We start from the raw sequence: 72,089 nt of genomic DNA, 5'->3' as shown, positions 1-72,089 counted from the left end.
ACCGGGAATAGTAAACTGTGCGTCCTTATTGCACTGAAGAACCTCTTATTGTCAGAGTACTATTCAACTGAAAACTTAGGCAAGTGGCGGAGAAATCGATCCGACATTAGAATCATAAAATGCTATAATCAGCAATGACATTAGAAAACCATTCAGAGTTAACACGTGTGGACTCTCTGACTGCGATTCCTGCCAGTCTCCATCAGAGTATTTTGCAGGGTATCATTTGAAACTTTGCGGGTGTAAGATAATGCATTCGCTTAACTATTGAACAACAAATAGCAAGGATACAAGTCATCTGCAAATTTAGATGAGTAACGTCAATAAAGTTTCGAAAAAGGAACATTTGGTGTGTGAGGGGAACGTGATAACCAGTACACTGAAAAACAGCTGACTGCCAATGAGCCCATTGGACTGGTGTTTGGAAAATGTGTTGTCTTGTCTGTAAACGTGATAATACTCCAACAAAAATATAGACATTGAAAAGAGCAAACCGATTAGTCTCAATGTCCTTCTCTCTTTCTGTGATCTTGAGGATTCTCTATTCCAATTATTCTTCCAATTTGCTTTTGAAAAAGGAGTTTCTGCAGAATCCTTGCGCAGTTTGATTTAAACGAGAACGTTCCCCTGGTCCAATGACCAGAAGATTTGGACACGAAGATGGTGTAGTTTACGATATAAACATTATGTAATCATGCAATTGGTTTCATTTTGAATTTACAAAAGTGTCTTTTCTGCTGAAGCATCGTCATTATTTCTGAGTTGATAACAAAATCTAATTACATTTGATCTACATCCTGTTTACAGCGTCTGTCTATTAGAGAGGGATTTGTGAAGCTTAACAAAGCCCTCTAGAGATCACTTTGCTGAAGTAGTTTACTTTATTTGATTTCAAATTAATTTTTAAATGTAGAAATGTCCGCTCAGCAAATATCTCCGGGTGAAATGGTTTCCTCTCATTCAGTAATAACATCATTCTTATCTCCCTTCGAAAATCATCAAACAATTTTACTCAGTATTTGTTCCATTACTCAAAACTTGATATTATTTGATATTTATGTCCACATCTGAAATTGAGACTCTCTGAAATATACAACATTGAATTGCAAACATGGCTGACAAAGAAAATAAATCGAGTCACTGGGTAATACAAGTTCCCTTGTGTTCATTTGAGATTGGCCCCAGTCAGTTTTTAAACACAATCAAATATCTTCACAGGTCAGAGATTAAAGAATGATATGTTCATTATATTGGACCCTCTTTGTTCTGGGTATGAAACATTCTGCAGCCTAAATCCCGTTCATGTTAATGAAAGGAGGGGTGACAGCAAATCCGCACTGAGCCTGGACTTCCTCATCTCCCTGAGTGGCTTTTCCTGTTTCTCTCCCACAAAGCCCGATTTTCAAAAAGGTGTTTTAGTTAAATCTCTGCTATTTCCTCTACTTCATAGAACATAGAACAATACAGCGCAGTACAGGCCCTTCGGCCCACGATGTTGCACCGAAACAAAAGCCATCTAACCTACACTATGCCATTATCATCCATATGTTTATCCAATAAACTTTTAAATGCCCTCAATGTGGGCGAGTTCACTACTGTAGCAGGTAGGGCATTCCACGGCCTCACTACTCTTTGCATAAAGAACCTACCTCTGACCTCTGTCCTATATCTATTACCCCTCAGTTTAAAGTTATGTCCCCTCGTGCCAGCCATTTCCATCCGTGGGAGAAGGCTCTCACTGTCCACCCTATCCAACCCCCTGATCATTTTGTATGTCTCTATTAAGTCTCCTCTTAACCTTCTTCTCTCCAACGAAAACAACCTCAAGTCCATCAGCCTTTCCTCATAAGATTTTCCCTCCATACCAGGCAACATCCTGGTAAATCTCCTCTGCACCCGCTCCTAAGCCTCCACATCCTTCCTGTAATGCGGTGACCAGAACTGTACGCAATACTCCAAATGCGGCCGTACCAGAGTTCTGTACAGCTGCAACATGACCTCCCGACTCCGGAACTCAATCCCTCTACCAATAAAGGCCAACACTCCATAGGCCTTCTTCACAACCCTATCAACCTGGGTGGCAACTTTCAGGGATCTATGTACATGGACACCTAGATCCCTCTGCTAATCCACACTTTCAAGACCTTTACCATTAGCCAAATATTCCGCATTCCTGTTATTCCTTCCAAAGTGAATCACCTCACACTTCTCTACATTAAACTCCATTTGCCACCTCTCAGCCCAGCTCTGCAGCTTATCTATATCCCTCTGTAACCTGCTACATCCTTCCACACTATCGACAACACCACCGACTTTAGTATCGTCTGCAAATTTACCCACCCACCCTTCTGCGCCCTCCTCTAGGTCATTGATAAAAATGACAAACAGCAACGGCCCCAGAACAGATCCTTGTGGTAATCCACTTGTGACTGTACTCCATTCTGAACATTTCCCATCAACCACCACCCTCTGTCTTCTTTCAGCTAGCCAATTTCTGATCCACATCTCTAAATCACCCTCAATCCCCAGCCTCCGTATTTTCTGCAATAGCCTACCGTGGGGAACCTTATCAAACGCTTTGCTGAAATCCATATACACCACATCAACTGCTCTACCCTCATCTACCTGTTCAGTCACCTTTTCAAAGAACTCAATAAGGTTTGTGAGGCATGACCTACCCTTCACAAAGCCATGCTGACTACCCCTGATCATATTATTCCTATCTAGATGATTATAAATCTTGTCTCTTATAATCCCCTCCAAGACTTTACCCACTACAGACGTGAGGCTCACCGGTCTATAGTTGCCGGGGTTGTCTCTGCTCCCCTTTTTGAACAAAGGGACCACATTTGCTGTCCTCCAGTCCTCTGGCACTATTCCTGTAGCCAATGATGACATAAAAATCAAAGCCAAAGGTCCAGCAATCTCTTCCCTGGCCTCCCAGAGAATCCTAGGATAAATCCCATCAGGTCCCGGGGACTTATCTATTTTCAGCCTGTCCAGAATTGCCAACACCTCTTCCCTACGTACCTCAATGCCATCTATTCTATTAGCCTGGGGCTCAGCATTCTCCTCCACAACATTATCTTTTTCCTGAGTGAATACTGACGAAAAATGTTCATTTAGTATCTCGCCTATCTCTTCAGACTCCACACACAATTTCCCATCCCTGTCCTTGACTGGTCCTACTCTTTCCCTAGTCATTCGCTAATTCCTGACATACCTATAGAAAGCTTTTGGGTTTTCCTTGATCCTTCCTGCCAAATACTTCTCATGTCCCCTCCTTTCTCATCTTAGCTCTCTCTTTAGATCCTTCCTCGCTACCTTGTAACTCTCCATCGCCCCAACCGAAACTTCACACCTCATCTTCAGATAGGCCTCCTTCTTCCTCTTAACAAGAGATTCCACTTCCTTGGTAAACCACGGTTCCCTCGCTCGACGCCTTCCTCCCTGTCTGACCGGTACATACTTATCAAGAACACGCAGTAGCTGATCCTTGAACAAGCCCCACTTATCCAGTGTGCCCAACACTTGCAGCCTACTTCTCCACCTTATCCCCCCCAAGTCACGTCTAATGGCATCATAATTGCCCTTCCCCCAGCTATAACTCTTGCCCTGCGGTGTATACTTATCCCTTTCCATCATTAACGTAAACGTCACCGAATTGTGGTCACTGTCCCCAAAGTGCTCTCCTACCTCCAAATCCAACACCTGGCCTGGTTCATTACCCAAAACCAAATCCAACGTGGCCTCGCCTCTTGTTGGCCTGTCAACATGTTGTTTCAGGAAACCCTCCTGCACACACTGTACAAAAAACGACCCATCTATTGTACTCGAACTATATCTTTTCCAGTCAATATTTGGAAAGTTAAAGTCTCCCATAATAACTACCCTGTTACTTTCGCTCATATCCAGAATCATCTTCGCCATCCTTTCCTCTACATCCCTAGAACTATTAGGAGGCCTATAAAAAACTCCCAACAGGGTGACCTCTCCTTTCCTGTTTGTAACTTCAGCCCATACTACCTCGGAAGAAGAGTCCCCATCTAGCATCCTCTCCGCCACCGTAATACTGCTTTTGACTAGCAGCGCCACACCTCCCCCTCTTTTGCCTCCTTCTCTGAGCTTACTAAAACACCTAAACCCCGGAACCTGCAACATCCATTCCTGTCCCTGCTCTATCCATGTCTCCGAAATGGCCACAACATCGAAGTCCCAGGTACCAACCCATGCTGCCAGTTCCCCTACCTTGTTTCGTATACTCCTGGCATTGAAGTAGACACACTTCAAACCACCTACCTGAACACTGGCCCCCTCCTGCGACGTCAAATCTGTGCTCCTGACCTCTATACTCTCATTCTCCCTTACCCTAAAACTACAATCCAGGTTCCCATGCCCCTGCTGCATTAGTTTAACCCCCCCCAAAGAGCACTAACAAATCTCCCCCCCAGGATATTTGTGCCCCTCAGGTTCAGATGTAGACCATCCTGTCTGTAGAGGTCCCACCTTCCCCAGAAAGAGCCCCAGTTATCCAAAAATCTGAATCCCTCCCGCCTGCACCATCCCTGTAGCCACGTGTTTAAATGCTCTCTCTCCCTATTCCTCATCTCACTATCACGTGGCACGGGCAACAACCCAGAGATAACAACTCTGTTTGTTCTAGTTCTGAGCTTCCATCCTAGCTCCCTGAAAGCCTGCCTGACATCCTTTCCACCAGAATTTATTGGTGAGGGTCTTCCCAGACGTCCGCGGGTGGACTTCCTGTTCCCGCCTAAAAAACTAATTTAAAAAAAAAGAAAAATTCTCAGCTCCTGCTGAAATTGACTAACCAGCCAGCTCCACTCCTGCCGAAATCGACTGGCCTGCCCCTGCAAAGACAAGTGCTTTTAAAGGTTGACTTACCTCCCAGCAACCTCCTTCCGCAATGCTCCCGCTGAAACTGACTAACCAGCTGCTCTCACGCCGAAATCGACTGGCCTGCCCCTGCAAAGACAAGTGCTTTTAAAGGTTGACTTACCTCCCAGCAACCTCCTTCCGCAATGCTCCCGCTGAAACTGACTCACCAGCTGTTCTCACGCCGCCGAAATCGACTGGCCTGCCCCTGCAAAGAGAAGTGCTTTTAAAGGTTGACTTACCTCCCAGCACCCTCCTTCCGCAATGCTCCCGCTGAAACTGACTCACCAGCTGTTCTCCCGCCGAAATCGACTGGCCTGCCCCTGCAAAGACAAGTGCTTTTAAAGGTTGACTTACCTCCCAGCAACCTCCTTCCGCAATGCTCCCGCTGAAACTGACTCACCAGCTGTTCTCCCGCCGAAATCGACTGGCCTGCCCCTGCAAAGACAAGTGCTTTTAAAGGTTGACTTACCTCCCAGCAACCTCCTTCCGCAATGCTCCCGCTGAAACTGACTCACCAGCTGTTCTCCCGCCAAAATCGATTAGTACATAAAACTCCTCTTTCCCCCCTCTTTAACCCCCCTCTTCACCCCCCCCACATTCGCCCCACCACTTTGTTCAAATGTTCTTTTTAATAACCCGCTCTTTCCAGTTTTTCTTCCACAATAAAAGTCCACGATTCATCCGCCTTCTCAAATTAGTGGTGCCTCCCTCGATATGTGACCCACAGTCTTGCCGGTTGCAGCATTCCAAATTTTATCTTCTTTTTATGAAGCACCGCCTTGGCCCGATTAAAGCTCGCCCTCCTTCTCGCCACCTCCGCACTCCAGTCTTGATAAACGCGGATCACCGCGTTCTCCCATTTACTGCTCCGAGTTTTCTTCGCCCATCTAAGGACCATTTCTCTATCCTTAAAACGGAGAAATCTCACCACTATGGCTCTGGGAATTTCTCCTGCTCTTGGCCCTCGCGCCATCACTCGGTATGCTCCCTCCACCTCCAACAGACCCGCCGGGGCCTCCGCTCCCATTGAGTGCAGCATTGTGCTCACATATGCCCCGACGTCCGCTCCCTCCGCACCTTCAGAAAGACCAAGAATCCTCAGGTTGTTCCTCCTTGCGTTGTTCTCCAGCGCCTCCAGCCTTTCCACACATCGTTTCTGATGTGCCTCATGCGTCTCCGTCTTCACCACCAGGCCCTGTATGTCGTCCTCATTCTCGGCTGCCTTTGCCTTCACGACCCGAAGCTCCCACTCCTGGGTCTTTTGTTCCTCCTTTAGCCCTTCGATCGCCTGTAGTATCGGGGCCAACAGCTCTTTCTTCATTTCCTTTTTGAGCTCTTCCACACAGCATTTCAAGAACTCTTGTTGTTCAGGACCCATGTTAAACTGCCACCTTCCCACGCCATCTTGGTTTTTGCTTGCCTTCCTTGCCGCTGTTCTAAAGGATCCACTGCAATCCGGCCACTTTCTCCTCCTTTTTCCATCCGTATCCAGGGGGGATTCCCTTCTGGTTTACCGCACAGTGTTTTTAGCCGTCAAAATTGCCGTTGGGGCTCCTATCAAGAGCCCAAAAGTCCGTTTCGCCGGGAGCTGCCGAAACGTGCGACTCAGCTGGTCATCGCCGCACCCAGAAGTCCTCTCTAGCCTTCTCGTTATCACCTCAAAGAATTGCAATAAATTTGTCAGGCATGATTTACCCTTCACGAAGCCGGGCAGACCCAGCTTGATTACACTCTGTATGCTTAAATGCTCAGCTATTCAGGTTACCTATAGTTACCTGTTTTTGTCTCCCTCCCCTTTTGAATAAGGGTGTTACATTGGCAGTTTCCCCAATCCTCTTGGGGTAAGGTGGGAGGAGCCTGGAGTGGAGTTTGTACACCAGCACAGAACAGGCGGGCCGAATGGCCTGTTTCCCTGCTGTACACTTTCTGAAACTGTCATATCCAACATGCGTAAATTCTCAGGGTAAAGGCTTGTGTCCACCTCAGCTCCGAGCTGGGAAACCGGACAGATCCCAAACTGGGAAATGGAAACCTTTAAAATCCAACACCCGCGGTTCCAATGTCTCCGGAATTCCCCATTTTATTGACATTTATTGTACATTTTCTGCAGATCCCAACCCGCGGGAACCGTCCGTCTCTGTCCTCCTGCCCTCGGCTGAAGACGTCTCCGCTCAGAGATTCGTCTCCCTCAGCTGCTTAGTGAGAGGTTTCTCCCCCCGAGAGATCTTCGTCAAGTGGACCGTCAATGACAAGCCGGTGAATCCCGGGAACTACAAGAACACCGAGGTGATGGCGGAGAACGGCAATAGCTCCTTCTTCATGTACAGCCTGTTATCCATTGCAGCGGAGGAGTGGGCCAGCGGCGCTTCTTACTCCTGTGTGGTGGGACATGAAGCCATCCCCTTGAAGATCATCAACAGAACGGTTGATAAATCCAGCGGTAAACCCAGTTTTGTGAACATTTCCCTCGCTCTGATGGACACCGTTAATTCATGTCAATGAGAATCTATCAATTGCATTTCGAACTAAAATAAAAATAATAAAAACGTTTTCCTCCAATTGTGATTTAAATACACAGCCGCTTAATTAATGGTGCTGCCACTTTGCTGATATTAGATCTGTTCAATGAGACCCTGATTTCTACAGGTCTCAGCCCCAAGTCTGATACAACCAGAGCTCCCAGCTCAGATGCACCCTGGGTTAGAGACAGAGCAAAACTCATTCATTACAGGATTCATTGACTTTCCTCCGGCTGAGGAGAAATCGGACAATTTCCCATTACAGACAAACAAACACATCACGTTTAGATCTCGGTGTTCCTGCTTCTCCCATTGTCCATCCCTTTAAAATTAATGTCAGCTTTAAGTTGCTGTGTCACACCCACTGGGAACTGAATTGAGGGTCACACAGAACCATGGACCAACAATCCCCAGTCAAAGAGAGGGGAAAGTGAAATTATTAATCCACTGTCCCCCACTTCACCAGCAAAGAGAGGGCAGGGGCATTAGTTAATCCACTGTACCCCCACTTCCCAACAAAGAGAGGGGTAGGGGCATTAGCTTGCACACTGTACCCCCACTTCCCCAACAGAGAGAGGGGGAGGGGCATTAGCTTACACACTGTACCCCCACTTCCCCAACAGAGAGAGGGGGAGGGGCATTACTTAATGCACTGTACCTCCACTTGCCCACCAAAGAGGGGAGGGGCATCAGTTAACACACTGCACCCCCACTTCCCCAACAAAGAGACGGTGGGGGCTGAGTTAATCCACTGTACACCCGCTTCCAACAATGAGAGGGGGGTGGGCATTAGTTAATCCACTGTGCACATGCTTCCAACAATGAGTGGAGCGGCATTATTTAATTTACTGTAACCACACTTCCCCAACAGAGAGCAAAGGGCCAATACTAACCCATTTTACCTCCACATTCCTGACCAAAAGAGGAAGAAGGTGATGAGTGAACTCTCTGTCTCTCCACCTCCAGCAGGGAGATCCCAAAGGCAATTTGCTGAGCTGACCAGAGAGAGGTAGATTATTAACTCAATATCTTCCCAGTCCCCAAGCAAGGAATTTGGAAGTAAACGGTTCTCTAGACTCAGAACGCAGTTACTGACATTACAAGACGTCATGTAGCTTACTGGCTGAAGGGTTTAAAAGACCATCATGATAAAGATGCATTTTTTAAAGTCCCATTGTTCCTCTTAACCGTATGCTAAAACCGATTCCCCATAATCCAAATCCAGACTGGTGATTGAATTCTCCCTGGGTTTTCACTGTTCTCTCCTGAGGCGCTTCCTTGTATTTTTGCATTAGGTCACCTGATGTGTTTAAGACATGGCAGGAGATCTCAGACCCGTGTCATGCCCCTCGTGTGCGATGTGGGAGCTCAGGGACACGTCCACTGTCCCTGGCTCCTTCACGTGCAAGAAGTGTGTCCAGTTGCAGCTCCTGTTAGACCGCTTGACGGCTCTGGAGCTGCGGATGGACTCACTTTGGAGCATCCGCGATGTTGAGGACGTCGTGGATAGCACGTTTAGCGAGTTGGTCACACCGCAGGTGAAAGGTACTGAGGGAGATAGTAAATGGGTGACCAAAAGACAGAGCAAGAGTAGGAAGGCAGTGCAGGTGTCCTCTGCGATCATCTCCCTGCAAAACAGATATACCGCTTTGGATACTGTTGAGGGAGATGGCTCACCAGGGGAAGGCAGCAGCAGCCAGGTTCATGGCACCGTGGCTGGCTCTGTTGCGCAGCTGGGCAGGAAGAAGAATGGCAGGGCTATAGTGATAGGGGACTCAATTGTAAGGGGAATGGACAAGCGGTTCTGCGGACGCAATCGAGACTCCAGGATGGTATGTTGCCTCCCTGGTGCAAGGGTCAAGGATGTCTCGGAGTGGCTGCAGGACATTCTGGGGGGGTGGGGGGAAGGATGAACAGCCAGCTGTCGTGGTGCACATAGGCACCAACGATATAGAGAAAAACGGGACGAGGTCCTACAAGCTGAATTTAGGGAGCTAGGAGTTAAACTAAAAAGTAGGACCTCAAAGGTAGTAATCTCAGGATTGCTACCAGTGCCACGAGCTAGTCAGAGTAGGAATGTCAGGATAGAGAGGATGAATACGTGGCTCGAGGGATGGTGCAAGAGGGAGGGATTCAAATTCCTGGGACATTGGAACCGGTTCTGGGGGAGGTGGGACCAGTACAAACCGGACGGTCTGCACCTGGGCAGGACTGGAACCGATGTCCTAGGGGGGGGGGGGTGTTTGCTAGAGCTGTTGGGGAGAGTTTAAACAAATGTGGCAGGGGGATGGGAACCGATGCAGGAAGTTGGAAGGTAGTAAAACAGGGACAGAAATAAAAGGCAGTAAGGGGGAAAGTGTAAGGCAGAGAAACCATTGTCAAAAATCAAAAAGGGCGACAGTACAAGGTACAGTGACTGAGGGGAGCTCAGTGAATAGGACCCCAGGAATACTAAAAGAAATAAAACGGGATGTGAAAACATTAATGGTAAGCGACGCGGCAAGTTGTTACAGGAAGATGTGGGTTCGACGCCAAGGAAAATTAGGAGAAAGGTTAAGAGGAAATATAACTTAGGAGAGGTTACTGATCGAGGTGTTAAGATTAAGAACAGAGGTAAAAAAAGCCAACATAAGTGTACTTTACCTGAATGCTCGTAGTATTCGGAATAAGGTAAATTAGTTGATGGCGCAAATCGTCGTGAATGACTATGATTTAGTGGCCATTACTGAAACATGGTTAAAGGATGGTCACGACTGGGAGTTAAATATCCGAGGGTATCAAACTTTTCGGAAGGACAGAGTGGATGGTAAGGGAGGTGGTGTTAATTAAGGATGACATCCGGGTAACAGTAAGGGATGACATCGGTGCTATGGAGGATAAGGTTGAATCCATTTGGGTGGAAATCAGGAATAGTAAGGCAAAAAAGTCACTGATAGGAGTAATCTATAGGCCACCAAACAGTAACATGATGGTGGGGCAGGCAATAAACAAAGAAATAACAAATGCATGTAGAAATGGTACAGCAGTTATCATGGGGGATTTAAATCTGCATGTTGATTGGTTTAACCAGGTCGGTCAAGGCAGCCTTGAGGAGGAGTTTATAGAATGTATCCGCAATAGTTTCCACGAACAGTATGTAATGGAACCTACGAGGGAACAAGCGGTCCTAGATCTGGTCCTGTGTAATGAGACAGGATTGATTCAGGATCTCATAGTTAGGGATCCTCTCAGAAGGAGCGATCACAATATGGTGGAATTTAAAATACAGATGGAGGGTGAGAAGGTAAAATCAAGCACGAGTATTTTGTGCTTAAACAAAGGAGATTACAATGGGATGAGAGAAGAACTAGCTAAGGTAGACTGGGAGCAAAGACTTTATGGTGAAACAGTTGAGGAACAGTGGAGAACCTTCCAAGTGATTTTTCACAGTGCCCAGCAAAGGTTTATACCAACAAAAAGGAAGGACGGTAAAAAGAGGGAAAATCGACCGTGGATATCTAAGGAAATAAGGGAGAGTATCAAATTGAAGGAAAAAACATACAAAGTAGCAAAGATCAGTGGGTGACTAGAGGACTGGGAAATCTTTAGGGGGCAACAGAAAGCTACTAAAAAAGCTATAAAGAAGAGTAAGATAGATTATGAGAGTAAACTTGCTCAGAATATAAAAACAGATAGTAAAAGTTTCTACAAATACATAAAACAAAAAAGAGTGGCTAAGGTAAATATTGGTCCTTTAGAGGATGAGAAGGGAGATTTAATAATGGGAGATGAGGAAATGGCTGAGGAACTGAACAAGTTTTTTGGGTCGGTCTTCACAGTGGAAGACACAAATAACATGCCAGTGTCTGATGGAAATGAGGCTATGACAGGTGAGGACCTTGAGAGGGTTGATATCACCAAGGAGGTAGTGATGGGCAAGCTAATGGGGCAAAAGGTAGACAAGTCTCCTGGACCGGATGGAATGCATCCCAGAGTGCTAAAAGAGATGGCTAGGGAAATTGCAAATGTACTAGTGATAATTTACCAAAAATTCACTAGACTCTGGGGTGGTCCCGGCGGATTGGAAATTAGCAAACGTGACACCACTGTTTAAAAAAGGAGGTAGGCAGAAAGCGGGTAATTATAGGCCAGTGAGCTTAACTTCGGTAGTAGGGAAGATGCTGGAATCTATCATCAAGGAAGGAATAGCGAGGCATCTGGATGGAAATTGTCCCATTGGACAGACGCAGCATGGGTTCATAAAGGGCAGGTCGTGCCTAACTAATTTAGTGGAATTTTTTGAGGACATTAACAGTGCGGTAGATAACGGGGAGCCAATGGATGTGGTATTCTGGATTTCCAGAAAGCCTTTGACAAGGTGCCGCACAAAAGGTTGTTGCATAAGATAAAGATGCATGGCATTAAGGGGAAAGTAGTAGCATGGATAGAGGATTGGTTAATTAATAGAAAGCAAAGAGTGGGGATTAATGGGTGTTTCTCTGGTTGGCAATCAGTAGCTAGTGGTGTCCCTCAGGGATCAGTGTTGGGCCCACAACTGTTCACAATTTACATAGATGATTTGGAGTTGGGGGCCAAGGGCAATGTGTCCAAGTTTGCAGACGACACTAAGATAAGTGGTAAAGCAAAAAGTGCAGAGGATACTGGAAGTCTGCAGAGGGATTTGGATAGGCTAAGTGAATGGGCTAGGGTCTGGCAGATGGAATACAATGTTGACAAATGTGAGGTTATCCATTTTGGTAGGAATAACAGCAAAAGGGATTATTATTTAAATGATAAAATATTAAAACATGCTGCTGTGCAGAGAGACCTGGGTGTGCTAGTGCATGAGTCGCAGAAAGTTGGTTTTCAGGTGCAACAGGTGATTAAGAAGGCAAATGGAATTTTGTCCTTCATTGCTAGAGGGATGGAGTTTAAGACTAGGGAGATTCTGCTGCAATTGTATAAGGTGTTAGTGAGGCCACACCTGGAGTATTGTGTTCAGTTTTGGTCTCCTTACTTGAGAAAGGACGTACTGGCACTGGAGGGTGTGCAGAGGAGATTCACTAGGTTAATCCCAGAGCTGAAGGGGTTGGATTACGAGGAGAGGTTGAGTAGACTGGGACTGTACTCGTTGGAATTTAGAAGGATGAGGGGGGATCTTATAGAAACATATAAGATTATGAAGGGAATAGGTAGGATAAATGCGGGCAGGTTGTTTCCACTGGCGGGTGAAAGCAGAACTAGGGGGCATAGCCTCAAAATAAGGGGAAGTAGATTTAGGACTGAGTTTAGGAGGAACTTCTTCACCCAAAGGGTTGTGAATCTATGGAATTCCTTGCCCAGTGAAGCAGTAGAGGCTCCTTCATTAAATGTTTTTAAGATAAAGATAGATAGTTTCTTGAAGAATAAAGGGATTAAGGGTTATGGTGTTCGGGCCGGAAAGTGGAGCTGAGTCCACAAAAGATCAGCCATGATCTCATTGAATGGTGGAGCAGGCTCGAGGGGCCAGGTGGCCTACTCCTGCTCCTAGTTCTTATGTTCTTGTGTCAGCTTGCATCTCACAGAAAACACATTTATAAGCAGAAAGTTCAACATATTCTACATCGGTACGAATAATACCCACAACTGGCCAAGCTACAGGCAGCTGATACAAATACACAGACAAACAGACACAAACACTACACACGCATGCACACAGACCCACAAACATACACACACTCACACATAGACACAAACACACACATAGACACAAACATAGAAACACATGCATAAACATACACCCAGGCACAACGAACCACACATATTTTGACACAAAAACACACGCAAACGTGCGCAAACATTCACAAACATGCACATAAACACAAAAAAGCACACGTTTATACACACACTGACACACGTGCAAATACACATACACACACTAATCCACACACACAAGCGGCTACACAAATGTATACGAACAGACACATACAACCACATGTCCACACTGACACACAAACATATGAAACGAGACAAGCAAGCTGACAGAAGAATATGAAACACAAATGTAACCAATAACATGTACATTAGCAGAATTTCACGATGACACAATTTTTTCCATTCAAACAGAGTCAATAATCCACACTAACACACTTATGGGCACACGTGGTCACATATTAGCATACTCATACACATGCTAGCACAAACATACATTAGTGCACATAGAGGCATCAATACACATCAATAGATAGTTATAAACAATCATCAATGCATAAATAGCACTGCTGCCTCACAGCGCCAGAAATCCGGATTCAATTCCAGCCTTTAGTTATTGTCTGTGTGGAGTTTCCACGTTTTCCCGTGTCTATTCCGGTTTCCTCCGCATGCTCCGGTTCCTCCCGCAAACTAAATATGTGCAGGTTAGGTGGATTGGCCATGCTATATTATCCCTTAGTGCCCACAACATTTGGTGGGGTTACGAGGTTCTGGGGTTAGGGCAGGAGCATGCGTTCAGGTAGAGTGCTCTTTTGGTAGGTCGGTGCAGACTCAATGGGCCGAATAGCCTCGTTCAGCAGAGTAGGGATTATACGATGATGATTCTATGATGAAATACACACATCAACAAACACACAAATGCACTTATCCAGACACAAACATTAAGACACTGACATGCATGTTGAACGTACAAAGACACATTAACACTTTTATTACTGGGCAGGGAAGTATAAACTTATATTAACACAGGCATTAATATATAAACATAGACTTCAACACACACAATAAAACACTCATATCTACACATTGACAGAAGATAAACAAAGTTCACATACAGACGCTGACACACAAATACACAGATCATTAGAGTGGTTTCACAGGTCGGCGCAACATCGAGGGCCGAAGGGCCTGTACTGCGCTGTTATGTTCTATATATATATATAATACTCATTGACACATTAACACACACAATGACACTTATAAAGACATCGGGACACACAAAAGAAATGTAAAGAAATACGAATTTTGCATCTACACAGACACAAAAGCTAAAGAACAAACACAAACGTCAGGCAGGGGTGGCACGGTGATGCAATGGTTAGCACTGCTGCCTCACAGCGCTAAGGACCTGGGTTTGATCCCACTCCTGGGTCTCTGTACCAGTGGAGTTTGCACATTCTCCCTGTGACCTATGGGTCTCACCCCCACAACCCAAAGTTGTGCAGGGTAGGTGGATTGGCCACGCCAAATTGCCCCTTAATTAGAAAAATTAAGTTACACAGATCGATTTCTGAGTGTCACAAACTGAACAGTAGATATGCAATGACAAATATATTAAAGAATGAATTAGCAGCGGGAGAAAATTAAACGAGAATATTAAAAATATATCCATGATTAATAAACAGTCTGATTATATTTATTTGGCTTTATCCTCATAGATACCACAGACCACACCTGGACTGAAGACTATTAGGATGATAACGGGAACATCTGGACAACCACTTCCACATTCATCACCCTGTTCTTCCTGAGCATTTCCTACAGCGCTGCAGTCACTCTGGTGAAGGTGAGAAGATTCAATCCACTCACACTTCAAACTGACAGAAGCCGCTTAAAAAATCTCTAAATGTTTGATTGATTAAAAACTCTAACATCAATGTCCCTGATCATAAACATCTGCTTCATCATTTTCTCTCTCTTTTACAGATCAAGTGATCGGTTGACGTTTGGACGCTGTAGATTTTCCTCAGCTCTTTATTATGACGTGTGTGTGACACAAATACAATATCTCCTCTTGGTGACTCTAACAATAAAATTCTCTCAGTTTATTATTCTGCATCTGTAACTGAGACAATCATCAACAGTATTTCTGTTTTTCAGTTTAAAATGTACGAGATAATTTTGGCTGTAATGTAATTGGAGCTAATAATTTCTCTCAATGTCATGTCTAAATAATGTCATGTCTAAATAATGTCATGACCGAAAGCTAGTGACATCGAAACAAACCTGTTGGACTTTAACCTGGTGTTGTAAGACTTCTTACTATGTCTAAATAAGTAATGTATCTCGTACTTATTCACAACTGTTGCTTTCCCTTTATGCTGAGCTCCTGTTCTCTCTTGTGTTACAGTCGTACATACATTTGGCAGCTCAGAGGGCATGTGTTTTGTTCTTACTGTGACCCTCAATTGTTATGTTCCCTTTTGTAAACATCAAAATAAACTTTTGTGTAATATTTTCACTGAAATTGAATGAAAAATCAAGAAAATAAGACTAATCAGAACTCCTTTCTCTGAGGTCCATCGGCAGCGCTCCATTTCCCCGATTACACAGTTTTCTCCCCTTTCCCAGACAGATATTTCTCACCAGTCCTGTCTGGGATGTTTCTGAACTCATGGCCCCTCAGTGAAAGAGCCACTGCGCCACCAAGCGGCCCATCCGGGTAAACACACCTTCACCTTTGCCTTTTTATGGTAAACTTCAGAGACAGATTGATTTCACAGCTGAAGAATTCCACAGATTCACTGCCCTCTGATGGAAGAATGTCTCATCATCTCTGTCCTAAATTTGAGATCCCTTACTCTGAGATTATGCCCTCTGGTCTCAGACTCTCCCACAAGAGGAAACAAGATGATTTTTCAGGCTGTGTAACTGGTTAAAGCTCTTTCCACAGTCAGTTCACTGGAACACTCTCACTCAGGTGTGTGTGTCTCGGGGCTTTTCCAGTCACACTGATGTTTGAAATCTCTTCCCACAGTCAGAACAGACAAGCACATTGACAGTTTGTGATATTTAGATTCTAATGAATTGAGTGACTGTCAGATCTTGATGCTATATTTGGTTCGAGTTGCCAGGCTGCCAATCCTCCCATTCTGATGCCTGAAAAAGAAGTTTACAAAAATGATCACCGGAAGAATAGGATAGAAATTCACAATAGATCATTCTAGTTTCTAGCGAACCTTCTTTCCTCTCTTGCTATCCCCAAGCCTGTGGCCCAGTCAAAATAAAAGACCAAAATCAGCGAGTCCCAACAAAAGTGTCACTGCCTGTGCAGAATCTGCATGTTCTCCCCGTGTCTGCGTGGGTTTCCTCCAAGTGCTCCGGCTTCCTCCCACAGTCCAAAGCTGCGCAGGTTAGGTGGGTTGGCCATGCTAAATTGCCCTTACGTTAGATGGGGTTGATGGGTTACAGGGATAGGGTGGAGGTGTGGGCTTAAGTCGGCTTAAGTAGGGTGCTCTTTCCAAGAGCCGGTGCAGACTCGATGGGCCGAATGGCCTCCTTCTGCACTGTAAATTCTATGATTGTACATCTATGGTTATTGAACAACCAGCGAGTCAGCCTGAAATCTGCCTCACATTGCCCAGGTGATTGACGGCTGCTCCGGACCAATAGGAAGAGGAGGGGCGGGACTGGACGACCGACCAGGAGCAGCTCGTCCTCCAACCAATCGGAGTGAATGAGGGGCGGGCCCGCTATGATTGAAGCATGCGCAGTGGGGGCAATGGCGTTGGAGAAGGAAGTCTTTTTTAGATCGGAAATTGGTAAGAGGTGTTTAACAATATGGAGGGAGCGAGAGATCGCGGGAGTGGGCGGAAACGTTGTGTAAAGTTATTGAAATCGCAAACCTCGGAAAGGTTTACGGGACCCCGTTTGTACCGAGCGGGGCTGCAGCTCCTCATCTTCGGCCCGGATTTACGGTCGCCATCTTTATTGGATGTGTATCTGGGCGCATGCGCGTTTGCCGTGTTTGTCGGTGGCGATGTTTCAATCAGTGGGAGGAGCTTGTTCCCCATTGTTCAGAATGGAGACAACCTGTCCATCAAACTGCATTCGTCTTTGATTCCCAATGTCTTATTAATGATGCAAAGCGGTGACAGAGATGAAAATGAATCAAATGAAAATCGCTTATTGTCACAAGTAGGCTTCAAATGAAGTTACTGTGAAAAGCCCCTAGTCACCACATTCCGGCGCCTGTTCGGGGAGGCTGTTAAAGAAAAGGAAGAAAATCCTGCTCTCCAGATTTCACTGTCTTATTAGACGTTCTGTCCCATGTGAAATGAAATGACGGACTGATGGTGATTAATTTTGGAAACTCCTTTTAGTAGGGAAGGAGTTACACACAGCAAATTCAAGCCAGGAGAAATATTTATCTTCCTGAATTTCATTTCTGGTCTGACAGTGATGCCTTTGTAAACTTCTTTCACAGGGGCTTAGAAAGGGATACGCAGACAGGAAACTCACAACCAATCCTCACATCAAATTCTAACACCACTGTTCGAGTTACCAGGACCTGGAGATTATCGACCTTTGTGTGTAAGCATTGAGTTCCATATCATTATCACTCACTGTGTAAAATGTCTACCTCCTATCTCCCCTGTAGATCTTGCTCGCAATCGTAAATCTGTGTCCCGTAATCCTTTTACAATCTACTGATGGGAACAGATTTTAAAAGTATTTTGCTGGGTTTGCTGTTGTTGTTTCTGGTGCCTGGGTCGATGCCGGGTGGTCCGTCCGGTTTCATTCCTTTTTCATGTTTTTGTTGTGGTTGAATCAGCTTGGACCAGTCCATTTAGGGTCCAGAACACAATTGAAGTCTCCTCCAAGAATCAATTGATCTGTATCCAGGTCTGGGATGGATTCCAACAATTTTTTTTACAAAAGCTTTGATGAGATTCCCTCATTAAAAAAAAAGATAGAGAAGCAGAATTAGGCCATTCAGCCCATTGAGTTTTTGAGGTTGCTCTGCCATTCGATCATGGCTGATATGTTTCTCATCCCCATTCATCTTGTATTGTAGCTCTCTTGAAATGAATGCGAACATTGCATTTGCCTTTCTAACTGCCAACTTTCCTTTATTTGTTCTTGGGATGTGGGAGTTGCCTTGGCCCAATGTTACTAATCATAATCAGTTCGCAAAGCATAATTTAAATCAAACATATCCATTTCAATAGTGGGTTTATTACCCAATATGCGTTGCAGCTGAGAATGTGCTCCATCCACATGACAGAAGCTTCTCGCACATGCGCAGAGTCCGGCTGTGACTGGAGCATGCGGCGTTCGGGCTGTGACCGGCGCATGCGCAGTTCAGATTGTCGCTGACGGTGCGAGGAGCGTGGAAGCAACAATCGAGCGACTTTCAGGAATGGAACCGTGGCCTGGGAGCGATAGAAGCTGCGAAGTGAGCCGGGAGGGTTCATAAATACCCCGTGGAGGCTTCAACTCCCAAGTAAAATGTTAACGGTCCCGACTTAAACAGCACCAAATAGAGTGAGAGCTGAGCGGTGACGGGCCCGGGTTACCGGCCGCCATCTTTACAGAGGACAAGGTGCCGCAGGGCGCATGCGCTGCGAGCCTGGACCGGATGCCAACTCTCCCGGATTGACTGACTGGAGTCTCCAGGATTTTATTTTATTGATTTGTGGGAGTCACTGGCTGGGCCAACATTTATTGCCCATCCCTAATTTCCCTCAAACCGAGTGGCTTGCTCGACCATCTCGGAGGGCATTTAAAGAGTCAACCATATTGCTGTGGTTTGGAATCGTGTTGGCCAGACCAGGTAAGGATGGCAGATTTTCTTTTCTGTTCATTCACGGGATGTGGGTGTCGCTGGCTGGGCCAGCATTCACTGCCCAGCACTAATTGCCCTTGAACTGAGTGTATCTCAGAGAGCATCTCAGAGAGTTAACCAGCTGACTGTGGATCTGGAGTCACATGTAGGCCAGACCAGGTAAGGATAGAAGATTTCCTTCACTGAAGGACATGAGTGAATCAGATGGGTCTTTGCAACAACCAACAATTGTTTCAGGGTCTTCAATAGACTTTAAATGAATTCAAATTTAACCTTCTGTCTTGGTGAGAATCGTGTCTGGGAAATCATTACGCCAGTAAAGAAGATTTTAATGTAATTTTCTTTGAACATTTCTCTTCAGTGGATATAAAAATATTGAAAATGGGGTAAAGGTTATTTGGCTGACAATCACTGTCCTGTAAGGTACCCAGTCCTTTTGCTTCCCAATTGGCCGAGGAAGGCAGCATGTCACAAGGATGGATGTGTTGACAGGTTAATGGCTGGAGGATGGCGGCAGGTCATGTGACCAAAGCTCCAGGAATACATTTAATCAAAGTTGATGAGGAGAGAATGTTGTGAATTTCTATCCCAAACCGACAGTGAGATTTCTGTAAATTTACAGGATACTGGAAGTGGTGGTTTAACAGACGGGAAAAGCAAACCAAACGTCACATCGCGATCTGACAGAGTCACTCGATTCATCAGAAACTGAATATCAGCAGCATCTGGGTGTGGAAGGTAAAAGGTTTGTCTGTTCTGTCTGTGAGGGAAGATTTCAGGTCTCAGTGTGACTGGAAAAGCCCCGAGATTCACAAACCCTGGTTCGACCAAACCTGGAGAACTGTGTTCAGTTCTGGTCAACAAACCTGAGGAAGGATAGAATGGCCTCGGAGGGAGTGTAGCACAGATTTACCTGAACGATATCTGTCCCCCCCCGGGGTTAAATTACAAAACTAGACTGCACAAAAGAGTCAGAGACACGATGGTACAGAGAATGGCATTCGGCCCAGTGAATCCATGCCAGCTCTCTGGAGCAATCCAGTCAGTCCCATTCTCCTGCTCCCTGTATCTTCGCAGGTTTATTTCCCTCAGGTGTCTATCCAATATCCTTTGGAAATCAAATGATTCATGGATCTATTTTCAAACTCCCTCATAGGCAGCAAGTTTCAGGTCATTGCCGCTCGCTGTGTAAAACCATATCTCATATCACCTCATATCTCCTGTACCTTTGACATACAAACTAGGAACAGGCCACTTGGCCCCTCGAGCCTGATCAGCATTCAATAAGATTGCGGCTGATCTCATTCTAACCTCAACTCCACATTCCTGCCTACCCCTGATGACCTTTCACCCCCTTGCTCATCATGAATCTATCCAGCTCTGCCTTAAAAATATTCAAGGTCTCTGCTTCCACTGCCTTTTAAGGACGTGAGTTCCAAAATCTTACAACCCTCAAGAGAATAAAAAATCATCATCTCCATCTTAAATGGGTGACTCCTTATTTTGCTCTCATTCTCGCTTCTCCCACAAGAGGAAACATTCTCTCCACATCCACCCTGTCAAGAACCCTCAGGGTCTTTTATAGTTCAATCCAGGTTTCACCCAAAACTTTAAATCTGTCTCCCTAGTGCTTGTACGATCAGTGAATGGAAACAGAGTTTCTTTGTCCACCCAATGGAAACCTGGCGTAATCTTGTGTACCTGAACACAAATCTCCCCTCAACCTCCTTTGCTGGAACCATTCTGGTAAATCACCTCTGCACCTTCTCAAGAACCTTCACATCCTTCCTGAAGAGTGGTGACCAGAGCTTTATAAAGATTCATAGAATAGAATTAGAACCATAGAATTCCTACAGAGCAGAAGGAGGCCATTTGGCCCATCGAGTCTGCACCGATTCTCTGAAAGGACACCCTGCCTAGGCCCCCTCTCCCCCCCGACCCTCTCCTTGTAACCCCATAGCCCCACCTAACCTGCACATCCCTGGACACTACCGGGCAATTTATCAAGACCAATTCCACCTAACTTCCCCTTCTTTGTATTGGAGGAAACCAGAGCACCAGGTGGAAACCCACGCAGACACGGGGAGAAAGTGCAAACTCCACACACACAGTCACCAAGGCCGGAATTGAACCCGGGTCCCTGGCGCAGTGAGGTAGCAGTGCTAATCACCGTGCCACCACAAGCATAGTGTCAGTATCAATATTTCTATTTATGAAGCTCAAGGTCGAATATGCTTTGCCAACTACTCTCTTAATATGTCTTCTGGATATACAAAATCCCTCTTCGCCTCTTTCTCTCTCCTCCAAAAGAGGCCAATTGGGTTTTTATGACAATCCAACAGTTTTCATGGTCACTTTTTCCCAGTGCCGGCCCCACAAGTGAGCAGATTTAGTCAGCTCAATTTCACAACCTGCCTTGTGGTCTTGTGGGTTCTCTCTCACTCCCTATTTTCTGTTTTTAAATCAGTTTCACAGGGTGTTCGAAGGGGAGGTTTCAAAGTTCGGAAACTCAAACCAAGCATCACATCAGGATCTGACAGAGACCTCAATTTATCACATCCTGAATATCATCGGAATATCATTCAACATGGAAGGAAAAAGCATCGTTCACAGTGGGGAGAAACCGTACATGATTTGTGTGTGTGGACGAGGATTCGCTCTATCATCAGGCCTCACAAGCCACAAATGCAGTCACACTGAGGAGAAACCGTGGAAATGTGCAGACTGTGGGAAAGGATTCACTTCCCCATCCCAGCTGGAAACTCATCGACGCAGTCACACTGGGGAGAGACCATTCACCTGCTCCAAGTGTGGGAAGGGATTCACTCAGTCATCCGACCTGCTTAGCCACCAGCGAATTCACACTGGGGAGAGACCATTTAGGTGCTCTTACTGTGGGACTGAGTTCAAAAAGTCATCTCACCTCACTGCACATCAGCGAATTCACACTGGGGAGAAGCCATTTGTCTGTGCCAAGTGTGGCAAGGGATTCACTCAGTTATCTGCTCTGCAGAAGCACCAGCGAATTCACACTGGGGAGAGACCATTCACCTGCTCAGAGTGTGGCAAAGGATTCACTCACTCATCCCTCCTGCTGAGTCACCAGCAAGTTCACACTGGGGAGAGACCATTCACCTGCTCAGAGTGTGGGAAAGGATTCACTCAGTCATCCCTACTCCTGAGACACCAGCTAGTTCACACTGGGGAGAGACCGTTTCAATGTCCAGACTGCGGGAAGTGCTTCAAAGGTTCTGGGGATCTGATACGCCATCAACGTGTTCACACTGATGAGAAACCGTTCAGGTGCTCTCACTGCGGGACTGGGTTCAGACGATCATCTAACCTCACTGTACATCAGCGAATTCACACTGGGGAGAGACCGTTCACCTGCTCCGAGTGTGGGAAGGGGTTCGCTGAGTCATCTAATCTGTCCACACACCAGCGAGTTCACACTGGGGAGAGACCATTCACCTGCTCCGAGTGTGGGAAGGGATTCACTAAGTCATCCCACCTGCTGAGTCACCAGCGAATTCACACTGGGGAGAGGCCATTCACCTGCTCCAACTGTGGGAAGGGATTCACTGAGTCATCCGCACTGCGGAAGCACCAGCGAGTTCACACTGGGGAGAGACCATTCGCCTGCTCCGAGTGTGGGAAGGGATTCACCACTTCATCCCACCTGCTGAGACATCAACGAGTTCACACTGATGAGAGACCTTTTCAATGTCCAGATTGCAGAAAGTGCTATAAAAGGTGTGGAGATCTGATGCGCCATCAACGTGTTCACACTGACGAGTGACCGTTCACCTGCTCCGAGTGTGGGAAAGGATTCACCACTTCATCCCACCTCCTGAGACACCAACGAGGCCACAAGTAACCACAGTGATTGGATTTTGCTGTTCCTCACATTCAGGACTGAACCATGTTCATTTGGGTCTCTTTCTGCTGATAACAAACTCCAGCCCATTTACAGGGGCTAATATTCTGGCTAAAAGTCAAATAAATTAGATTTGTGTGAAATACGCAGTGTGCTGAAATTTTTAAAATGTCTCTGACACAAATTAGTTCCTTTTGAAGTACTCTTGCTCTTCCCTGTCTCTTCCGTACTCACCTCAACAAGACGTGTGAGGAGCTTGTGGAGCTTCTTTGTGACTGAGATTGAGTAAATCCGATCAGCTGCCTCTGCTGCTTCCCTCCCTTCCACGAGCCCACCGGACCAAACTGTCTCTAAATGTCATCCTTTCCCGAGCCCTGAACCCACATCTTTCTCTAGTTTCTCTCCCATCTTCCCTCATACCCTCTCAGAGCTCATCTTGTCCATGAGATCCAGCTCCTGCTCCATCGACCCTATTCCCACTCAGCTACTGATCAGCCAACTCCCCTATGTCCATGGATATTGTCAACATTTCTGTCTCTTCAGGTACTGTCCCTCTGTCCTTCAAATCTGCCATCATCACCCCCTCCTCAATAAAACAGGTCCTTGACCCTGCCATCCTAACAAATTACTGCCCCATCCCTCTCCACTCCAAACTATTCGATCATGTTGTCGCCTCCCAAATCTTTGCCCATCTTTCCCAGAACTCCCATGTTGGAATCCCTTCAATCAGGTCTCTGCCCTGTCACAGTGAAATACAAGAAACAAACAGAATCTTACTCGGAGAGAAGACAGACAATCCGGGAGCTTGGATGCAAGGGCGGCACGGTAGCACAGTGGGCAGCACTGTTCATTCACAGCACCAGGGACCAGGGTTCGATTCCTGGCTTGGGTCACTGTCTGTGCGGAGTCTGTAAGTTCTCCCCGTGTCTGCGTGTGTTTCCTCGGGTGCTCTGGTTTCCTCCCACAATCCAAAGATGTGCAGGTTAGGTGGACTGGCCATGCTAAATTGCCCTTGGTGTCCAAAAAAGCTAGGTGGGGTTACTGGGTTACGGGGATAGGGTGGAGGTGTGGGCTTAAGTAGAATGGTCTTTCCGAGGGCCGGTGCAGACCTGATGGGCCAAATGGCCTCCTTCTGCACTGTTAATTCGATGAGGTGAGATTGTCCTTTCTGAGCTGATTTTAACCATACAGGCGGGAACTTGCTGCCCAGATACGTCTTCCTATTTAGATCCATCCCGATCTACATCCCTAAGGCCTTTTTCAAAGCACTAGACAAACTAATCATGGTGCTCATATGGGGGGGGGGGGGGGAGTTGGGGGGCGAATGCAAGGATCCCAAAGAAGGTCCTAAAAAAACAAAATCCGGGGGGGGGGGCTAGCCCTCCCAAACATACAATTCTACCACTGGGCGACGACGCTGAACGGATAAGCGGGCGAATCAAGGAGCAAGAAGCCGAGTGGGTGCGCGCGGAAGAGGCCTCCTGCAAGGGGACCTCCCTCTGGGCCCTCGCCACGGCGGCACTCCCAACCCCACCCAAAAAACATGACAGCAGCCCGGTGGTGATAGCCACCATCCAGTCCTGAAACCAACTACGGCCACAATTTGGCCTGACCAAAATGTCGGACAAAGCTCCCATCTGCAACAACCATAGGTTTGCACCAGCGCTGACTGACGCCACCTTTAAAAAGTGGGGACAGGACGGAGGGACACTGACAGTCAGGGACCTATACACGGACGGCAGGATTGCAACAATGGACGAACTGACAGAGAAATTCCAGCTAGCCAGGGGGAGCGAGCTAAGGTACCTGCAACTCAAAAACTGCCTACGAAAGGAGACAAGGACGTATCTACAACCGCCACGACAGACATTACTGGAAGAGTTACTGGACACAAGCATCCTAGATAAAGGCAACTGTAGCGACATGTATGACCGATTGATAGAAAGGGCCGACACCGTATTGGATGCAACAAGAAAGAAATGGGAGGAGGACTTGGGGATTGAAATAGGGTGGGGACTCTGGAGCGAAGCACTGCATGGGGTCAACTCCACCTCCACGTGCGCAAGGCTCAGCCTGACGCAACTAAAAGTGGTACATAGAGTCCACTTAACAAGAACTCGTATGAGTACGGTCTTCCTGAAGGTGGAGGATAGGTGGGAACAGTGCCAAGGAGGCCTGGCCAACCATGCCCACATGTTCTGGTCTTGCCCCAGACTTGCGGGGTACTACCTCCTTCAAGAAGACCACCATAATACCAGTACTAAAAAAGAACAAGGTAGCCTGCCTCAACGACTAACGTCTGTCATCATGGAATGCTTTGAGCGGCTGGTCATGAGATGGATCACTGCCAGCATCCCAGACGGTCTCGATCCAATGCAGTTTGCCTATCACCGCAATCTCACTGACTCTGCAATCAACACTCAAACATCTCAACAACAAGGAAACCTATGTAAGACTGCTGTTCATTGACTACAGCTCCGCCTTCAACACCATTATCCCAACAAGACTAATAACCAAACTCCGCAATCTTGGACTTGACCCCTCCCTGTGCAGCTGGATCCTCGACTTCCTCACCAACAGACCGCAATCTGTCAGGATAGGCAACAGCACCTCCTCCACAATAGTCCTCAACACTGGGGCCCCGCAAGGATGTGTACTCAGTCCTCTACTGTACTCCCTATACACACATGACTGTGTGGCAATATTTAAATCAAACTCAATCTATAAGTTTGCGGATGATACGACTGTGGTGGGCCGTATCTCAAACAACGATGAATCAGACTACAGGAGGGAGATAAATCAGTTGGTTGCATGGTGTACCGAAAACAATCTCCCTCTAAATGTTGGAAAGACCAAGAACTGATCATCGACTTCAGGAAGCATAGCAAGACACGCACTCCCGTCTGCATCAATGGCTCTGAAGTGGAGATGGTCGATAGCTTTAAGTTCCTGGGGTCACCATCACCAACAGTCTGTCCTGGTCCACTAACGTTGATGCAACAGTCAAGAAAGCCCAACGACGTCTCTACTTCCTACGGAGGCTAAAGAAATTTGGCATGTCTGCATCAACTCTCACAAACTTCTACAGATGTGCGATAGAGAGCATCCTATCCGGCTGCATCACAGATTGGTCCAAGATCGCAAGAAACTACAGTGTGATGAACTCAGCCCAACGCATCACACAAGCTTGCCACTCCCAGATTCATCCTGTATACACATACCACTGCCTCAGGAAGGCAGACAGCATTACCAGAGAGCTCTCCCACCCAGACATTGCCTTCTTCCAGACCCTTCCATCAGGCAGAAGGTACAGAAGTCTGAAGACTCGCACATTCAGACTTAGGAACAGCTTCTTCCCCACAGCTACAAGACTCCTCAACGACTGCCCCTCGGACTGATCCACTCCCTGTAAGAACTCCCTGTAATGACACCCTATGCTGCTCTTGCTCATGTATTTGCTTTGTTTGGCCCCTTGTTCCGCACTGTAACCAATCACTGTTTGTTGTTGTACTATTTGTCAATGTTCTCTGTTGATTATTCTTTTGTCTACTACTGTACGTACTGTGTACGTTCCTTCTGCCGCAGAAAAATACTTTTCACTGTACTTCGGTATATGTGACAATAAATCAAATCAATTTGAAGGTTGCCACTCAAGTGGATAGAGCAGTGAAGAAGGCCTATAGTGTGTTAGCGTTTATTAACAGGGGGCTGGAGTTTAAGAGCCGTGGGGTTATGCTGCAACAGTACAGGACCCTGGTGAGACCATATTTGAAGTATTGTGTGCAGTTCTGGTCACCTCATTATGGGAAGTATGTGGAAGCATTGGAAAGGTGCAAAGGAGATTTACCTGAGTGCTGCCTGGATTGGAGGGTAGGTCTTATGAGGAAAGGTTGAGGGAGCTAGGGCTTTTCTCATTGGAGCGAAGGAGAATGAGAGGCGACTTAATAGAGGTTTATAAGATGATGAGGGGGATAGATAGAGTGGACGTTCAGAGATTATTTCCTCGGGTGGATGCAGCTGATACAAGGAGGCATAACGATAAGAATCAGGGTGGGAGATATAGGAGGGATGTCTGAGGTAGGTTCTTTACTCAGAGAGTGGTTAGGGTGTGGAATGGACTGCCTGCTGTGATAGTGGTGTCGGACACTTTAGGAATTTTCAAGCGGCTATTGGATAGGCACATGGAGCACACCAGAATGACAGGGAGTGGGATAGCTTGATCTTGGTTTCGGACAAAGCATGGCACAACATTGAGGGCCGAAGGGCCTGTTCTGTGCTATACTGTTCTATGTTCCATGTACTGGACCCCCTTCTTCGAGGCAATGTCCAAAGTGATGGGGATGAGGGTGGATCCATGCCCGAATGTGGCAGTCGTGGGAGTATCAGACCAGCCAGATCTATTTCCGGGGAGGAGGGCGGACGCCCTTGCCTTTGCCTCCCTGATCGCCCGCCATAGAATCCTGTTCAGCTGGCGGTCAGCAGCACCACCCATAGCTGCAGACTGGCTGTCCGACCTCTCAGAATCTCTGCAAATGGAGAAAATCAAATTCGCCATCCGAGGGTCAGACGACGGCTTCCACAGAACGTGGGAGCCATTCACCCAATTGTTCCGAGACCTGTTACTGGCAACAAACAAGCAGAAGAATAGACTGGTCGCCAAGAATCAGGGGAAAGTACCCGAGCCGGGCGGAAAGTACCTGAGGCGGGGGGAGAGAGGGATAGACCGTGGTGGGGGGGATAGCAGCTAAACCTAAGAGGAAAGAAAGGCTAATCACAGGAGAAGGGGAGGAGGTGGAAGAGGGAGGAGACAGGGAACAATAGAGGGGAACCAGTGAGGTGGGAGGAGGCAAGGGAATGATAGCCGGAAGTAGTGCACGTAAACAAGAACAAACTTGGCATCTACAGGAGCAGAGAACAAGGAAAATCCGTGCGAAAGACAGGACGAACGGCTGAAGCGGAGGTGATCGCAAGATGACGACGGCAGCGAAAACCGTCCGGGAGAAGCAAGCTACAGCACCAAAACCAGATCCATTCGCGTATTGCCCTCTGTAATTGTTCTGTATTTGTTTCCCCGGCGCCCAAATGTCTATGTTCCCACCCAGTTTCACCCCCCTCCCCAAACAGATGCCTACTTATGTGCTAAAAACAATACTGCCAATTGTACAGAGCTGCTGTTGTTGAGCTAGCACATAATACCCCACCAGTCATTTTATTCTAACTTTTTTTTTGTTGCTGTTTGTTTTGTTTTTTGTGCGTGTTCCCTTCTCCTCTATGTATATATATATGTGTGTATTCTATTTTGTGTACATAACGGTAAATATACTTTATTCAAAAACCCAATAAAAAACATTTATTTTTTTAAAAATTCACTCATTATCCAACCTAAAAACAAAACCCTTGACCCCATCGTCTTGGCAACCTACCGCTCCATCTCCAATCTCCCTTTCCTTTCCAAAGTCCTTGTACTCGGTGTCCCCAAGGATCTGTCCTCAGCCCCTCCTATTTCCCACCTACACACGGCCACTAGGTGACATCATCCCAAAGCACCGTGTTAGTTTTCACATGGATACTGACGACACTCAGCTCTACCTCACCACTATCCCTCTCCATTCCCCCACTGTTACTAAATTATCAAACTGCTTATCCCACATCCAGTGCTGGATGAGCAGAAATTTCCGCCTATTAAAAATTTGGGAAGACCAAAGCCATTGTCTTCAGTCACCATTAGAAATTCCGTTCCCTAACTCCTGAGTCCATCCCTCTTCCTGGGAGCTGTCTGAGGCTGAACTGCACTCTGCACAATCTCCGGGTCCTATTTGACCCCAAGATGAGTTTCTGACCCCATATCGACCCCATCACTAATACCAGATATTTCAATCTCCATAATCTCACCTGTCTCCCCCTCCATCCCAGCTCATCTGCTGAAACCCTCATCCATGCCCCTGTTATCTTTAGATTTGTTGATTCCAATACATTCCTGTCCACATTTCAGCACTGAAACATGAGATCATCCCAAACTCTGCTGACTGTGGGCTTTCTCACACCAAGTAGTCCTGTTCACCCATCACCCCTGTGCTCACTGACCTACACTGGCTCCTTATGTAGGACAGTCTTGATTTTAAAATTCACATCCTCTACCTTGTTTGCAAGTCCCTTCAGGGCCTTATCCCTCCCTATCTCTGTAATCTCCAGTTTTACAACCCTCTGAGATATCTGCACTCTGCTCACAAACAACAACAACAAAAAAAGTTAGAATACAATGACTGGTAGGGTATTATGTGCTAGCTCAACAATAATTAAAATTCCCCATTTAAATTATTCCACCATCAGTGTAGGGCCAAGGCCGGAAACTGTGAAATTCCCTCTCTAAACCTCTCCGTCAATGGTGCAATTTTAAACCGTGTAGAATCAAATATCCCAGCGGTGGTGGGGGTGAAGGGTGGTAAATGTCGACAATTGGGTGATTAAGCTGTTGATCAAGATGTTTACAAAAAAAAGCTAATGGGGTCCTCAGTTTATTAATGTAGACATGGAGTGCAAATGCAAGGAAGCTATCGGGAATCTTTGTAAATTACTGATTACCCAGCAGTGTGGAAAATTACCCAGGTATGTCCTGTACACAAAGAGCAGGACAAATCAAACACAGCCCAATACTGCCTCATCAGTCTTCTCTCAATCATCAGTAAGGTGATGGAGGGGCCATCAACAGTGCTATCAAGTGGCACTTGCTCAGCAATAACCTGCTCTTGGGTCATGTCTGTGCTGAGTCAGCACATTGAGTCTCCGGTTTGCTCCCACAAGTCCCGAAAGACGTGCTTGGTAGGTGAATTGGACATTCTGAATTCTCCCGCAGTGTACCCGAACAGGCGCCGGAGTGTGGCGACTAGGGGCTTTTCGAAATAACTTCATTGCAGTGTTAATGTAAGCCTAATTGTGACACTAATAATGATTATTATTAGATTATCATTGATGCCAGTTTGGATTCTGGCAGGGTCACTTAGCTCCTGATCTCATTACAGCCTTGGTTCAAACATGGTCAAAAGAGCTGAACTCCAAAGGTAATCTGAGAGTAACTGTTATTTAAACCAAGCCAGCATTTAACCAAGTATTGCATCAGGGAATCCGAGCAAAACTGGTGTCAATGGGAATCGGGGGAAACTCCGCTGGTCATAACTTGCACAAAGGAAGTTGGTTGTGTTTGTTGAATGTCAATTATCTCAGTTCCAGGACATCACTGCAGGAATTTCTCATGGCAGAGTCCTAGGCCCAACATCTTTATCAATGACCTGCCTTCCCTCATAACGTCAGAATTGGGGATGTTAACACTGCCTCTCACGGTGCCAAGGTCCCAAGTTCGATCCCGGCCCTGGGTCACTGTTTGTGTGGAGTTTGCACATTCTCCCCAAATTTTCTGTGGGTTTCACCCCCACAACCCAAAAGATGTGCAGGCTAGGTGGATTGGCCACAAAAAATGGCCCATTAATTGGAAAAAATTAATTGGGTACTCTAAATTGTTTTTTTTTAAAAGAATTGGGGATGTTTGCAGGTGACTAAACAATGTTCAGCACCATTCACGGCTCCTCAGACACTGATGCAGTCTGTTGAATTCGCGGACAGCAGGACACAGCGATGATAGGTAGAAAGTAATGAATAAGGTTTATTATGATACAAATCCAAACTCCTCAACTCCGCAACACAGGGCTAAATAGCTGGCTTTGAAAGCAGACTAAGGCAGGCCAGCAGCACGGTTCGATTCCTGTAACAGCCTCCCCGAACAGGCGCCGGAATGTGGCGACTAGGGGCTTTTCACAGTAACTTCATTTTGAAGCCGACTTGTGACAATAAGCAATTTTCATTTTCATTCATTTTTCATTTTCAAGAATCTCCTTCCCTGATTGCCCCCAGACGAGGGTTTTATGTGAGATTGGGCTCTCCCAGTTAAGAGGAAGCCCTGCTCCCTTAAAGGGGCAGTTCCTATTCTGGGGAGGTAATGGGAAATTGTATGGTCCTGTCCCGGGACCTCCATTGGGGTTATAACACAATCCATGTCCAAATGCAGCAAGACCTGGGCAATAGCCAGGCTTGAGCTGACAAGTGGCAAGTTACTTTCACACCACACAAGTGCCAGGCATTGACCGTCTCTAACAAGAGAGGATCGAATGATTGACCCTTAACATTCAATGGCATTACCATCGCTGAACCTCCCACAATCAACATCCTGGGGGTTAGCACTGACCAGAAAATGAACTGGACTAGCCATATAAATATTGTGGCTACCAGAGCAGGTCGGAGGCCAGCAATCCTGTGGCACGTAACTCAACCCCTGGCTCAGCAAAGCCAGTCCACCATCTGCAAGACCCAGGTCAGGAGCATGATGGAATATTCCCCACTTGCTTGGATGAGTGCAGCTCCAACAACATTCAAAAAGCTTGACAACATCCAGAAAAAACAAGCCCATTTGATTGGCACCCCATCCACAAACATTCAATCTCGCTACACTGGCGAACAGTAGCAGCAGTGTGTACCAGCTACAAGATGCACGATAACTCACCCAGGTTCATTTAGGCAGCACCTTCCAAACTCATAACCTCTGCCATCCAGAAAGACAAGAGCAGCAGATACATTGACGCACCATCACCTGGAGGTTCCCCTCCAAGATACTCCTGACTTGGAAATATATTAATGTTCCTTCACTGTCGCTGGGTCAAAATCCTGGATGCAGCCTCATCCTCAAGTTACCGAACAGACTTTCTCCTCTCAATATAGAGCAGCAGGATTGGACTGTGGTTTGTTTATTGCTCATCTTCAGGTAATACAGTTTCGGAGTGATTTAAATTTAAAACAAGCTTTTCAGACATGATGGTCTATTCATACATAAATTAGATGCTATAGGGCACAAACTGCATCCAAATAGGGCTGATTTACATCAGAAATAAATATTGGAATGAACATGGGTCCGGCATGGATGTGATTAACAGCAGCAATAACTGCAGAATCAAAAACAGTTAGGTGGGGTGACAGGAATAGGGTGGAGGCATGAGCTTAAGTAGGTGTTCTTTCCAAGGGCCGGTGCAGACTCAATGGGCCGAATGGCCTTCGGCACTGTAACTTCTATGATATGATATGATGATAAGGTGGAGTTGAACTCGTGTCTCTAGCGCACCGTGCCACCCCAAATCTGTGGACACTAAGTGGCAATTTAGCATAGCCGATCCACTTAACCTGCACATATTTGGATTGTGGGAGCAAACCAGAGCACCTAGAGGAAACGCACGCAGACGTGGGGAGAAAGTGTAAACAATCTCCCAAGGCTGGAATTGAACTTGAGTCTCTGATGCTGTGCCACCGAAGTACTTCACTCAGCCACCCCACATTTTGAGTTTACATTTGACTGGAGCTATTGGATTCTGCTGTCGTGTTGGAAAACTTTAGGGCATTTGAAATTCTCCACCAATTCCTACTCCATCTTTCTGATGGATAATGAAGGGTCTGTGCACATTGCCCCCCAATATCCACATCACAGCAAAAAAGATCACGAGTCACTAATTAGGATTTTCGATGGGGCTGTATTTACCCAGCATTCCCGCGGTAATGAATGTCCCCCATTCACATCAGAGGAATATGCTGCGCAGGTGCAGTAGTGACCAGTATGGGAGCATGCGCAGAGCGAGTAATGGGATGAGGAGAGTCGCTCATTTGTCGTCTCTGCAGCATAGGAAGGATGCGGAAACTCTGACGGAACGATGGAGCCGGATCTGGAGAGGGAGGGTTTCTAAACACCTGGTGAGGGCCTCAAATCCAGAATCAGACTCTGCAAGTCCCGCGATTCCAGCTCCGGGTCTTTATTTCCCCCAGACCGGGACAACACGTTTTAAAATCAATGCCCCGCTCTCGGGCTGCACCGGATATTCGCCGCCCAGAGGAGTCTTTGGGCCATATATTTATATTCAGTGAGAGGTCGCAGTCTCCGTCTCGTTACCTGAAGGAACTGCTTCGCCATTTGGTTTGCACTACAACCCCACACTCCCAATCACTGCCCAGTGTGGAGGGGGCTGGGTAAGTCAGAGGATCTGCTCCTGGGCCTGGTTAAAGCAGCAGCCTGTGGGGCGGCAGGGGGTAACTCCGGCTGTCGGCCCCTCTTCTGTGGTCTTGTCGGTCCCCGGGTTGTCCTGGAGAGGGAGCGTGCGGTGTCTACCGGAACACTTGAGACCTTCCACACTGGCGGCCACCTCGGGGTGCAGAATGTCCCATAGACACTGGAAACAACATTCTGGTATAGTTGAGAAAGAGGTTTGATTGGACCACAAGTTTGGGGAAACAAGAGAAAAAACCCATAGAAACTGGAATTGTCTGTTCTGAATTTAATCCTGTACTAATGGTAACACTGACACTGTCAATGTCTTTTACAAGGTACAAGAGGACGTTGATTTGCAGATGGGGAACTCAGACCAAACATCACATCAAGATCTGACAGAGTCACTTAATTCATCAGGACCTGAATATCATCGGTCCTTGAATGTGGAAGGAGAAATGTTTGTTGGTTCTGTCAGTGGGAACAAATTTCAAACATCAGTGTGACTGGAAAAGCACCGAGACCCACACCCGAGTGAGAGTGTTCCAGTGAACTGACTGTGGAAACATCAGTGTGACTGGAAAAGCACTGAGACCCACACAACACACACCCGAGTGAGAGTGTTCCAGTGAACTGACTGTGGAAAGACTTTAACCAGTTACACAGCCTGAAAAAACAGCACATCATTCATAACGGGGAGAAACTGTACACGTGTTCGGTGTGTGGACGAGGTTTCCATTGATCATCCAGTCTGGAGAGACACCAGGACTCAGACACAATGGAGAAACCGTGGAAATGTGGGGACTGTGGGAAGGGATTCAATTACCCATCCCTGCTGGAAATGCATCGACGCAGTCACACTGGAGAGAGGCCATTCACCTGCTCTGTGTGTGGTAAGGGATTCATTCAGTCATCCCACCTGCTGACACATCAGCAAGTTCACATTGGTGAGAGGCTGTTTAACCAGTCAGACTGTGATAAGAACTCTAAAAGCTCCGAGGACCTGGTCAAGCACCAGGTTGTTCGCACTGAGAGACAGTTCAGTTGCTCTCACTGTGGGAAGCTATTCAAACGATCACAGAATCTCATTGAACACGAACGCACTCACACTGGGGAGAGACCATTCACCTGCTCTGTGTGTGGGAAAGGATTCACACGATCATCCCACCTCTCTACTCACAGACTGGTTCACAGTGATAACAGACCTTTCAAATGTACTGAATGCGAGAAGAGTTATAAAACCACAAGTGATCTGCTGATACACCAGCGGGTTCACAACGAGGAGAGGCCGTTCAGATGTACAGTGTGTGGGAAGGGATTTACTCAGTTATCTGGCCTCCAGAAACACCAGCGAGTTCACACTGGGGAGAGGTCATTCACCTGCTCCTTATGTGGAAAGGGATTCATTTATTTAACCAGCCTCCGATCACACCAACTTGTTCACTCAGATAAGAAACCTTTCAAATGTTCTGAATGTGAGAAGAGCTTTAAAACCACAAGTGTTCTGCTGAGACATCAGCGGGTTCACACTGGGGAGAGGCCGTTCACCTGCTCTGACTGTGGGAAGGGATTCACTCGCTCATCCCATCTGCTGACACATCAGCACACGCACACCGGGGAGAGACCGTTCACCTTCTCTGAGTATGAGAAGGGATTTACTCGGACAGCTCATCTGACACAGCAACAGGTTGATAAATGTCTGCAGGGTTTGGATTCTGCTGTTATTGCTGCTGTTAATCACATCCAGCACTGAACCATGTTCATTCTGACTGTTGGAGTTTGTTTTTGCTGATGTTAATAATCCCTATAACTGGACTGGAGTTTAATCTTCTGAATATATGTCAAGTGAACTAATATTGTTTCAGACACACTATTGAAACCTTCATTTCACCAGGATAAGAAGAGATTAATTGGTGTCCTGTTACTGGCTGCTGCATTTTTGTGACCTTTCCTCCTTTCTAACTCGGGATTATTTCAGTTCTCACACCTTCAGTTACTCTCACAGCCAAGGCCCAGCTCCCCATCACTTCCAATGTGTCTGAGTGAGCTTTGGCATCCAGGGGAGGTATTGGTAACAAACCCAGGATCACTAAACACAAAACCCAGTCATTTGTACTGGGGATCTGGTCAAGCACCAGGTTGTTCGGACTGAGGGGCAGTTAAGTTGTTCTCACTGTGGGAAGCTGTTTAAACGATCACAGAATCTCATTGAACATGAACGTAGTCACACTGGGATGAGTCACATGAAGGTGGTCAGTACAAATGATACAAGGACATCCAAAAAAAGGATCCTTACAAACTTCTGCTCTGCGGACCACCTAGAATCATATCATATCTCTGGGAAAAGACTGCAGTCGACCAGCCTGTATGGAGGCAGCACTGAAATTAGTTCAGCTTATTTCAATTTGTGCTGATGTGCTTGTCTCCCAATCACTGAGGACAGTGATGTTTGTGGAGCCTCCTCCTCCTGTGATTTGTTTAATTATTCACCACCACGGAGATGTAGCAGGACTGCAGCTTTGATCTGAACCGCTGTGTGTGAGATCGCTTAACCCTGCTGAGAGCATGCTGCTTCTGCTGTTTAACACGTTTATAGTCTCCTGTTATAGGGTCACCAGATTGGAATCTGTTTCAGGGAAACCTGGTGCTGCTCCTGACATGTTCCCTCCACTCCATGTTGAACCAGGGTTGGTCCCTTGGCTTGATGGTAATGGTAGAGTGAGGGATATGCTGGCGTATGAGCTTACAGATTGTGTTTAAGTATTGTGCTGCTGGTGGCTCACAGCACCTCATGAATGCCCAGTTTCGATCTAGATCTGTCCTGAATCTATCCCGTTTAGCACAGTGATAGACAGGACAATGGAGGCTATATTTTATATTCCAGCCCCCTTACAGAAAAGCCTTCCTAATTACTTGCCGTTCCTGCATGTTACCTTTCTGGGATTATTTTAGGACACCCAGTCCACTCTGTCCAGCAGCATTCTGCACTCTCTCCATTTAAATAATGTTCTGGTTTTTCTATTGCTGTCAAATGGGCATCCTCACATTTTCCCACATTTACTCCATTTGCTAAAGTTAATGTCCACTCACTTGAACATATCTGACCCTTTTCAGACTCTTTGTATCCTCCTTAAACAACTTGCCTTCCTACCTATCCCTGAATCAACAAGTTTGGCAGAAACACAATTGGTTCTTTCATTCACATCATTGATATAGGTTGGAAATAGTTGAGGCCCCGGCACTGATCCCTGCAACACTCCATTAGGTACAGTTTGCTAACCTGAAAATAGACAAGGATGCGCAGTGGTCCCAATATAATCATGGACAGATGAATCAGCGACCGGTAGGTTGGTGAGGATGAGGTCGAGTGTGTTTATCCTTCTTGGTTCCCTCACTACCTGCCGCATGCCCAGTCCAGCAGCGAGAGCTCCTTCAGGACTCAGACAGCTCAGTGGTGGTACCAAGCGAGTCTTGGTGATGGGCATTCCCCCACCCACAGCACCTTGAATGCCCACCCCATCCCTCCCCCCACCTCCTCCGTGCTTATTCCAAGTAATGTTCAACCTGGAGGAGTATTGATTCGGTGGCTGAAGGAGGGCAGTAATCGGCATGAGATTTCCTTGCCCATGTTTGACCCGACACCATGAGATTTCATGGGGCTCAGCATCAATGTTGAGGACACCCTGACGAATGTGATATAAAATAGTTACTTTAGAGATATTAGTCAATGTAATGTAGAGGTAGGCCAGTCTAATTCTGGTGAGTTCACAGACAAAGGATTTCAGACCGCATGGCAAAGCAAAGGAAGAGGTGTGTCCACCAAAGGAGGAGAAAAGGATGCTGGGTAATAGGGGCCAGAGGAAGGGATTGGAAGTGAACCAATCAGAATGTCTGACCAGGTCAGGAGGGGTATAGGATGACCTATGGGAATCGTGTATGTGTAACTTGATACCATTTGAATTGATTTGCAGAGATCCCTTTGTCTCTTTGTTCATTCGCTTTCCGGGGTGTAGGAGACTGGATGTGTCTTATGCCTCTGAGATGAATCAGGCTTGCAAGCCAAATAAAATAACTAATGCTATACCTGCAAATCCATCTCGACTTTTATTGAGGCCAGACTGACGGGTAAAGAAATTTGGGATTTGTCATTTGGTGCCGAAAACCCGGGATTTCTCAAGACGGTTCTGACCAACTGCGAAATCAGAATTAGACTGATTATGAACAGGGAGAGTGGGAAGAAGGGGCCCACAATGTATAGCTGGAAAATCACCGCGCATTGCTTTTTCCCCTCTTCTTATCGTCTGATTAGTCTGGCCACTCGCGGTTGGTCCGGAAAGATTGTCTCGACGAAATCAAAGGTCAGTCTGGGGATTAGCAAATTAAACTGATGGGATATCATAATTGATAGTTCAGTTTTGGGTTAATTGTGTTGTTGACGACTGATGTGATTTCAGCAGATGAGGGGTCAGTTAAATAAGTGTTTTTAAATCTGAAGATGGTTCAATTCCATGTGTGAGTTCTGATTCGGCTTGGGTTAGGTTATGGGTTGATGTGACATCTAAAACAGATGGTTCAACTCCATGTGTGAGTGTTTTAAATCTATAGTTGATTAAGCTAAAATTGTACCCTTGGACTGTGGTGGCGAAGGGCGCAGTTCTGAGGACTAGTTGAGATTGTGGGGAATGCTGCATATTGGTTGAAGCAGAAGTCTCTCAAAGGGTTGCAGAAGTCTCTCAAAGGGTTAACAGCAGCAGCCAAAGTTAAAGACGACAGACAGTGCTCCTCACTCAGGCCTTGAGATAACAGCAGCAGCCTGTAGTGTAATCGGATACCTTTCCTTTGAGTCAGTGAACTCCAGCAAAGTTACGTTTTGAATTAATTAAAGGAAACCAGTGGGTTTCTCCACCTCTTTGATAAAAGTTATTATTTTCGAAAGCAATTGATTGAAATTGCCAGAATCTTAAGTTTTACTTACTTGAAATAATGTTTATCTCATTTTATTTGTGAATTAATAGAAACTTAAAGAAGATCACTGACACCATTTTAAAAAGTGTAAATCTGGAGATGACAGTTGACTTTGCCAACATTTTTGAGAATGTAAGAAAAATTTGTTAAAAGAAAAATTGTTAAGATAAAGAATTAATTAAGTTGTAAATGTTATACAAGTTTGTGTTAAGCAAATCGTAAATTTAGTTTTGAGTTGAGAACAGAGCTAAGCTTGCGAGTTGCAGTAATTCAATTTGAATTTTCAAACATTTTTAAGTTTTAAAAGAACACTGTTAGAACCTTTTCAATCGTTTTGCCAAGGGAAAAAAAAATTGCCAATGGTTATAAATAAGCAAATAAAAAAAAATATATATAATTTTTAAAAAAGAAAGAGCCAAAGTATGAAAGCTAAAGAATTAATTGGATTATGGAGACAATATTGTCAAGAGGAAAGAGATAAGATCATGTTATCCAGTTGGCAGGACAATGCCCTTAAAATGGGAATTCCAATTAGTGAACAGGGTAACAAAAAAAACATTACAGGTCTTGAAAAAGGAATGTGCATTCAAAAAACGCGCAAGTAGAGACAGGAAAGGCTCGGGTCAAACAAAAGATGAGCTACGTAGTTCAATGGCTGGCCTTGAATTGACAGAAAATGATCAATTCAATAATTTAAAAATGTCACTAAAAGTTCCGACTGCACCTGTAGCATTGTCTGCACTAATTCCAGAAACACCAGAGTATAATAATTTATATCCAGTCACTGCTCCCCAGATTCCAATCATGCCAGTAACTCCAGCCCTTTTGGTTGATAGTTAGGGTCCCGATTTACCATCTTCACGATCAGTAGAGAAAGAGGAGCTCTGTTCCGCAAGCCCAGTTAGCTCTAGGACCAGATCTCGGACAGCGAGAGAAGGGCTTGATCCTAACCAGAAACAATTAAGCATACCACCTAAATCCCTCCAGACCAAGGGGAAACCGCAAATTTCGAGAACAAAGGGAGCTGCAACAGATGATTTTGAAGAGAAAGGACTCCCTCTAGTGACAGGGAGGGATGTCGAAGTCTTGGAAGAACCAGAGGAAATAGTTAGAGTGCCCCCTGGTGAGATTCGGAGACAATTGCCGATTAGGAAGATACCAAACCCGGGCGCGGTGACTGCCGGGGCGCAACCCACGATAGACGTTTACCTCCTATGGACACCCAGTGAGATTATGGCTACAATCCCAGATAGAAAAAAATCTCCTGCTGCTTTCGTGGATTCCTTGAGAACTACCATCTCAATTTATCACACTGATTCTAGGGACCTCTGGGCCCTAGTCCAGCAGGTTTTAACCCCAGCAGAGTACCGCAATTATCTTAATCACTTGAATTATGCTAGCCACGCCGCACTTCAGCAAGCCCATGCGTTAGACGACGATAGACGGACACAGATCCTGAATGCGTTGAATAGCACATTTCAAAAGCCCATAAATATTTCTGCTATCTTAGACCTAAAACCTAAGAAGACTGAAGAGCCAGAGGAATTTCTGGAGCATTTTAATGAAACCTACCGTGGGCAGTCAGGCGATTTGCCATATCAAAATGGTCAGAATTCCCCTCAATATTGTGCTATGTTAATGCATTGCCTACCACCTTCTGTGGCTACTGCTGTGAAATGTAATAACATGAATTGGACAGAGAACGACCCTTCCCAGATGGCAAGGGCAGTTAGATTTTATTGGAAGGAGGGTGTAGGCCAAGAAGGAGGCTCAGTTACAAAGGTTAAGACTGAGTATGTAATGAAAAAGGATGATCTGCGACCCCAACAAGCGGCAGAAATGGTAGTTTACCAGCAGGAGCCCCAATATTGTGACTTTGGGTGGGTGGATCAGCGAGGGGGAGGATATCAAACCCACCCAAAGGGACCCTCAGCTCCTTTTTATGGCCCACCGTATGCATCAACAGCTTTACAACCGCCGCCCCCTCTGAGGGGCCATTGGTCTACTGGGAGACGAGGACGGGGCAGATATAGAGGGAGCAATGCATGTTTTAATTGCGGCCGTGCAGATCACTGGCAACAGGAATGCCCCTTTAAAAGACAGGCAGCAGAAGGAGATTATCCGACCCAAAGGAGGGGGTACCCACCAAGGGGAGGACAGACGAGATACACTGACTTCTCCCAGGCAAACCCTTTCCCAACACAGGATTGACTAGCTAATTTAGTCATAAGGACTCTCCAATCGGACAGGGAACCTATTATCTCTCTGCAGATAGGAGATCAACATCACTCATTTGTAATCGACACTGGAGCAGCCATGTCTTCTGTGCAATCAGAACTTCGACTACCACTATCCGACCACACGCAGCAATTGTCGGGGTTCCAAGGACAGGTGTGTGAGTATCCTATTTCTGAACCTGTGACAGTCACTTACGAGAATAAGTCTGCAGATCATCAGTTTGTAGTGACTACTGGATTGGACTGTAACTTGTTGGCTCGAGATTTACTGTGTATCTTCCAGCTACAGCTAGAGTGCGGAGACGAGGGGGTAACGGTTAAATCATGGAGGATGAGACAACAGTGCTATATTTCTATCAGCCCCCAGTGGTGGACATTAGACATTGAACATTCACTGCATCACGTTACCCTGGCCTATGACAGAACCGGACAAAACAGGGAGTTGGAGGACAAATATCGGCCATTAATTGGGACCGAATGGCCAGTCAAGGTTACAGCCACAGTCACGGGAAAAGAAGGTACAGCCGATTTTGTTACAATACCACCAGATTTATGGCCACAGTCAGCGTCGGTAAGCCCTCATATTACACGTCAGGTCCACGACCAGTACCATGCCAGGGATATGGGGCGAATGGTCAGGAGGGCAGTGGATCATTCGGATCCAACAGAGTACGCACTTCAAGTCATGCCGGACGGCACTGCCATAAAATATTTTGAGGTCCCTGAAACAATTAACACTCGACTGCAGCATCACTGGGGACATGATGTTTTGGAATATGTCAATCATCAGGTCTGGGCGGAATACCCATCACAAGTGGGAAAGACAAATGTTACACCTATTAAGGTAACGATTAAGGATCATGTAAAGCTACCTTCCATTCGGCAATACCCCCTGAAATCCCAAGCTGCTCCGTCTATAGACAAATTAATTCAAGAGCTGTTGCAACTGGGTATTTTGGTCCCTTGCCAATCAGAATGTAACACCCCTATACTTGCTGTGCCTAAACCAGCCAAACCAGACCAGTACTGATTAGTACAGGATTTACGTTCAATCAATGCCATTGTACAGCCGTTACATGCTCTCGTCCCTAGCCAATATTTGTTTGCCTTCACTTACAATGGACAGCAGTATACCTGGACCCGACTGCCACAGGGGTTCGTCAACTCACCTGCACTCTTCTCCAGATGTCTGCAGACCCAATTCCAGGCCTTGACATTGGAGCATGGTTCCACTCTAGTGCAGTACGTAGATGACATATTGGTAGCAAGTCCTGACGAGCCCAGTAATAGGGATGATGTGATCCAATTATTAAACCACCTATCCTCGTTGGGTTATGTTGTCTCACAAGCAAAGGTCTTGGTGGCTCAGAGAAAGGTTAAGTTCTTAGGAGTTTTACTTACAGCCACAGAAAGAAGTCTCAAACCCAGTAGGATTGAACCAATATGCCAATTCCCCGCCCCTACAATAGCCAAGGAGGTTCGTCATTGGCTGGGTATGGTGAATTATTGTCGACAGTGGATATCAAACATCGCTGTCTATACAAAGCTGCTGACGCCTTACACTAGTGAAGGGGGGAACTTTACTCTCACCACCGAGGCACTCGAGGCCTTCCATTGCCTGAAGCAGGCCTTGTTACAAGCACCGACCCTTGGGAGGCCCTTGTACGACCGACCATTCCAGATACACTGTACTGTTCTGGAAGGATGTTCAACAGCGGTACTCACCCAGCAACATGGGGACAAGCACCGGCCGGTAGCATATTACTCTTCCAAACTCGACCCAGTGGCGTTGGGCCACCCTGTTTGCACCCAGATCTTGGCAGCGATATACAATAGTTTGCAGGCTGCTGCCAATATGACTCTCCAACAGGATATTACGGTGTATAGCTTCCACTCGGTCATCGCACTACTGAGGCAACTGCAGACTCTGCATCTTACCGCAGCTCGTCAGAATAGGTATGAGCTATACCTTTTGAACAATCCACATCTGACATTTAAATATTGTACCACTATCAATCCAGCCTGTTTTCTTAGCGGTCCCCCTGTCCATGAGGACGCACCTGGTCACGACTGTTTAGCCTTGATTCAGGAAACTACCACAATAAGGGACGATCTGAGTGATATTCCGTTAGAACAACCTGACATGATTATGTACATTGATGGCAGTGCATTAGTAAGCCCCACTGGCCGGAGATTGTCCGGTTATGCAATCATAGATCAGGATGGTCTGATTCTAGAAGCGGCAGCTTTCCAGACCCCTTATTCAGCTCAACAAGCCAAACTTTTTGCCCTCACCCGTGCATGTATACTTGGGGTAGATCATCGGGTAAATATTTACACTGACTCCCGATATGCTTTCGGGGTAGTTCATGACTTCGGACAACTCTGGAAGAATAGGGGACTCCTTACCTCGGCAGGCACGGAAATATCCCACCGGGGTTTAGTTAATGACCTACTGCAGGCCCTTCTTATGCCCACGCAAATTTCCGTTATTAAATGCGCTGCCCACACAAATGGTAAGACCCCAGTTGACGTTGGTAATGAACGAGCAGATTGTGCAGCGCGGACAGCCGCGCAAATTCAGCAAGTGATGGTGCCTAAAATGTTAAGTCAGACTAAACGATCTACTATAAATATGTCTGCTTCTGACCAGTCAATGCCAACCATCCAAGACGTCATAAGGTTACAGGAGGACGCTCCTGAGAGTGATAAACAAATGTGGAAACAGTTAGGTTGTACATATGATTCTGTTTCCTCTTTATGGACCATGCCAGCACATCAGACTTGTATGTCTGATGTACTGGCTTTATGGGTCATTGAATGTGTACACTTTGCAACTCATTGTGGGGCTCGGGGGACTAGTGATTGTTGCTGGACACTTGGTGGCACCCTAAAATGCAGGGGTTGGCCCAGAGTATCAGTAATCGGTGTTTGATTTGTCAGCAATATAACACCGGAAAAGGTATCCCTTGTGGGATGGGGCAAACCCCGTTGCCCAGTGGTCCCTTTGAGACGCTACAAATGGATTACATTGAGTTGGAAAGGTGTCAATGTTATAAATATGTTTTGGTCATTGTGGATGGGTTCAGCAGATGGGTTGAGGCGTATCCGACTACCGATAATAAAGCTGCTACTGTGGTTAAAGTTCTGATGCGGGAAATCATTCCCCGGTACAGTATACCAGCTCAGTTGAGTTCTGATAATGGGCCTCATTTTCTTGGACAGAATAACCTGCCTCCCTTCCCCAGTGCTATTTTACAGGTGTGGAGCATGATGGGGTGGCTACACACCGTCTGTGTGATATTCGGCCTCCCCTCGCTTGGAGTGTTATTGGCGACGGACATGGAAAAGGGGAATATTATCTACATTTGTAACCCCAACCAATCTACAAGGATACATCACCTATGCAAAGGTGATGTTCTTCACTGCCCCCATATACGAGGACATGGTATCGACTCATCGAAGGTCGTCAAAGTTAAGGAGAATGCAGGAGTCATGAAGCAATTGCACCGGTCCCGGCGATGGGAAGGGAACATTATATGGACATTGCCTTGTTTTTGGAATACATGTAAATTTGATTTTGGATGTGTTAAGATTGGTGCAATAAAGGTAACATCAGGCCGTCAGTAGAGCGTAGGAAGAGGCTGTGAGAGAGAGAGAGGGACTAGAGAGAGGACGGGGCGTGTGAGAAGGGAAGTACAGCTAGAACGTAGGTTACCGGGAGATACACTTAATTTAGTTAAAGGCCAAACTGAGGAAAACCTGGGTAGTATGAATCTCTTCTACCAGATTTACCACCGCTTGTATGGGCACGGACGGGTTGTCTGCTACCCGAACCCCGCAGCGGTGTCTAGGTTATTTTCTGTTTCACCGCTTTGGGGCACTCCCCAAACGGTGGTTCATTGTCAGTGTTCCGAGCCACCGCCCGAGCAAGTCACTCTTCCTTACGATCCGGGTTCAGCACCACCGGCTATTTGCCTTCCCCTTCCTCGGGATAATTCCCATTCACAGTATGATAGGCTGCAACGGTGGAGGGCATATATACCTAGCCACTTCACTCCCAATAGGGATTCCCGGTCGTACGAGAATTGTTTCAGCAGTGAAGGATACGGCTGTTTGCTGGTAGAGGTGGAAACGAATATAACATGTCTGTTCCCCACCTGTACGGACAGGAGGTGCCATATCACCCAGGCGTCTGGCCAATGCGTTTGTTACAACACCACTTGCGTTCCATTGAACGCCGGCCTCCAGCTCCTTTGTGGCTGGGCGAATGTCTCTCATATCACTGTTGGGACTAGGGCTTTCCGCCTTGCTAGGCGGCCCGAATGGGCGTTTCGAAGCTGGATAAACTGGGCTACTGGGGGATCCGTACGCAACCGATATACTGATTGTGATGCTAGCCTGCACACGGAGCAAAGATACTACTTTTTATTTAATGGCACAGCGACCAATGTTTTGTCACCCCCATTTCCCCGCCTAATTGCTATTGGGACTCTAGTCCCTACCACAGTCCCCTGCCCTTCGGCGTGGAAGCTGCATAATCAGTTAGCACGGCGGGCAGTCTCGGCTGAATTTTGCGAGAACTGGAAAAAACCTCAGGTTCTCGCACCCAACCGGGGTCACTCAGCCGGATGAGGTTCTGAGCGTCTTGACACTGGGAGGTGTGGGGGGTTCCTTGGCTGTCAGCAATAGGAATTATTTTATTTGTGGCCTTACCATCTTGGGAAATGAAACCTTGGGAGCCCTCGGGGCAATAACCAAGGAATTGTCTCAGCTACGGTTGTTTGCAATGCAGAACCGGTATGCTCTTGACTATCTTCTGGCCCGTGAGGGTGGGGTATGCGCCATAATGCAGGGCAAGTGTATCATGGGAGTTCAGGACTTGACCGCTAACATCACTAAATTTATGGATCACAGACGGGATCACCTGGACGGAATGCAGGATCCTGGCTCTTGGGGTAACTGGGGATTTGGAGGTTGGAAGGACTGGTTGATAAATATGGCCATGTATTTAGTGGTGGCTATCGGCTGCATTTTTGTGGGCCTAGCCATCCTTAAATGTGTGATGGGTAGAATGCGGGGTGCACTGGAACAGATCAACGCCCCTAAAATCCTAGCTGTCAAAATCCATGAGGGTGCAGCAGATGAAGGGGGGCTACGCCAGGAATTGGAAATGCAGCGACGGATCTTTTTAGATGAGGAACCGTAGCTATGGATTGGATAGTTCGGTTATCATGGAATGATAATAGGAGGGAATGACGAATGTGATATAAAATAGTTACTTTAGAGATATTAGTCAATGTAATGTAGAGGTAGGCCAGTCTAATTCTGGTGAGTTCACAGACAAAGGATTTCAGACCGCGTGGCAAAGCAAAGGAAGAGGTGTGTCCACCAAAGGAGGAGAAAAGGATGCTGGGTAATAGGGGCCAGAGGAAGGGATTGGAAGTGAGCCAATCAGAATGTCTGACCAGGTCAGGAGGGGTATTGGATGACCTATGGGAATTGTGTATGTGAAACTTGATACCATTTGAATTGATTTGCAGAGATCCCTTTGTCTCTTTGTTCAATCGCTTTCCGGGGTGTAGGAGACTGGATGTGTCTTATGCCTCTGAGATGAATCAGGCTTGCAAGCCAAATAAAATAACTAATGCTATACCTGCAAATCCATCTCGACTTTTATTGAGGCCAGACTGACGGGTAAAGAAATTTCAACCCAGGACCATCTCTCACACTGTATACGTCCGTGTTGCTATCTCTACTCTGGTCTGACCTACTGGTGGGACAGGACATTTTGACAGGAAGAATAAAAGAGAAGCACATTATCTAAATGGTGAGAGAGTGCAGAGCTCTTCAGTTGCAGAGGAATCTGGGTATCACAGAATCTACGGCATGGAGACAGGACCTTCGGCCCAAACTGGTCCATGCCAGCCCATCTAAGCTAACCCCATTTGGCCCATATCCCTCTAAATCTTCCTGATCCATGTATACACCTTTTCAATGTTGTCAATGTCCCTGCCTCAACCACTTCCTCCGGTAGCGGATTCCACATACGTACCACCCTATTAAAAAGTTGCTCCTCAGATTCCCATTAATTCTTTCCCCTCTTAACTTAAAGCTATGCCCTCTAGTTCTCGATTCCCCAACCCTGAGAAAAAGACTGTGCATTCACCCTGTCCATGCCTCTCATGATCTTATACACCTCTATGAGATCACCCCTCAGTCTCCTACGCTTCAAAGAAAAAGGTCCTGGCCTGTCCAATCCCTCCCTAGAACTCAGTCCCTTGAGTCCTGGCAACAGCCTTGTAAATTTATTCTGCACTCTCTCCAGTTTAATAACATCTTTCCCATAGCAAAGCAGCCAAAACTGAACACAATACTCCAGGTGCGGCCTCATGACGTCCTGTAGAACTGCAACATAACTTCCAACTTCTATACTCAGTGCCCTGACTGATGAATGCCAAAAGCCTTCTTCACTGCCCTATCTACCTGTGACTCCACCTTTAGAGAACCGTGCACCTGAACTCCAAGATCCCTCTGTTCCATGATACTCCCTCAGGCCCTACCATTCACTGTGAAAGTCCTACCTTGATTTGACTTTCCAAAATGCAACTCCTCACACTTACTGTATTGAACTCCATTTGCCATTTCTCGGCCCACTTCCCCACCTGATCAAGATCCTGCTGCAATTTCTGATAATCTTCCTCACTGTCTACAATATCACCTATTTTAGTGCCATCTGCAAACTTACTGATCATGCCTTGTACATTCTCATCCAAATCGTTGATATAGATAAGCAGATACAGCTTAATTGGGAAAGCTAACAGAATGTTGCCCTTTATTGTGAGGGGAAAGTTAATTACATAAATAGGGAGGTTGTGCTTCAGTTATCCAGAGCACGAGTGGGACGATAGCTCCAATACTGAGTACAGTATTGGTCTCCTTATTTAAGGAAGGATGGAAGGGTGTTGGAGGCAGTTCAGAGGTTTACCAGACTGATACCAGGACTGGGTGGGTTGTCTTCTCAGGAAAGATTGGGATTGTATCCCCTGGGGTTTAGAAGAGTAAGGGGCAACTTGATTGAAACATATAAGATCCTGAGGGGTATTGACAGGGTGGGTGTGGAGAGGATACATCCTGTTGTTGGAGAATCCAGAACTAGGGGTCACAGTTTAAAAATAACCTGTCGCTCATTTAAAAGGGAGATGAGGAGATTTTTTCTCTCTGAGGATCGTGTGTCTCTTCCTCAAAGGGCTGTGGAAGCCGAGTCTGCGAATATTTCTAAGGCAGATTTTTGGATTCTTGGTCAGTAAGGTGGTGATAGGTTATCGGGGGCGGCGGTGAGGTAAGCAGGATGCAGGTTTGAGGTTACTATCAGATCAGCCACAATCTGATTAAAGGAGCAGACACTAGGGGCTGAGTGGCCTCTTCCTGCTCCTTGTGTGAATGAGACATCGGCAATAAGGTGTGATCCACTGAGTATGACCATGTCAGCTTGTTACTGACTGGACTGTGGAGCTGTAGGCAAAGCCATGTTTAATAATTAATTTTAGTTTATGTGTAATGGTCAGGTAATTGAATCATAGAATCTCTACAGGGCAGGAGGCCATTCGGCCCATTGAGTCTGCACTGACACTTGGGACGAGCGCCCTACCTAGGCCCACTCTCCCGCCCAATCCCCATTACCCCACCTAACCTTTTGGACACTAAGGGGCAATTTATCATGGCCAATCCACCTAATCTGCTCGTCTTTGGACTGTGGGAGGAAACCAGAGCACCCGGAGAAAATCCATGCAGGCACGGGGAGAATATCGAAACGTCACACAGACAGTCTTCTGCCTCCCTCCCTTCTTAAACAGCATTGTGACATTCGCCATTTTCCAGTCCTCTGGGACCCTTCCTGCCTCCAGTGATTCCTGAAGGATCACCACCAATGCCTTGACAATCTCCTCCGCTATTTCTTTTAGAACCCTGGGGTGTAGTCCATCCAGTCCAGATGTGTTCTCTTGAAGTATTAACCCGAGAAATTGTAATATAAAACAATACAGAGTCTAATGTCACAATAACTAAGACGGAGCCCTGTAATATAAATGGAAACATGGTCTTCAGTAGTAATAACAAAGACTGGGCCTGGTAAACACAATATGTTTCATGTAATAATTAATAAGGTCAGAATTATTTTTAAAAATGATCTGCAATTACAGTTAGAATTACATTTTAAAATGCTGAAAAATAAATCGTGAAAATAATTAGTTATAATTATGGAATACATTTGCAAACAGTAATGGGTTTGCACACAATTAGAGATCTTAGTTTTATTTGAAAAGTACCAGGAGACAAGGGTTCAGTTATGTGGAGCGATGAGAGATTTGTGGAATCATTCAACACAAGACCATTCGACCCATCATATGCGTGTTGTCTCTTTGAAATAGTTCTCCAGTTAATCCCACTCCAGGGCACTTTTCCTACACCTCTAATTTTGCCACTTTGAGTCTGTATCCAATTGCTTTTTGAATGTAATTATTGAAAGTAGTGACCCAGTCAGGCAGTGCCACCAACCAGATCAAAACTTCTGCCTGAAATAAACACCTCCTCATCCGGCCACTTGCTCCTTTGCAGATGATCTGAAATCTGTGCATCCTCTGGTTCTTGCTGGTTGGAAGTTTCTCCCCATCCACTCCATCAAAACCCTTCATGACCTAAACACCTCAATTCAACCTCGCCTGGATCTACTGACATTTCTCCCAGATGGTTTGTCCAATAAGGTGCAGCTTCAATGTGTCATTGCTGATGTAGTTCTCCCGCTCCGACAAGGGGATCAGATGCTTGATCTGGGCATTCCCCGAGTGCGGAACTTCGAGTGTCTTCATGTCATTCACAAACCACACGCCATTGACACATCGGTAAAGCAGAATGTTCAGCTTGTGAGAATGTGTCTTCCCAGCTGGGTCACAATTGCTCACTGAGGCAGAGAGAGTGGAAAAGTCATCGTCCTGCCGAACATTCTCAGAACGCGGGCGATTGACCTTTGGCCGCTGGATTAACGTCCTTTGACCTTTTGGGGAAAAGGTAACATACCATTGAGTCTTCAGTTTGAAATTGCTCTCGATAATGATGCCGGAATAGATGTTTTCCCCATCATGTCATATCCTTTGATGTCCCAGGCGTGGCTGAAACTTTCTGACCTCTACAGCCTCATGGTAAATGGGATGGTGGTAATATCATGGTGTTGGCTGATGGCATCCGTGGGTAAAAGGTGCACTTGGTAGACCAGCAAACGTTCCTGGAGCAGGTAGCTGGAGATTGCCTCGGGCAGGCTTCCTCTGGCTTGGAGATCATACAGTTTCTCTGGGGGCAACATAGGGTAGCGAATGTGATGCAGCATTTCCTCAGTATGGGCAGGATGCAGGGACAGCCAACTCACCAGGGCTTTGAAAAGGACTTCATCTTCCACAACCAGGTCCGACCTTTGGAAGAGAGCAGAGAGTTGGTGGGGTTCCATCGATAACCAGTCTGGGGACTTTATGATGGTGCCAATGTTCCAGGCTATAAACCGGAAGCATTTCTCTTCCAGTTGGGTCAGGCCAATCAGCTTGGCATATCTCTGCCATGTGATGGCACGGTTGGAGGAGCCCAGGGCAGCCACATTGGCCAACAATAACTGCTGGCAGCTTTCTCTCAGCTCCTGGACGTTGTACTCTTCTGAGAGAAGGTGAAGGGGAAGCACATTCATGGTGCTGAGGGTGACACTTCCGTTGTAGAGATACCTCAGGAAATGCTGGAAGTGATCCAGGCACTCCTCTTCCTCAGTGAGGTGGACAGTCTGGTCTTTAACATCCGACCAACGCTCAGTGTCCAACAGGGTCCTGAAGACATCGCTGCGCACAACCAGGATGAACTTGTGGGCGTTCAGTGTGAGCTTTTTGTTCACAATCAGTTTGATGTCGCTGAAATCCTCCTTGTTGAACAGGGCAGAGAGGGTATTCACGAAGCTGGTCTGCTGATCGAGAATCGTCAATGGCCCAGTGACATCCATCATCTGTCAGTGAAGTTCAGCACTAACTAACTAGGAGCAAGGAGACAGTGAGCAGGGATAATGGATACCAATGGAGAGCAGAATGTGACTAACGGAGCCTCCTTACCCCAGCCTTCACCCAGGGATCTGTACTGGGGTCTCAGATACTCACTATATTTCTGAACAAGTTGGGTGAAAGACTATTTTTAAAATAAATTTGGAATACCCAATTCTTTTTTTTTCCAATTAAGGGGCAATTTCGCATGTCCAAATCACCTACCCTGCACATCCTTTTGGGTTATGGGGGTGAAACCCACGCAGACACGGGGAGAATGGGCAAGCTTTACACGGACAGTGACCCAGGACTGTGACTGAACCCGGGTCCTTGGTGCCATGAGGCAGCAGTGCTAATCACTGCGCCACCGTGCTGCCTCTGGGTGAAAGACTAAAGACCATATTTCTAAGTTTGTTGATCACACTACAATGGCATAAAAATAAGTAATGTAGATGGGATAAGAAGGGGTGGCGCAGTGGTTAGCACTGCTGCATACTGCAGTGAGGACCCAGGTTCGATCCCGGGTCACTGTCTGCGTGGAGTGTGCACATTCTCCCCGTGTCTGCGTGGGTCTCACCCCCACAACCCAAAGATGTGCAGGGCAGGTGGATTGGCCATGCTAAATTGCCCCTTCATTGGACAAAAAGAATTGGGTAATCTAAATTTATAAAAAGATAGTAGATGGGATCAGAAGCTGGGAGAAAGTTACAAAGGTGCATTGTGACAGGTTAAGGGATTGGATCAAACATTCCATTCTGAATGCTGGGAAGCGAGGAGCAGATAAGCAGAAAACTTTAAGCATCCAAATCTGCTCGACAGATAGAAAAATAATGTAACAAGATAATGGATTGTTGGCCTTTATGTGGGGGGAACTGGACTACAAATAGGTTGACCTTGTGTTTCAATGATAGAGAGATCTGGTTCCATCCATCTGGAGGCTGTGCTCAGTCCAAGGCATCACAATACAGGAAGAATATGTATTGGCCTTGGAGGGTGCAGCACAGATTCACGAGAATGTTGAGAATAAAAGTCCAGACTCACTGAAGAAGAGGCATCAATCTCTCCTGTACAAGGTATCATTTCAATCTTCCTGTTTGATATAGGATTGATTCTCTGTCTGTCTCTCTGATGTGCTTTGTCACAAACTCTCTTTCTATCCCTCTATCATTGCCTCTTTGGTTGTCTTTTTCTCTGTCATAGAATTTACATTGCAGAAGGCCATTCGGCCCTGAGTCTGTACATACGAACATAAGAATTAGGAGCAGGAGTAGGCCACCTGGCCCCTCGAGCCTGCTCCGCCATTCAATGAGATTATGGCTGATCTTTTGTGGACTTAGCTCCACTCTCCGGCCCGAACACCATAACCCTTAATCCCTTTATTCTTCAAAAAACTATGTATCTTTATCTTAAAAACATTTAGTGAAGGAGCCTCAACTGCTTCACTGGGCAAGGAATTCCATAGATTCACAACCCTTTGGGTGAAGAAGTTCCTCCTAAACTCAGTCCTAGTACTGGCCTTGGAAAGAGCACCGTACTTAAGCCCAGGCTGCCACCCTATCCCTGTAACTCCACCTAACCTTTTGGACACGAAGTGACAATTTATCATGGCCAATCACCTAACCTGCACATCTTTGGACTGTGGGAGGAAACCGGAGCACCCAGAGGAAACGCACGCAGACACGGGGAGAAAGTGCAAACTCCACACAGACAGTCACCTGAGGCCCTGTAGCTGTGCGGCATCAGTGCTAACCACTGTGCCACCCTCCATACCTGCCTGGCTATGTCTCTCTCTCCCTTTCCTGTCTCTCCAACTCTCTGTATCTCTCTATCTCTTCCACTATCTCTGCTTCTCCTACTCCATACCTGTATTGCAGTAAGATGCTACAGTAACGTCAGAGTTCTCACCACTGATTTAAACGTTTGAACGAATGACACTCTATTAGAGCAGGCAGGAATCTTTAGCTCCCTACTTTCACTTCCTGGTTCTGACGCGATTTCTCACTGATCGGGAACAATAAATTCCACCCATCCCACACAGGAGCCACCAACATAAAACCCTCAAAAACAAACTTAAAGACAGAAAGAAAAACTCCCGAGGGACATCACAGGTATGCAATATCAGACAAAACAAAATGTTTACCAAGCCAAAGGGGAGGTAAGAGCAGAATCTGGATCAGTGAAGTAGGTTTAACACCCAGCTCTCCCTCAACATCACTTCTCTTGACCCTCTCCACTGACTCCAAAATCTCACACTCGGTTCTGACACCCAATTGGAAAAGTAAATAATTCATATATAGATATATAATTGCATTAGAAGCAGTTCAGAGATGGTTCACTGGACTAATTTCTCAGCTGAAGGGCTTATCTTATGAGGAAAGGTTGAACAAGTTGGGCTTGAACCCACTGGGGTTTATGAGAGACAATCTTACAAAAACATGGAAGATGCTGAGGGGACTTGATAGGGTAGATATCTGGAGGCAGTTTCCTTTTACGGGGAAGATTAAAATTAGTGGACATTTCAGAGAGCTCCCTCTTAAAACAAGATGTGGAGATGCCGACATTGGACCGGGGTGAGCACAGTAAGAAGTCTTACAACACCAGGTTTAAGTCCAACAGGTTTGTTTCAAATCATTAGCTTTCTGAGCACAGCTCCTTCCACAGGTGAGTGAAGAGGTGGGTTCCACAAACACATATATAGACAAAGTTAATGATGTAAGATGATACTTTGAATGGGAGTCTTGGCAAGGAATTAAGTCTTTACAGGTCCAGGCGGCACAACAGGAGAGAGTGATAATCACAGGTTAAAGAGGTATGGATTGTCTCAAGCCAGAACAGTTGACAGGATTTCGGAAGCCCAGGCCAGATGGTGGGGGTGAATGTAATGTGACATGAATCCAAGGTCCCGGTTGAGACCGTATTCATGCATCCGGAACTTTGCTATCGGTTTCTGATCGGCGATTCTGCGTCATCACGCATCCTGAAGGCCGTCTCGGAGAACACTTACCCGAAGATCAGAGGCCGAATGCCCTTGACTGCTGAAGTGCTCCCCGACTGGAAGGGAACATTCCTGCCTGGCGAGTGTCACGCAATGTCCATTCATCTGTTGTCACAACCTCTGTAAGACATGTCAGATCATTGACATGGATACCCCATTACACGCGAGAACACCACCCACCAGGCACAGGGCACATTCTTGTGCGACTCGGCCAACGATGTCCACCTCATACGCTGTAGGAAAGGATATCCCGAGGCGTGGTACATTGGCAAGACCATCGAAAAAGTCTCTATAATCGGTGTGACTGCCTTGGTGTCTCAGCAGGTTGGATGAACAAGTGAATCCCTTCCCACACACAGAGCAGGTGACCGAATCTCTCCATTGTGAACTCGCTGATGTCTCAGCAAGTTGGATAAATCTCTGAATCCCTTCCCACACATGCAGCAGATGAATGGCCTCTCCCCATTGTGAATGCGCTTGTGTGTCTGTAAGTGGGATGACTGAGTGAATCCCTTCCCACACTCAGTGCAGGTGAATGGCTTCTCCCCAGTGTGAACTCGCTGGTGTCTCTGCAGGTTGGATGAATCACCAAATCCTTTCCCACACACTGGGCAGGTGAATGGCTTCTCCCCGGTGTGAACTCTCTGATGTCTCAGTAGATCGTACGACATTCTAAATCTCTTTGTGCAGTGACAGCAGCTGAACGGTCTCTCCTCAGTGTGAATGTCTGCATGATGGTCCATCAGTGCAGGGTTTAGAAAGCAACTCCCACAGTCAGAGCATTTAAAATGTGTCTCATTGCTTTGGGTGCCTTGTCGTTGCTACAGACTAGACGACTGAGTTAATCCCTTTCCACACCTGGAGCAGGTGAATGGTCTCTCCCCAGTGTGATCGTGACGGTGTCTCACCAGGCTCGATAGCTGAGTGAATCCCTTTCCACACATGGAGCAGGTGAATGGTCTCTCCCCAGTGTGAATATGACGGTGTCTCACCAGGCTCGATAACTGAGTGAATCCCTTCCCAGACTCGGAGCAGGTGAATGGTCTCTCCCCAGTGTGAGTGTGACGGTGTCTCACCAGGCTCGATAACTGAGTGAATCCCTTCCCACACTCCGAGCAGGTGAATGGCCTCTCCCCAGTGTGAATGTGACGGTGTCTCACCAGGCTCGATAACTGAGTGAATCCCTTCCCACATTCCGAGCAGGTGAACGGTCTCTTCCCAGTGTGAATGTGTTGGTGTTTCAGCAGGTGGAATGAGTGAATGAATCCCTTCCCACACTCGGAGCAGGTGAACAACCCCTCACCTGTGTGGAATCTCTGGTGATTCCGCAAGGCGGATGACCGAGCGAATCCCTTCCCACACTCAGGGCAGGAGAACGGCCTCTCCCCAGTGTGAACCCGCTGGTGTGTCAGCAGGTTGTATGAATCACTGAATCTCTTCCCACACTCAAGGCAGGAGAATGGCCTCTCCCCAGTGTGAACTCGCTGGTGCCTCTGCAGGGTGGATGAATCAATTAATCCTTTCCCACACACTGAGCAGGTGAATGGCTTCTCTCCGCTGTGACTGCGCCGATGGGTTTCCAGCTCACAGGGAGCACGGAATCCCTTCCCACAGTCTCCACATTTCCACGGTTTCTCCATGTCGGTGGCTGTGTCTCCAGGTTGGATAATAAGTTGAAGCCTCGTCACGTGTGAGGTCTCTCCCCGCTGTGAATTGTGAGATGATTTTGAGGCTGTGTAAGTGGTTGAAGCTCTTTCCAGTCAGTAAACTGGAACACTCACTCGGGTGTAGGTTTATCTCGGTGCTTTTCCAGTCACACTGATGTTTCCACAGTCAGTTCACTGGAACACTCACTCGGGTGTGGGTGTATCTCGGGGCTTTTCCAGTCACACTGATGTTTGTAACCCTTTGAAGCAGACAGAACACACAAACATTTCTCATTGTAGATGCAAAAGCCGATGATATTCATGTCCTGATGAATCGAATAACTGTCAGATCTTGTCTTGATGTTTGGTTTGAGATTTCTGTCTGCAAATCCTCACTTCTAATATCCTGTGAAAGGAATTTACAAAATTAATTCGTGAGAACAGGATAGAAATGCAGAACAGACAATTCTAGTTTCTGTGGAACATTCTTTCCTCCCTCAATCTTCAAAATCTGCAAATCTCCAGACCACACGGTCTCCCTCGTTTCCCCCCTGCAATATATACACTCGCAATTCTCCTGAAGGTGCTGATTCAAGCTGATGGACAGATCCATGCTGACTGCCTCCTGTCCTAGACTCGGAGATCACAGGAAATGGGAGCAGAAGTAGGCCACTCGCTCCATCAGGACTGCTCTGCCATTCAATAAGGTTATGGGTGAAAAGTTTGCCCCTTTGTCTTCCCTTTTCACCCCAGCAGCCTCCGCATTCAATAGTTCATCTGCCATTTCTGTCAAATCCAGCACGATGCCACCATGAAACAGATCTACTCACCACCCGTCAGCATTCTGCAGGGACCTCTACCTATATGACACCCTGGTACACTCCTCCATCTCCCTCAACCCCTTACTGCATTTCCTCCAATGCATTCGCAGAAGATGCAATACCCACCCCACTACTTCCTCCCTGTCCAAGTTTCCAAACTCTCCTCTCAGCTGAAGCAGCGTTTCATTGCACCTCCTTCAATTTAGTCTACTGCATGTACTGCTCCCAATGTGGTCTCCTATACACTGGGGAGACTAAATGCTGACTGGTTGATCTTTGCTCAGTCCACAACCTTCCTGTCAGTTGCCATTTTAACTCACCATCTTGCCTTTGGCCTGCAGCAATGCTCTAGCTGTGCCCAATACAAACTGGAGGAACAACACTGCATCTTCCGATTCGGCGCATTCCAGCCTTCTGGACTCTACATTTAGGTGAACAAATTTAAACTGTGAACCTTCCTTCTGAAAGAGGCCCACTCCCCCCGCCCTATCCCCCATCTAACATTTGAACACCAAAAGCAACTAAGCACAGTCAATCCACCTAACCTGCACAACTTTGGACTGTGTGAGAAAACCTACGCAGACACAGGAGAACGTGCAAACGCCACACAGTCACTCGAGCCAGAATTGAATCCGCATCCCTGGCGCTGTGAGGTAGTAGTGCGAACCACATGTGCAATAAATGTCTCTGAGGCAGATTCCTGCAACTTGAGATAAAATATGTCCCTGTCTGGCGGCGGGGCCAACCTAGATCTCTGGGGGTCGCTCCCTGTGCATGCGTCCTTCTTCAGGTTGCCCTCAATAAAGATGGCGCTCATGCATGCGCCCTCCTGTATATCGCCCAGTTTCAAAAAGGCGGCCATCAATCCGGGCCTTTCACCGGAACCGCGAAAGCTTGGTGCAAACAGCGTACCAGGAGATTCATATTCGGGCTTCGGAGGCTCTACTCAGTGTTTATGAAGCCTTCCAATCCAGGCACCGGCTCCACCGCTCCCTCCTTACCGGGTGATTTCTCAATTTAAATCACTGCTGATTCCAACCCAACTCTCACCTTCAGTAACCAGACTGCGCTTGCTCTGCATCACAATGCCCGGCTGATTGACGGAAGGTCGCGACCAATAGGAAGAGGGGGCTAAACTACAATGAAGTTATTGTGAAAATCCCCTAGTAGTCACACTCCGGCGCCTGTTCGGGTACACGGAGGGAGAATTCAGAATGTCCAATTCACGTAACAGCATGTCTTTTGGGACTTGTGGGAGGAAACCGGAGCACCCGGAGGAAACCCACGCAGACACTGGGAGAATGTGCAGACTTCACACAGACAGTGACCCAAGTCGGGAATTAAACCTGGGTCCCTGGCGCTGTGAATCAACAGTGCTAACCACTGTGCTACTGTGCATAACATTGAGAGAGGAAGGTTTGTGTTATTGCTGATGAGAAGCAGCAGCTCCAGTCAGACACGCACATACTATCTATCCATTCTATCTATCGTACACATCAAAACAGAGAAAATAGGAGCAGGAGAAATTCATTCGGTCCATCGAGCCTGCTCCACCATTCAATATGATGATGGCCAAACATCTAACTCAGTAGTTTTGTTCCTGTACCCTTTGATCCCTTTAGCCACAGGAGCTATATCTAATTCCTTCTTGAAAACATACAATGTTCTGGCCTCAACTGCTTCCTGTGGTAGGGAATTCCACACGCTTACCACTCAATGGGTGAAATAATTTTGAAATGTCTCCTCATTTCAGTCCGAAAAGGTTTACCCCGTATTCTTAGACTATGACCTCTGGTTCTTGACAGCCCCACCATCGGGAACATCCTTCTTGCGATTACCTAGTCTAGTTCTTTTAGAATTATATAAATTTCTGTGAGATCCCACCTCATTCTTCTAAATTCGAGCAAATTCAATCCTAACTGACTCAATCTCTCCTCATAGTCAGTCCCACCATCCCAGGAATCAGTCTAGTAAATTTTCGCTGCACTCCATTCAAAGAAGCACAGAATAATATTGCAGAGGGCTTTGGCCCATCGAGTCTGCCCCAACACATGAAAAACACCTGACCTGTCTACCTAATTCCATTTGTCAGCACTTGGCCCATAGTCTTGAATGTTATGACATGCCACGTGCTCATCCAGGTACTTTTTAAAGAATGCGAGGCAACCTGCCTCTACCATCCGACCAGGTAGTACATTTCAGACCATCACCACCCTCTGAGTAAAAAAGATTTTCCTCAAGACGCTCTTAGAATCACATCAGAGCAAGAACATCCTTCCTCAGATAAGGAGACCAAAATTGCACACAGTATTCCAGGTGTGGCCTCACCAAGGTCCTGTAGAACTGCAGCAAGAATCTCTGCTCCTAGGTATGAATCCTCTCGCTATGAAGGCAACATACAATTTGCCTTCTTTACTGTCAGCTACACCTGCATGCTTACCTTCAGCGACTGGTGTATGAGGGCACCCAGCACTCATTGCTCATTCTCCTCTCTCAATTTATAGCCATTGCGATAATAATCTGCCTTCCTGTTTTTTGCTACCAAAGTGGATAACCTCACATTTATCCACATTATACTGCATCCGCCGTCCATTTGCCCACTCACCCGTTTATTCCTCCTATTTATTTTAAATGAGTTAGCACCTACCATAAAATGCCACACAATATAACTACCATAGTCATTTTTAATCTGGAAACGTAAAGCTGCCGTTTCACTCTCAGTCAGGGACAGATCCCAGTTTTACACCAGCTCTGATTTAACAGCGCGTTTCCAGCATTCACCATTGTTTTTCCTGACTCTGAACACAGGTGTAAAGGAGACTCCTGTTCCATGTCTAGGAGCTCTGAACCATGGAAGAGAGCGGCTGGAACATATTTCTTACACGCCACAGGTTAACCCACATGGGGACTTTGCTGTCAGTGAAGAGAGATGTGAAAGACCAATGTGCCATTTGTCCCTCTCAGTGTGACCCTGAAGGACTGTGTCCAGGCTGAAGTTCTGTTCCTGCCGTGTGATCCTCCCCCAGATTGTCTTTTCTGAACTCCAGACAGGTGATGTTAAAAACTCAGGTAGGAAAGATAAAAACCTGCAACAATATTTTTAAAACAAAGCTGATTTATTTGACATTTATCTGGAATATTAAATTCCAGCCGAGTTTCAGGGATTATTAACATTCGCTAAAGCAAACAGCAACTTTCAGAATGACCATGGTTCATTCCTGGGTGTGGTTAACAGCAGCAATTTTTTTTCTTTTTAACAAGTTTTTCCAATTAAGGGGCAATTTAGCAGGGCCAATCCATCTACCCTGCACATGTTTGGGTTGTGGGGGTGAGACCTACGCAGGCATGGGGAGAATGTGAAAACTCCACATCGACAGTGACCCATGGCCACGATCGAACCTGGGTCTGCAGCGCCGTGAGGAAGCAGTGCTAACCACTGCAACGCCATGCCACCGTAACAGCAACAATAACAGAGAATACAACCTCTGTAATCACTGTGATTCGCTGGCGTGTCAATAGGTTAAAACACCAGTGAGTCCCTTCCCACACATGGTGCAGGTGAACAGCCTCTCACCAGTGTGAATGTTGTGTGTCAATAGACATGTTTTGCTTTTAAATCCCTGCTCACGCTCAGAATATTGATAGGTGTGAATAAGTTGACGTTATTGAAGTGGGATGACTGAATCAATCCCTTCCCATACATGGAACAGGTGAATGGTCTCTCTCCAGAGTGAGTGCATTGCTGGACACGGAGTTTATCTAAACCCAGTCCCACAGAGAGATCCTGAACCCAGTCCCACAGAGAGATCCTGAACCCAGTCCCACAGAGAGATCCTGAACCCAGTCCCACAGTGAGAGATCCTGATCCCAGTCCCACAGAGTGATCCTGAGCCCAATCCCACAGAGAGATCCTGAACCCAGTCCCACAGTGAGATCCTGAACCCAGTCCCACAGAGATATCCTGAACCCAGTCCCAGTGAGAGATCCTGAACCCAGTCCCACAGTGAGAGATCCTGAACCCAGTCCCACAGAGAGATCATGAACCCAGTCCCACAGAGAGATCACGAACCCAGTCCCACAGAGAGATCCTGAACCCAGTCCCAGTGAGAGATCCTGAACCCAGTCCCACAGAGATCCTGAACCCAGTCCCACAGAGAGATCCTGAATCCAGTCCCACAGAGAGATCTTGAACCCAGTCCCACAGAGAGATCCTGAACCCAGTCCCACAGTGAGATCCTGAACCCAGTCCCACAGGGAGATCCTGAACCCAGTCCCACAGAGAGATCCTGAACAGTCTCCTGTCAGTGTGAACATGTTAGCTCCACAGAAACTTCATCCTTCCCACATCCAGATATTTAAAAGATCTTCCGTCAGTATGAATTTACTAGTGTTTTAATAGGTTGAATTACTCAGTGAATCCCTCCCCACACATGGAGCAGGTGAATGTCCTTTCGCCGGTGTGAACTCACTGGTGTTGCTGCAGGATGGACAATCGGCTGAACATCTTCCTGCACTGAGAGCAGATGGAGTGGAACCGGAGTGAATGTACTGGTGAACCATCAGTGAATGTGGGTTTTACAGCTCCTGTCACAGTCTCAGCATTTAAACCCTCTCTCTGCAGTATGAACTCACTGGTGTGTGGGGGGGCTTGATGGAAGGGTTGGTCACAGAGAGATATTTGTCCGAGTTAATTTTTTACTGGAGAGAATTCTTAGAGACAGGATCTACTCCCATTTGGAAGCAAATGGACGTATTAGTGAGAGGCAGCACGGTTTTGTGAAGGGGAGATCGTGTCTCACTAACTTGATAGAGTTTTTCGAGGAGGTCACTAAGATGATTGATGCAGGTAGGGCAGTAGATGTTGTCTATATGGACTTCAGTAAGGCCTTTGACAAGGTCCCTCATGGTAGACTAGTACAGAAGGTGAAGTCGCACGGGATCAGGGGTGAACTGGCAAGGTGGATACAGAACTGGCTAGGCCATAGAAGGCAGAGGGTAGCAATGGAGGGATGCTTTTCTAATTGGAGGGCTGTGACCAGTGGTGTTCCACAGGGATCAGTGCTGGGACCTTTGCTCTTTGTAGTATATATAAATGATTTGGAGGAAAATGTAACTGGTCTGATTAGTAAGTTTGCAGACGACACAAAGGTTGGTGGAATTGCGGATAGCGATGAGGACTGTCTGAGGATACAGCAGGATTTAGATTGTCTGGAGACTTGGGCGGAGAGATGGCCGATGGAGTTGAATCCGGACAAATGTGAGGTAATGCATTTTGGAAGGTCTAATGCAGGTAGGGAATATACAGTGAATGGTAGAACCCTCAAGAGTATTGAAACTCAAAGAGATCTAGGAGTACAGGTCCACAGATCATTGAAAGGGGCAACACAGGTGGAGAAGGTAGTCAAGAAGGCATACGGCATGCTTGCCTTCATTGGACGGGGCATTGAGTATAAGAATTGGCAAGTCATGTTGCAGCTGTATAGAACCTTAGTTAGGCCACACTTGGAGTATAGTGTTCATTCTGGTCGCCACACTACCAGAAGGATGTCGAGGCTTTAGAGAGGGTGCAGAAGAGATTTACCAGAATGTTGCCTGGTATGGAGGGCATAAGCTATGAGGAGCGATTGAATAGACTCGGTTTGTTCTCACTGGAACGAAGGAGGTTGAGGGGCGACCTGATAGAGGTATACAAAATTATGAGGGGCATAGACAGAGTGGATAGTCAGAGGCTTTTCCCCAGGGTAGAGGGGTCAATTACTAGGGGGCATAGGTTTAAGGTGAGAGGGGCAAGGTTTAGAGTAGATGTACGAGGCAAGTTCTTTACGCAGAGGGTAGTGGGTACCTGGAACTTGCTACCGGAGGAGGTAATGGAAGCAGGGACGATAGGGACATTTAAGGGGCATCTTGACAAATATATGAAGAGGATGGGAATAGAAGGATACGGACCCAGGAAGTGTAGAAGATTGTAGTTTAGTCGGGCAGTATGGTCGGCACGGGCTTGGAGGGCCGAAGGGCCTGTTCCTGTGCTGTACATTTCTTTGTTCTTTTGTTTGTTCTTAATTGGTGGAAGTGAGGAAACTAGCAGAGGCAGCTGTTTGGATTGTCTCGCACTTATTGGAGGTGGGGATGGAGGAGACAGGGGAGAGGGAGAACATTTCAAAAGGACCTAACTTGTCTTCGAGATATTAAAAAGATTCAACATGATGTGTGTGAAATAGAAAATTGACTTTTTTCACTTTTATCCACACTATTAACTACAATAATTGGGCTGGAGTTTATTAACAACAGCAGAAACAGGCCCCAATGAACATGGTTCAGTCCTGGATGTGATTAACAGCAAAGTTCAATCACTGTCGTTACTCGTGAAGTCGCTGGTGTCTCAGCAGGGCGGATGAGTGAGTGAATCTCATCTTACACACAAAGCAGGTGAATGGCCTCTCCCCCGTGTGAACTCGCAGATGTGTCCGCAGATTGGATAAGGTAGTGACTCTCTTCCCACACTTGGAGCAGGTGAATGGGCCTGACGCAGTGTGAGTGCGCTGGTGTATCAGCAGGGCAGATGACTGAATGAATCCCTTCCCACACATGGAGCAGGTGAATGGCCTCTCCCCAGTGTGAGTGCGCTGGTGTATCAGCCAGTTTGATAAGGTAGTGAATCCCTTTCCACACATGGAGCAGGTGAATGGTTTCTCCCCAGAGTGAACTCGCTCATGTGTCAGCAGGTGGAATGAATGAATGAATGAATCCCTTCCCACACTCGGAGCAGGTAAATGGTCTCTCCCCAGTGTGAACTCGCTGGTGGACTGTAAGTTGAGATGACCATCTGAACCTAGTCCCGCAGTGAGAGCACCTGAATGGTCTCTTGTCACTGTGAACACGTTGATGGGACTTAAGTTCACTGGAGCTTTTAAAGGACTTCTCACAGTCTGAGCATTTGAAAGGTCTCTCCAGTGTGAGTCCGCTGGTGTTTTAGAAGGTTGTTTGACTTTGTAAATCCAATCCCACACACGGAGCAGGTGAATGGCCTCTCCCCAGTGTGAGCGCGTTGATGTGCTTCCAGCAATGATGGGTAATTGAATCCCTTCCCACAGTCCCCACATTTACAGGGTTGCTTCCATGTGCGACTGCGCTTGTGTCTTGACAGGCCAGAAGAATGGCTGAAACCTCGTCCACACACAGAACACGTGTACAGTTTCTCCCCACTGTGAACGGTGCTATTCCCTTCTATGTTCAAACTCTGATAATATTCGGAGTATGATAAACTGAACCAGTTCATCAGATCCTGATGTGATGCTTGGTTTGAATTTTCTGGCTGCAAATTGTCCCTTTCTGATACCCTGTGAAATTGATTTAAAACCGAAAATAGGGAGTGAGAGAGAACCCACAGAAACACAAAGACAGGTTGTGAAATTGAGCTGAATGAATCTGGTCATTTGTGGGGCCGGCACTGGGAAAAAGTGACCATGAAAACGGCTGGATTGTCATAAAAATCCAACTGGTTCACTCATGTCCTTCAGGGAACCTGCCACCCGGTCTGGACTTACAGACGATGCTAACCTCATGTCAGAAAGAGAGAGGGGGTGAGGCGGGGTGATGGACAGTATATTATATTCTTACAACTCCATCAGATCTTTGATAGAATCACCCAAACTCGGAACCTCCACCCAGAAAAACCAGGACAATAGTTTATAAATTTAGGTACCCAATTCTTTTTTCCCCAAAATGGGCAATTTAGCATGGCCAATCCCCCTGCCCTGTACATCTTTTTGTTGTGGGGGTGAGAGCCACACTTACACGTGGAGAAAGTGCAAACTTCACATGGAGAGTGACCCGGGGCCGGGATTGAACCTGGGTCCTCGGTGCCGTGAGGCAGCAGTGCTAACCACTGCTCCACCCTGCCGCCCAGAACAGGTGTATGTGAAAACTATCACCTCTAAGTTTCCCACAAAGTCACATTCATCCTGACCTGACTGGCATCCAGAATAGAATGAGCAGAAAATTCCTTCAAGTAAATATTGAGAAGATCAAAGCCAATGTCTTCAATCCCTTCCACAAACTCCACTCCCTTCCCACTGACCATCCATCTCCCTGGAAACTGAACCAGACAGATCACAACGCCAGTATAATATGTGACCCTGAGATAAGCTTAACCACAATCTACACCATCTCCACTCCAACTCAAACTGAAACAAAAAAGGCTTTCACAAGGGAATTGGACAAGCCCCTGAAGAGAATAGAAGTGCTGGGCTACTAGGGAAGGGTTGGGGAAATCGGACTTTCTGATTTGCTCTTGCAGAGAACCAGCAGGGGCACAATGGGATAAATGGCCTCCTTCTGTATTGTAATCATTCTATTGCAGCACAACATACAAATTAGGAGAAGTGGGTTATTCGGCCCCTCTAGCCTGCTCTGCCATTCAATATCATGGCTGATCGAAGAATAACTACAACTGGACATTTTGCCTACCCACAGTAATCTATCCCGGAGGCCAGGGACCAACCTGCAGACCCAGTACGTCCCCCAATACAAGGGACCAACCTGCACACCCAATACGTCCCCCAATACAATTCAATGTTTAATTGGTCCATCTCTATATCTAGAATAGATTCAGTGACCATTGGCTGCTATAAAATAAAAGCAAAAGACTGTCGTTGCTGAAAATCTCAAATACAAAGAGCAAACACTGGACAAACTCAGCAGGAACTTAATCAAGGATTCAGGAGGGCTAAAAGGTCACGAAAAGTAATTGGCAAACAGGATTAAGGAAAAACACAAGGCTTTTTATACATATATAGAGAGCAAGAGGGTAGCCAGGGAAAGGGTTGACCCACTCAATGACAGGGGAGGGAATCAATGAATGGAGCCAGATGAAATGAGCGACGTACTAAATTAGTACTTTGCATCAGTATTCACCAAATAAATGAAATGAAAATCGCTTATTGTCACAAGTAGGCTTCAAATGAAGTTACTGTGAAAAGCCCCTAGTCGCCACATTCCGGCGCCTGTTCGGGGAGGCTGTTCGGGGAATTGAACCATGCTGCTGGCCTGCCTTGGCCTGCTTTCAAAGCCAGCAAATTAGCCCTGTGCTAAACAGCCCCTAGAGAATGACTGGGTGGATGATGAATCTGGGGAAGGGCGTGTAGATATTCTGGGTCACAGTGAGATCAAAAAGGAAAAGATGTTGGGCGCCTTGAAACCATCCAGCTCAATATCTCCCAAGGGCCTCATGGGATCTACCCCAGAATACTGAGGGAGGAAATTGCTGGGGTCTTGACAGAAATAGTTGTATCATCACCGGCTACAGGTGAGGTCCCAGAGGACTGGAGCATACCTAATGTTGTTCCTTTGTTCAAGAAGGGTAGCAAGGATAATCCAGGATATTACAGGCTGATGAGCCGCCTTACAACAGTGCTTGGGAAATTATTGGAGAGGATTCTTCGAGACAGGATTTACTGCCATTTGGAAGCAAGTGTACTTGTTAGCGAGAGGCAGCATTGTTTTGTGAACGGGAGGTCGAGTCTCACTAACTGATCATGTTTCTCGAGGAAGTGACGAAGATAATTGATGAGGGTAGGTCAGTGGATGTTGTCTACATGGACCTCAGTAAGGTATTTGACAAGGTCCCTCTTGGTACTCTGGTACAGAAGGTGAAATCACACGGGATCAGAGGTGAGCTGGCAAGATGGATAGAGAATTGGCTAGGTCATAGAAGACTGAGGGTAGCAGGGAAGGGTGCTTTTCTGTTTGGAGGGTTGTGACTAGTGGTGTTCCGCAGGGATCAGTGCTGGGACCTTTGCTGTTTGTAGTATATATAAATGATTTGGAGGAAAATGTAATGGTCTGATTAGTAAGTTTTCGGATGACACAAACGTTGGTGGAATTGCGGATAGCGATGAGGCCTGTCAGAGGATACAGCAGGATTTAGATTGTCTGGAGACTTGGGCGGAGAGATGGCAGATCGAGTTTGATCCGGACAAATGTAGGGCAGCACAGTAAGACATTGGTCAGCACTGTGGCTTCTCAGCGCCACGGTCCCAGGTTCGATTCCCCGCTGGGTCACTGTCTGTGCAGAATCTGCACTTTCTCCCTGTGTCTGAATGGGTTTTCTCCGGGTGCTCTGGTTTCCTCCCACAGTCCAGAGACTTGCAGGTTAGGTGGATTGGACAGGCCAAATTGCCCTTAGTGTCCAAAACTGTTAGATGGGGTTATTGGGTTACAGGGATAGGGTGGAAGTGAGGGCTTAAGTGGGTCGGTGCAGACTCGATGGGCCGAATGGCCTTCTTCTGCACTGTATGTTCTATGTCTATGACTTCCTTACTGTGTACTCAATGCAATGCCCCTAATAATAAAGCCTACAATACTTTCTGTTTTATTAACTGCTCTCTCAACAAGAACTGCCATGTCCATTAGCAAATTTAGTTCCAATACAATTTGTTCCATCATCCAAAGATGTGTAGGTTAGATGGATAGAGGCTGTTTAGCACAGGGCTAAATCGCTGGCTTTGAAAGCAGACCAAGGCAGGCCAGCAGCACGGTTCAATTCCCGTAACAGCCTCCCCGAACAGGCGCCGGAATGTGGTGACTAGGGACTTTACACAGTAACTTCATTGAAGCGTACTTGTGACAATAAGTGATTTTCATTTTCATTTCATTGGCAATGCTAAATTTCCTGTTCGTGTCCAAAGATGTGCGGGTTATGGGGATAGGGTGGGGGATTGGCCTAGGTAGGGTGCTCTTTCAGAGAGTTGGTGCAGTTTTAAAGGGCTGAATGGCCTCCTTCTGCACTGTACAACTGCTATGGTTCTAAGTCATTAACATAGATCTAGATAGTTGTGGCCACAACACTGATCCCAGGGGCAGTCCATTAGTTAGTGTGTGCCAATTTGAAAATGACTCATTTATCCCAACTCACTCTTTGCTGTTAGTTACCCAGACCTCGATCTGTGCGAATATATCACCCCCAACACCATGAGCTCCTATCTTATGCAGTAACCTTCTTTGAGATACATTACTGAAAGCCTTTGGAAATCCAAACACACAACATCTACTGGTTCCCTTTATCCACCCTGCTTATTATATCCTCAAAGAACTCAAGGCTCCTCTGTCTTTTTGGAGGGGAGGATAGGGAATAGAGGGGAGAGGGAGATCCCTTCAAAAGGAACTAACTTGTGTTGAAGATATTAAAAAGACCTAACACACTGTGTGCTCAGCACAAAACTGATTTGACTTTTAACCGGATTATTCATTCCTAGAACAGGGCTGGACTTTCTTAAACTCCGAAACAAACCCTGAAGGACAAATGGATAAACAGCAAAATTCAATCAAAACAGTTATTTGTGAGCTCGCTGGTGTCTCAGCGGGGTGGATGAGTGAGCAAATCCCTTCTGACATATGGAGCAGGTGAATGGCTTCTCCCCAGTGTGAACTCGCTGGTGTGTCAGCAGGGTTGATGACTGAGTGAATCTCTTCCCACACATGGAGCAGCCAAATGGTCTCTCCCCGCTGTGAATACGCTGGTGTTCCAGCAGGTCGGTGGACCAGTAAATCCCTTCCCACAGACAGAACAGGTGAATGGCCTTTCCCCAGTGTGAACTCGCTGGTGTTTCAGCAGGGCTGAGGAATTAGTAAATCCCTTCCCACAAACAGAGCAGGAGAATGGTCCCTCTCCAGTGTGAATTCGCTGGTGTGTCATCAGGCGTGACGACCAACTGAATCCCTTCCCACACTCGTTGCAGGTAATCGGGCTCTCTCCAGTGTGAATTCGCTGGTGTACAGTGAGGTCAGATAATTACCTGAACCCAGTCCCACAGTCAGAGCACCTGAATGGTCTCTCGCCAGTGTGAATACGTTGATGGCGCATCACTTCCCCAGAACTTTTGTGCCAATTGCCGCAGTCTGGGCATTTAAAAGGTGTCTCATCAGAGTGAACACGCTGGTGAGCCAACAGGTTGCAAGACAGACTGAATCCCTTCCCACACATGGAGCAGGTGGACGGTCTCTCCCCAGTGTGACTGCGCCGATGAGTTTCCAGCTCAACTGGATATTTGAATCCCTTCCCACAGTCTCCACATGTCCATGCTTTCTCCCCGTTGTGTCTGCACTTGTGGTTCAAGAGGTCAGACAATTGGCTGATGTCTCGTTCACACGCAGAGCATGTGTTCAGTTTCTCCCAACTGCAAATGGTGCTTTCTCCTTCCATATTCAAAATCCAAAGATATTCAGGTTACAATAAATTGGGCGACTCAATCAGATCCTGTTGTGATATTGGATTCGAGTTTCCAAACTGCAAATTGTCTCTTTCTAACACCCTGTGAAATTGATTAAAACCAGAAAAAGGTGTCAGTGGAAACCTACAAAGAGACAGAGACAGGTTGTAAAATTGAGCTGATGAATCTGGTCATTTGTGGGGCAGACACTAGGAAAAAGTGACCATAAAAACTGCTGTATTGTTGTAAAAACCAAACTGGTTCAGTGATGTTGTTTAGGGTAGGAAACCTGCCAAACTTGAGTTCATCCAAATCTCTGCGGCCATGCCCCCTGAACTGAGTCCCACTCACTCACTCATCACCCCTGTTCTCACTGATCTACACTGGGCCCCAGTAAAGCAACATCCTTGTTTGCAAATCTTGCTCCACCCGATTTCCAGCTACACAGATGTTTAAATCTTGAACCACAAATAAAACAGAAACACTTACATTCAGGTACTAATAAACTGAGTTACTCTCAGGTTTTGAAGTGAATCTTCGGTGAGTTTTTCAGCTTAAAATTCTGCTTTCCTAATGTCCTGTAAAAAGTCATCACTGTCAGTCCAGGATTAAAAATTCAGAAGAGAAAAACATTTCTCTTGGTTTGAGTTTGCTGTGTGTAAATCCTCCCCTTCTAACCTCCAGTAAAAGGAGTTTCCAGAATCCATCACTGTCAGTCTAGAAGAGAAATTCACAACATTTTCTTCTCCTGCTGACAGTACGCATGCGCACTCCTGCCCCCCCCCCCAAAATGTCAGTCACCCAGATGTTGCCCCCCCCCCATTAAACATTAGATTCTTAATTTTGTTCTGCCATCTCCACAGGGTGTTTATGGAGCCCCCACGTCCATTCTGCCACCTCAATTACCCTCCTATAATCAGCCGTTATTTACTCGTTGAGGCATTTCCCATCCATTAGCAGATTGAGATCAACGAGTCAGAAATTCTCTCTCCTGGGGCATCATTCTCCGACCCCCCGCCGGGTCGGAGAATCGCCTGGGGCTGGCGTGAATCCCGCCCCCGCCGATTGCTGAAGTCTCCGGCACCGGATATTCGGCGGGGGCGGGAATCGCGTCACGCCGGTTGGCGGGCCCCCCGCTGGATTCTCCGGCCTGGATGGGCCGAAGTCCCGCCGATAAATTGCCTGTCCCGCCGGCGTGGATTAAACCACCTTTTGAACGGCGGGACAAGGCGGCGCGGGCGGGCTCCGGGGTCCTGGGGGGGGCGCGGGGCGATCTGGCCCCGGGGGGTGCCCCCACGGTGGCCTGGCCCACGATCGGGGCCCACCGATCCGCGGGCCGTGGGGACACTCTTTCCCTTCCGCCTCCGCCACGGTCTCCACCATGGCGGAGGCGGAAGAGACTCTCCCCACTGCGCATGCGCGGGAAACTGTCAGCGGCCGCTGACGCTCCCGCGCATGCGCCGCCCGGAGATGTCATTTCCGCGCCAGCTGGCCGGGGCAACAAAGGCCGTTTCCACCAGCTGGCGGGGCGGAAATTCCTCCGGCGCCGGCCTAGCCCCTCAATGTTGGGGCTCGGCCCCCAAAGATTTGGGGCGGCGCAATGCCCGTCTGATTGGCGCCGTTTTGGGCGCCAGTTGGCGGACATCGCGTCGTTTCGGGAGAATTTCGCCCCAGGTCACTGGGACCCTGAAGCCCAGCCCACTGCACTACGTGAACAAATAGTCCCGCATGCGCACTGCTCCTGCTGAAACAAGATGCTTTTTAAACCTGGGCCTATTCTCAGGAAAAAGCCTCCGATATACAAACTCCGAACCTGCGGGTCATATTTGGGTTTGGGGCCTACACCCGGTGTTTATGAAGCCTCCGCTCCCTCCCCACCCTCACCTCCCGGCTCCATTCCTCCCTCCGCCCCGCCCGCTCTCTCCCATTAACAAAAACCTCTCCCGCACTCACCCGCCTCTGAGCAAGGTGACACTGCGCATGTTCCGGAGAGTTCAGCACTGCGCCTGCGTATTGGCCTCCCTCAGTGAATAGGGCACATTCACACCCGCAGGGAATGTTGGGTAACAGCAGCGCCATTGAAGTATCCAAACAGAAGGAAACAAATTTTGTTACGCCATTCAAAGAAATGAATAAATACAACACCTACATTCTTGTGAATATCTGCGCTGTTGTATTCCATTCCTAAAAGACCGTTATTTTCTTGTCGGTACATGATTCGTTTTTTGAACTTTTTCCAACTTTTCCCTGACTCCTTCTCTCAGGGTGCTAAGTCTGTCTGCGTCAATCCGACAGTCACTGGTTCCTCTCCTCTATTTACTGATGCTGAACTCAATGGCTGAATTCAATGAGGGAAAATGTGAGTTGTTCATTTTGGAAGAATGAATGAGAAGTCGGATTCTTGTTTAAATGGTGAGACTGCAGAAAGCTGTAGCCCAAAGGGACTTGGGGTTCTTGTTCATGAAGCTCAGAAAGCTAGCATAGAGGAGCAGAAGGAAATAGGGAAGGCAAATGTGATGCGGGTGCTTATTCAAGGGAGATTTGGTCCCCTCATTTAAGGAAAGATATATCATTGGAGGCAGTATAGAGGAGATTTACACCAATGATCCCGGGTATGGAGACATTTCCATATGAGGAAAGATTAAACAAGTTGAGTCTGTACTCCCAGGAGTACAGAAGTGTGAGAAATGATATGACTGAAACATATAAGATTTTTAGAGGGTTAGACAGGGTAAATATTGGGTGGATGTCCTTGAACATTTTCAGGGCTGAGATCAATAGGTTTTTAATAATTTAGGGAAATCAGGGTTATGGAGAGAAGGCAGGAAAATGGACTTAGTGTTGGATCAGTCATTTTTTTATTAAATGGAGGAGCAGGCTTGAAAGGCTGAATGGCTTACTGCTGGTCCCATTGAATATTAATTATTCTATGGAACGATACAGCAAAGATGGAAACTATTTAGCCCATTATACCAGTGCTGGCTCTTTGGAAGATTCATCCAATTAATTCCACAGTCATAATAATGATAATCTTTATTATTGTCACAAGTAGGCTTACATTAACATTGCAATGAAGTTACTGTGAAAAGCCCCGTGTTGTCACATTCCGGCGCCTGTTTGGGTACACTGAGGGAGAATTCAGTATGTCCAATTCACCTAACAAGCACGTCTTTCGGGACTTGTGGGAGGAAACCGGAGCACCTGGAGCAAACCCACAAAGGCACGGGTAGATCGTGCAGACGCCGCACAGTGACCCAAGCCAGGAATTAAACCCGAATCCCTGGCGCTGTGAAGCCACAGTGCTAACTCTGTGTTAATGTGCCGCCCATTGAGTAACTATGATTAACACAAACTGATTTGACTTGATTTTTATTCAGAATTTAATTTCTTACAACAGGGTTGGAGTTTATGAACATCATCATAATAATAATCTTTATTATTGTCACAAGTTGGCTTATAGTAATATTGCAATGAAGTTACTGTGAAAATCGCCTAGTCGCCACATTCCGGCCCCTGTTCGGGTATACAGAGGGAGAATTCAGAATGTCCAATTCACCTAATAAGCACATCTTTCGGGGCTTGTGGGAGAAACAGACCCCAATGAATATGGTTCAGTCCAGGCTGTGATTCGCAAAACAATCCAATCACTGAAGTTACTTGTGAACTTGCTGGTGCATCAGTAGGTTGGAATCTGAGTGAATCCCCTCCCATACTGGGAGCAGGTGAATGGCCTCTCCCCTGTGTGAAGACGCTGCTGTACAGTGAGGTGAGACGATTGTCTGAACCCAGACCTTTGAGTGGTAAGCTGCTGATTGGGCAGCACAGTAGCACAGTGGTTAGCACTGTTGTTTCACAGCTCCAGGGTCCCAGGTTCGATTTCTGGCTTGGGTCACTGTCTGTACGGAGTCTGCACATTCTCCCCGTATTTCTGTGTGTTTCCTCCAGGTGCTCCGGTTTCCTCCCATAGTCCAAAGATGTGCAGGTTAGGTGGATTGGCCATTTTGAATTGCCCTTATTGTCCAAAAGGTTTAGGTGGGGTTACTGGTTTACGGGGTTAGGGTGGAGGTATAGGCTTAAGTCAGGTGCACCTTCCAAGGGCCAGTGCAGACTCGATGGGCCAAATGACCTCTTTCTGAACTGTAAATTCTATGATACAGTGAGAGCATCTGAATGGTCTCTCTTAAGTGTGAACATGATAATGGGACATCAGTTCCCCAGCATCTTTATAACACTCTTCACAGTCTGGGCATTTAAATGGTCTCTCCCAGTG

At 46.8% G+C, this 72,089-nt stretch overlaps 2 protein-coding genes and 1 long non-coding RNA gene across 4 annotated transcripts; 2 read left to right on the top strand and 1 right to left on the bottom strand.

The window, feature by feature from the left end:
* Positions 1 to 16,867: 16,867 nt before the first annotated feature.
* LOC140418451 (uncharacterized) lies at positions 16,868 to 22,953 on the top strand. The gene is made up of 2 exons (XM_072501925.1): positions 16,868 to 16,906; positions 21,401 to 22,953. Exon 2 carries the CDS (start codon positions 21,521 to 21,523, stop codon positions 22,730 to 22,732), a length of 1,212 nt encoding a protein of 403 aa, XP_072358026.1. The 5' UTR covers positions 16,868 to 16,906; positions 21,401 to 21,520; the 3' UTR covers positions 22,733 to 22,953.
* A 9,532-nt stretch (positions 22,954 to 32,485) lies between these two features.
* LOC140418452 (uncharacterized) lies at positions 32,486 to 36,973 on the top strand. 2 transcript variants are annotated; one of them, XM_072501926.1, is made up of 2 exons: positions 32,486 to 32,593; positions 33,221 to 36,973. In XM_072501926.1, exon 2 carries the CDS (start codon positions 33,661 to 33,663, stop codon positions 34,633 to 34,635), a length of 975 nt encoding a protein of 324 aa, XP_072358027.1. In that variant the 5' UTR covers positions 32,486 to 32,593; positions 33,221 to 33,660; the 3' UTR covers positions 34,636 to 36,973. The 2 variants fall into 2 exon arrangements, with proteins under 2 accessions (XP_072358027.1, XP_072358028.1); XM_072501927.1 differs by having other exon boundaries at positions 32,505 to 32,866.
* A 24,895-nt stretch (positions 36,974 to 61,868) lies between these two features.
* Positions 61,869 to 64,596, bottom strand: LOC140418450 (uncharacterized). Its single transcript, XR_011945048.1, has 2 exons — positions 64,152 to 64,596; positions 61,869 to 64,113 (listed from the first exon to the last, which is right to left on the bottom strand). It is a non-coding gene; the product is annotated as an uncharacterized lncRNA (long non-coding RNA).
* Positions 64,597 to 72,089: the final 7,493 nt, after the last annotated feature.

The sequence above is a fragment of the Scyliorhinus torazame genome, chromosome 5, assembly GCF_047496885.1.
Source record: "Scyliorhinus torazame isolate Kashiwa2021f chromosome 5, sScyTor2.1, whole genome shotgun sequence".
NCBI classification, from domain to species: domain Eukaryota; kingdom Metazoa; phylum Chordata; class Chondrichthyes; order Carcharhiniformes; family Scyliorhinidae; genus Scyliorhinus; species Scyliorhinus torazame.
Note: the sequence above shows the minus strand (reverse complement) of the source record. Positions and strands in the feature narration are given on the sequence as shown.

Coding starts and splice junctions, on each gene's coding strand:
- LOC140418451 (XM_072501925.1), top strand. CDS start 21,521: ATGGAAGGAAAAAGCATCGTTCACAGTGGGGAGAAACCGTACATGATT.
- LOC140418452 (XM_072501926.1), top strand. CDS start 33,661: ATGGAGAAACCGTGGAAATGTGGGGACTGTGGGAAGGGATTCAATTAC.